Consider the following 61,822-nt stretch of genomic DNA (forward strand, 5'->3'; position numbering starts at 1 on the left):
TGTGTGTGTGTGTGTGTGGACAGTATCCAATCCAAAGTGAGTTTCTGGGATATGCTGCATCTCTGTGATGTCGCTAGTTACTGAAAGTTAATAAACTAATTAAATGTAGTGATATATAGTGTATCTGGTTTCTTTCCACGGTCCAAAGATATGCAGGTTGGGCTAATTGGCATTCTCAAAAAAATTGCTTATAGTATGTGTGTGTGCCCTGTGATGGATTGGAACCCTGTCCAGGGTGTACCCCGCCTCCTGGGATAGGCTAGGGAGTAAGTGATATAATAGTACAATAGTATTAGCATAGCATATAATTTTGGTACTAGCGCCATTTCGAAGTTTTTTAAAGCGATATTGGCATGTGCTGATTAAAATGCATTATATGAATATAGATTATAGACAAGATCTAAAGCTATTAACAAGTTAAAAAAAATATGCAGATCCAATAATGTAACTTAGCAACATAGGGTTATAGGTTCTTGTCCAGGAGATCAAAAGTGGCAATTTGGCAATTCAGGGATTTCTGCTATTTCAGTTTCTTAGGATCGCTCTCAAATATTTGCATAACCTTGAGACAAAATGCAACGAAACATTTGCATAACCTTCAGACAAAATAAAAAGAAAAAACTAAATGCTGACAAGACATTTAGCATGTTAAGTTTTGTTCCGTATTAGATAAAAAATTATCTCTAGTGTATTTTATGATTTTGGAACATTAATAGTGAAACTCAACCTTCTGAACCCTCTTAGCTGTAGTATTTATGATATTTATAGCAAACTCCAAGCTCACAAAGACAGAAATCGAGTCTGGCCAAGAGTCGAACCCAAACCCTGGAGGTGCAAGGTGACAGTGCAAACCACTACACCACCGTGCCACCTACTATCCCTTTACATTTGGGCATTTGGCAGACGCTCATATCCAGAGCGACTTACATTTTTATCTCATTACACATCTGAGCAGTTGAGGGTTAAGGGCCTTGCTCAAGGGCCCAACAGTGGCAACTTGGTGGTTGTGGGGTTTGAACCCGGGATCTTCCGAACTGTAATCCAATGACTTAACCACTGAGCTACCCCTACCTCTTTAGTTAACAAATATGAGTGCCCAGAGTGACATAAGAGCTTTGCAAAGAGTAGATAAAGCAAGTGTCGTCACTTAAATAATAAAATAACATTACGGCCATAACAAATCACACAATTTTTACTTTTGACATGCATTTAAATTTATAGACGAATTTAAAATTGCCTTTTAACACATTTTTCATATAAAGGCAATAACTTTTTAATTTTAAGTAAGTAAGTTAAGTGAGTTAAGCCTTTATTAATCACATACATTACTGCACAGTGAAATTTTTTATTCTTCGCAAATTCAAACTTTTTTTTGTTTCATTTTAAATAGGCTAGGGTCAGAGCGCAGGGTCAGCCATTACAGTATATAGCACTGCTGGAGCAAACCAAGTCAAGGGCTAAACAGCTTGAACCGCCGACCTTCCAATCAGTAGCTCAGAGCTTTAACGCACTAAGCTACCACCACCCCATTTTTAATAATACAGTTTTTCTCAGTCGCTTTGGTGCGTTTCTCAGATCAGAATTAAAATTCTCATAACTATTAGTTCAACCTTCACAACATTTAGTCATTTGTGCACATCATAGTAGCAATTTATCCTTTCTCTGAACAAACTGCAAATGATTTTGGACATGTATCAGTTGCTTTCATACATTTCTCTGCTGTTTTTTGACATTTTCATTTGCTTATGTCATGTCAGTCAAAATTAATTATACTTATAGATGCTGAATAGTCGTTCTCAATAAAACTAATAGTCTTACTTTCATTGCTTGAGTCATTACACACAAAATTGTTGAACTAGTTATCAAATGTCAAATATTAGTCGTTTGTCAAGCAAATTCTATACCTTTCTTTATCATTTTTTCCTGGAAATGTCTCCTAAATTGAACAATTGATCTCAGGTAAATTTCAGCTGTCAGTCATGAGGAGGTGTGTGAAATTTTAGTTTACAATACTGTATGTACTGTTACATGTACTGTATATTGTTCACATTTGTGCACAGCTCTACCAAAAGGGTGATTTTATGTTTACATGTATTCTACAGTAAACAAGTGACTGTAGCATATTTTTCTTTTGCACTATGCTGTAGAATTACAAACACTTCTATGCAGTAAAAATGTAAAACGTACGTATTCAGTGTCTCAGTTACTCCCAAAACTCCCATAACATCTACAGTAACTTTACTGCACATTTCAAATGGCTGTACAAGTAGGGCATAGTGCTGTTTTGAGCATTTTCAGGTGTCACCAAATATTTTTGCAATGGAAAACACTGAAATTATAAACTGTCATAGTGAAAACATGACAAAGCCATTTGACTATCTCGTTCATAAAGATGGTGTCAAGACTTTTCATTTTGATGGCACTGACAGTTTCATTGACATGAATACTTGCTTTTGAGGAATGGATTATCAATTTTGAGCATGTGACGTGCTTTTGCAGGCTATCCACTAGGTTTTGCAGTTTGCACTAATTGTTTTGAGAAATGCACTAACTGCTGTGCAAATGTTAATAGTGTTCTGAGAAACGCACCAAAGCGACTGAGAAAAACTGTATTATACCAAGGGGTTTTCTACTTTTATCCAAGTACATGGTTTTTGTACTTCATCCACCACTGTCCAAGACTGGATTCAGACAGCCGTTTTTCCTTTTCATATGCCATCATTTTCACTAACCTCTAGATGTCACTACAGATAAGCATTTCATTTTTTCCGAGGTCCTCACAAGTCAGATTCGGCCATTTTTTTCCTGGTGTAACCAGCCTGACCTGACTCATAAAGGACTTCCTAATGAATTAAGGAGAAATACAGTGTGTTTAGGCTGCGAACATGGATTTTTCCAGACCAGGCCTGAGAACTGTTGCTACCTGATCCAGTGGTGCAGTGATTTAAAGCTGTTAGTGCGACTTCATATCTAACTTTGACATTTGTGCTATAACTCTGTTTCATAAAACTGTTCATCAAATGACAGCAGTAAGTGTGTGTGCACACTAAAACCGTGCAGTCTGTGTTTATATGGATCTGTGATGCCGAACGTTGCCACATATGGTACTGATAGTGCATTCCTCGCTGGTTAATGAACTCTCATTCCGTCCTGTTTGACAAGAAGTCCAAACATTTTCCTCTCTTTTTTTTCCACCTCGTCTTCCTTCCATCACTCTCATTAGCTGTCTCATGTTTGTTTTTGACTCAAATGGTAGCACTTAAACAGACATATTTAAAAAGACAGGCAGAGTGTATATTTATATTTGAGGGATTGTACATAAGGAGATATCTTAGTTATGGTTAAGTCTGAAATAAATTAAAGGAAGAAGAATTATTGCTTGATGCTTCCGCTTCACCTCCATACGTCTACTGGCCGGCCCCTGAACTGCGAGAGAGGGAAGTTCTCTGTTTATTATCAGCAAAGAGAGCGTATTAGAGCCTTTTGGCTGGGTGCCTTATGTCACGTAAATCCCGTACATCAAAAGAACAAAAGTCATTAATATGTAAGTCCTACGAAGACGCAGAGAGAGACAGACAATAGGAAGCACATTAGCATTTTCTGATGAGACAAAAGGGTTCCAGTGAGACATTTACATGAATATTCATTATGACATAGGTAATAGGGAAGCAGAATGAGGAGGATGTTTTATGGACATTTATCATTAAATCAGTAGTCATTAGTTAAAGTCATTAATAAATTACCATTATGTATCATCATCTATCCCTCTTTTCATCTCTTAGTCGAATTTGAGGCCTCTTCTATACAAGGCTAGTTTGAGGTATTTTTAGGATTAAGGATTTACAGTTTAACATCTTTTGTTGCCAGGGTTTAAGGCAGGAACTGTTAATGATTAGACTCTTAATGCCAGTGTTTGATGTAACGCGTTACAAGGTAACTTTCTTTTTTGATGTAACGAGTAATCTAACGCATTAGGTCCACCATTTAAGCACAAAAATGTAATCCGGTATTCAGACAATTTATGTAATTCGTAAGCCAGACAGCAGTCATTCCAATCCGTTAGTGTTAGTGTGTGTGTGTGTGTGTGTGTGTGTGTGTGTGTGTTTGTGTGTGTGTGTGTGTGTGTGAAAGTCGTCCTACAGGCCCCGCCCCCGATAACCCCCCCACCCACTCGTTATTCCTGCTGTTATACCCCTATCTCACCTCTACGGTTTGACTATGTGAGGACCGACGCGCGGAAAAATGGACATTTAATCACAGCACCAAAACTACTTACGGCTACCACACGAAACCGCGTAGGTGAAATAGGGGTATTAGTAGTTAACAGATTATGGGCCAAACTTCGCCGAGTGATGGCGGTAGAATAATTATAAAGGTCTTGTTTAAAACAACATGCATGAGGAATCACAAAGGAGTTTTCATTTTCTGCAATGGCAAATTAACGCTGTAATGTAACTGATTACTTTTTAATGACAGTAAATTTGTAATGTAATTAGTTACTTTAAAAAGTAACGTCCAAACACTGCTTAATGCTTAAGTGGCCTCAACACAATATAGGTCGATGATGAATAAAAACATCATATTTGTCATTTGTAAATGCAAAGCTCTCAAAAAGAGCATATTATTATTTTTTTGGTTATTTATTTATTTTTTGCTGAGTCATGAGTAAAATGAAATTAAATTCGGTTCATCATATTGCCTATGAAAAAAAGGATATGTCACTCTATATTGCACCATCCTGAGCTCTATATAGTATATATTTATTAAAAAAAACAGTAAAACAAAAAATGGCTAAAATTCTCAGGATTTTAAGAGCCATGTCTCTGTATTTTATCTTCTCAGATTAAAATGATAGAAACTTCCTATTCATATACCTGTTTGTTGTGTTCGCTGAACGCATTTCCTCTATCGTACTCAGTTGTGTTACAGAGAGGTCAGACTGTTCCAGATTCTCATGTTAAGTGATGAATGTGGCGCATGAGGGACAGAGTTAGTTTACGCAGAGACGGAAACGCACTGTCACGTACGCGGGCACTTCACCTTGTTCACAAAGCTTCACAGAGTCACATCAACTCATCAGACTGTTTTGAACATTTGCTGCCTGGGACATAAATACTGCTACAAGCCATTAACTGAAGATGTGCTCATTTATTATACATTTAGAAAAAAAAAAGCCCAGTCATCGCCTACTGTACAACATCAGGGCTTGGGTATTTCCCACTTCTACTGGGAAAAAAAAGCAAACGTTTTCCAGCACCCCTTTCGTAGCTCTTAGACAACACTTTTGATTTGTGATTTAAAAGTTTTTTTAAATGAATCATTAAACTTAGTCAGAGTATTGTTACGCATTTTCCCAGGAACGGTAAGAGAAGGTGAGTGGATTTGTGTTATGTTTTAGCACTAAGTGTTTCCCGGACTATCATTTTTTTTAACAATGTGCAACAATTTTTTTAGTATTTCTTTTATATTAATGTTCAGAAATAACTTAGGTCTACGATTTATACGTGGTGAACATTATATAGAAAAAAGTTTGTGGACAACTGACCATCAAGTGCTGACTGGAGTACATCTACTGCACTGCTAGGTAGAATTTGTTGCACCACAATCGCACCGCCACTGAGCATGTACTGTTTGGCAAAAGGAATGCAAACAACTAGACTTTCCACTGGATTTTGAAGTGTGCCTGTGTGGATTTGTGCTCACAAGCAACAAGAGCATTAGTGAGATCCGGGACTGATGTTGGACAATAAGGTCTGAAGGGCAGTCGGAGTTCCAGTTCGTCCCAAAGATGTTTAGTGTGGTAGAAGTCAGGGTTCTGTGCAGGACACTGGAGTTCTTCCACTACAACTTTGGCACATGGAACAGGGAAATTGTAATACTACGGTATGCAAAGGCATTCTGGGCAATTCTGTGTTCTGTTCAGAGACGAACCATGTATGGTCGTAATGGCCAGGTGTCCACAAACTTATGGCCATACATTATAGCTATTATTCACTGACATGCACACTAAAGTTACTACTTAATATACATTACCAGTCAAAGGTTTGGATGGGCTATCTAATTCCATGGTCTTTCCTGATTTTTATTTCTTTCTATTGTAAGACAATGCCGAAGGCGTCCAAAATATGAAATAATCTCCATTAAACAGTTGACATTTAATTCGATTTAATTTATATAGCATTTTTTTTTAACAATGGTCATTGTCCCAAAGCAGCTTCACAAAATAAAAAGAAAATTAAAAAGACATTGAGGTGTGTCTGCTACTTTCTAATCGGAGGTGCTGTTGGTTATTTTGAGGCTGGTAACTGGGAAGGGCTTCATGAGAGCCAGTTTCATCATGCTTAATGGGTTTTGCAAATGCATGTTGTTGACTGTTGTTGTTGTAGGTGTTATTTTATAATTTTAAAATCAGTATTGTTCTAGAATGTATAAAATAAATGCATGCTCACCATCATCAAACCCAACTTTCGAAACCTTTTTCAAAATCATTTTGTCGCAGTCAATTGTCTCCTGCTGCATGGTTTGTCTTCAGTGCTAGTTTCCCTATTCTTTAAATTTCTTTATCCATCTGTGCACATTGGTTTGTCAACACGTGTCATCAACTTCCACAAAGGGAATTTTTAAAGAGGATTCAACAGCTGGGTTCAACAAGGATGCAAATACCTGGCCTAAATAGTATGAACCTTGTAATAAATAAAACATTAAACAATTTAGGTTAATAATAATGATAATGTATTTTTTTATGCAATGTGTTACAATGCAAGTCCAGTCTTAACTTTTGAGAGGTACTCATTTAAAATGGCTTGGATCAAAAAAAAAAAAAAAAAAGCTCAATCAAGATCAAGTAACAGATCTGATCTAATGCCAGTAATAATAGAATGCTTTAAGACATAATTCATAAATTTAACGAGTAAAAATGTCATAGTGAATCAAAGTGACATAACGGACTTAGATTATGCTGCTAAATCTATCCAGGCACGATATCTTTGTTTTGTCAGATAAGCCCCTTAACAGCTTATGTGAGTTTCATTTTTTTCTGAGCTGATGATGACGCATATTAAACATATTATCTGATGGGAATCTGGAGTCTTCTCAAAGTTAGTTGGTTTGAACCCTGAACCCTGAAAGCCAGTTTAGGCCTGCAATGGTATCACCACAAGCCCCTTTGATGGCTCACACATGGTCTGCTTCCTGTTTCACTGTCTGTGTCTTGGAAAGAGGAGTTCAATCTGGAGAAGGGATGTGAATGTCTGCACACTCACAAACCCATACGCAGTATCCGGGCTGACCCAGCGACCCTTTCCCTCCTCCGACAAGCACTCTCACTTCCTTCAATCACACACACACACACATATATATACACACACAAACACTTGTATACACAGAGCTCTACCATATTTCATCTTTAGTGGGAGTCCCTAGGCAATCAGTGACCTTTGACCTTTGACCTTTAAGCTGTCCCTTTGGACCGATTCCCTTTGTGTGTCTCCCGTAATCAGTTTCCATTAGTTCATTCATGGTCAGTTTCCGTGTGTGTTTGGGCACTGAGACACTAACACAGGGACAAAATGACATACTTATCTTTCATAGTGTACTCACATTTTGTCCTCATCATTTTACTGTGTTAATATTTTATGCTCTTAATTTCACATGCAAACATAGCTATGATTTATACTGTAATTTTTCTTTTAATGATGCAACTCAAGTGTTTAAGTGTTCTCTAAACATGATTTAGGATTTTTGTTTTTCTTACCAAATTTTTTTCGCTGACAGTCCAGCTTTATCTTTTCAGGTTTTAAAAATGTGTTAAACCTTTATCAAAAATTTTAATATTTTATCTGCAGATCAATAATTTGACCTTTAATAAAATTTTCAACTTTTTTTGCCATGCGGTGTGCAAAGGTCTGCCAATATCTAATGTTTAATAATGTAAGCGAACTTATACGTTTATTATGAGTATGTATTATTACTAAATATGATCAAAGAAAGGTGGCAGAGTGGCGTAGTGGATATCACAGTGGTCTCGCGTTTCCAGGGTTGAAGGCTTGATTACCATTCCTGTATGCGTGGAGATTGCATGTCCTCCCTGTGATTCCTCCAGGTACTCCAGTTTCCTCCCACAGTGCAGATGTGCAGATTAGGCTAATTGGTGTTTTCGATTTGCCCCTAGTGTGTGTGTATGTGTGTTTGAGTATGTGTGTGTGTATGTGTGTGTGAGTGCGCCCTGTGATTGGTTGGCAAGGGTGTGCCCTGCTTAGTACCCAGAGTACCCTGGGATAGGCTTCAGACTTCTTGTGTCAAAGATAGCTCCAGGTAATCCAAGGAGAGTTGACTCCCATGCTCATTACCACATTCACAAAGTGTTTCATATAAAAATAAAAATCATACATCATACAAATATATATATATATATATATATATATATATATATATATATATATATATATATATATATAATATATATATATATATATATATATATATATTTTAATTCTGTGTTATTCTATGATACATGTTCTTTTTATACCTATTCTTTTTACACCTATATTTATTTTATTTTAATCTACTTTCATTATGCAGGGGAAATGTGTTTCTTTACTGTGCATATGAGAATAAAAACTTGAAACTCAAAACATCTTTGTCTCCACTTCTGTGCAGCCTTCTGTAGCCTACTAATGGGACAAAAGCTCCCCTGTGGAAACTCTTCCTACTTAATTTGTCAGTAAGTGGGTGAGTGCGTAAAAGAGTGTGTAAGTACATGACCATGTGAATGAGTTATTGGGTGAGTGAGTAGGTAAGATAATGACTGAGTGAGTGTGTGAATGAGATGGTAACAGAACATGAATAAATGGATGGATTTAGAGAGTGGGTCGTGAAATGAGTGGGTATGTAGGTGATTGAATGTGTGGGTGAATGAGTGAGTAGGTAATTAAATGTGTTGATAATTAGATATGTGGGTGAATGGGTGAGTTTGTGTCTGGGTAAATGAATGAGTGAGAGGATTAATTAGTGTGTGAATAGGTGACGATTGCATGGGTAAGGGAAACAATGGGTGATTGGGCCAGTGGGTGGGTAAATGGAAGAGTGAGCAGATGGCTAAAGGAGTGAATAGGGCAGTCGGTGGCTAAATGTATATATGGCTGAATGGGTGGTTTTCACACCAGCTCCATGAGATGCTTCACATGAAAAAAATAGAAAAAAAAAATCAAGATCCTCAAGAAATTGTGTGTAAAATGAAACAGGAACTAAAATTCCCATGGCTCTGTTATTTGGCAGAGGTCATGGTGAGGGCATGGGAGCGCTGATTTCTCACAGTGGCAACATCTAATCAAGGCTGATATGTAAAAATCAGACTAAGAGTTATTTACAGCATTTTCAAATAGTTAGACAAACTGTGTTTAATTTCTGTATGAATCTTAATTTGATGTGTTTTAATTGTTAGGGACATACGCATTCAATGCATTGTTTTTAGGATCGTTTAGGGACACTATTATTATTGTTGTTGTTATTATTATTATTATTATTAATGAATTATATGTTTCAGTATAGATTTATAATCATACTATTTAAACCTTCACACACTTCTGCTATTGTATTCTGCTTGAAGATGCAAGCAGCAGCCATTGTGTACATTTGAAATGTAAACAGGAAAATAATGTTTTTTTTTTTTTTTTTACATTTATTCTTTATTTGACCAACATTTAACAAGACACACATGCTCCTTTCTTTTATAGTGTAGCCTTCATCTCTCCTGTCGCCATAACACAACTAAGGACCAGAGGAGGGGAGAGGGATGGAGGAGGGATGGAGGAGGAGGAGGAGGAAGACAAGGAGAAGGAGGAGGAGGAGGAGGAGGAAGTGTCTTCTGTGGAAAGCCCTAAGGGCCAAAAACTCCCATGTCTCCATCCAGAATCAAACTTATTTTATTAAATGTAAAATACATTTACATTTGCAGTTGCTTCCCATAACATACATTATAACATATTTAAATCATGGAGCACACATTATCATACATATAAAATACATGAAATTATCTAAAATAAATAAAGCGAATTTAGGTGAACAAGAAAAAAATTAATAACTGCATATTTAAAATTATTTATAGTACCAGTCAAAGATTTGGACACAAGTTTATTTTCTAGATTCTAGATCAATACCAGAGATTTCAAAACCATAAAATATCACATATGAAATTAGGTAATTAAGCAACAACAACAACAACCACGGTCGGTTGTTATTTTAAGACACGAAGGTCAGCTGTTCTGGAACAGTTCTTGCAAGAACAATATTATCAAGTGCATTTGCAAAACCCATCAAGCACCATGATGAAACTCTCATGAAGACCTTCACAGGAAACATGTCATAGCCTCAAAAATCACCAATTAACAAACAGCACTACAGATTAGAGCCGTTATGAAGCTTTACAAAGCATAAGTAGCAGAAACATTTCAGTATCAACTGATTTTTTTACAATGCTGAAAGAAAATAATAATCCGGAAAGAACATGGGATTAGAAGGTGTGTCCAGATTTTTGACCAGTAGTGTATATACAGTTACAGACATCTAATACTAAAATGGAAAACCAGCAAAGTGGCTGAGTAAGGCACTGGCCACCACACATGACCTAAACAGCTTTGGATTCTCTAAATTCTTTAGATTCTGTACAATAGGTATGCCACTTAGTGTCTGTGTGGATAAATGGTGTTGTTTTCACACTTTAACTTACTTTAATCTGGATAGAAGTGATTTATTGTAAAATGAAGATGGTCACTTAGAATAACTTTGTATTAATTTGCAGTAACCTTTCATTCGCAAAAAACAAATGTACTCAACCATACCATCAAAATGCAGAACATAAAAGAATTTTAAATTAATATTTACTGTCTATGGTGACCAATAAAATTTAAATTTGAAGAGATTGTGCATGTGTGTGTGTGCATGGGTGGTCTTGCAATGGCTTGATGTCCCAGTCCCAGTCTAGGTGTATTCCTGCATCATGCCCAGTGTTTATTCAGTTAAGTTCTGGATAAAGTAACTGATTCTCTTAGCAGTAATTAATCAATAAGTATTGGTATTGTTAGCTGTGGTTAAGTGCACAGTAAAAATAATTATAATTAATAAAACATAAAAAAGGCACATAAATACCATATGTATACGAACAATATTTGAAATGCCTCGATTAAATGCCTCCTGGGTGGCTTAGTGGTTAGCACTGACACGTTGCACCTCCATGGTCTGGGTTCGATTCCCTCCTCAGGTCTGTGTGCATGGAGTTTGCTTGTTCTTCTTCAATGACATGCAAATTAAGCTGATTGGCATTCCCAAATTGCCCGTAGTGTATGTGTGTACCCTGCGATGGATTGGCACCCTGTCCGAGGTGTACCCCCACCTTGTGCCTTAAGTCTCCTGGGATAGGCTCCACGCCCCCCGTGACACTGTATACAGGATAATGCGGTATAGATGATGAGTGAGTGAGTGAATAGCTCGTTTGCACACTTTAGCCTTAAAAATGATGAATTTCCCATATATACTACTGTAGAATACAGTTATAAAACAGGCGACTTATAACAATTGCGACCCGAATGGCCTTCCACAGTGCATTACATTACAGAACGGTGCACACCATCTGCGGCGTTTTGATTTGAGAACCGCCACTGGGACAAGGTTGAGGTAAGTGTTAAGGTGTTGTGTGTGCACATGCATGAATTGGATTTCATTAAAATAGACCGAATGTGTACAGAAAGCATTCCTGCAGAGTGAGCCCGAGGGTCCTGGTGTGCGGATCAGCTATGCTTGCTTTAACATTGGTCTTTTCATTCATAAAGTGCACGAGGATGACAGGCGGTGTGATCGTGGTATAAAGGCCAGGGTGTGCGCGCGCGTGCGTGCGCGCGTGTATATATATTAACGGTTGATCATGTTTAAATCTTTTTTGCACGTGTGTGTTATGTACTGTACTGTAGGTGTGAATTGTGTGTTGCTCTCCACCTGTCATTATTTAGCTGCACAATTCCATAGAGGTCTGTTTTTGACAGCACACCTGAGTACCTGTTTATTAAACACTGCTGCATTAGAGTCAAATATAATTATGTATTATTATTATTATTATTATTATTATTATTATTTAAATGGTGATCTGGTTTTGTTTGTTTGCTTTTGTCGTCTTTAAGCAGGGGGGCAGTTGTCAGTGGAAGGGGGTAGTTTGTTGGTGTTGCTCCCAGTACACTTGCTCAGTGTGGAAACCCAATAGGAGGGAGGTTTGTGCACTATGGTCAGCTGAAGCACGGCAGCTAAAAATAATCCCCCCGCACTACTGTCCTGCCCGTGATTACGCTGCTGTCTCCAACAAACTTCCAGCTCTGGGAATGAAACCGTCCTAATACCACCATCTTCCAGTAAGTAGTCATAGTTATTTAGAGTACTTTCACCCTTATTTCTTCCGTTCCTTTCTGGTTCAAGCTTGATCCATGTCCGGTCATTCTGTGCGCTTGTTTAACTTACATACCACACGCTTAGAGAGGAGACTGTAGTCTGTAGTGGTAAAGTCTGCATGCTGGCGTTTGTGAGTTTGTGTATTGCTCTGTCTTTGAGACAACTGATTTTCAGCTTTATTTCAATTTGACTTGACTGATTTGCCTCAGGAGGTTTGGCTGAGCTGCAACAGGCTTCAGGCCGTTAAAGGGAATCAATCACTTGTATGACCTAATGAGGGTTTTGTTTTGTTTTTAAAAAATTAGTCGATTACCAGGAATAGTCTAGGTTTGAGATGAACCACTAAAGTGAAGGGTATGCGATGTTACTCTAACTAATTCTGATCGCCAGAATGAGGCAAAAGCCTATTACAATGCCGATACAAAACTAACAAAAAACAACTCTACTGTATTTTTAGTATGATTGTAACTACTGCTAGTGCTATTACAGTTACTACTAGTACCACTATAATTACTATTATTAAAGTAAATATTATAACTTCTAATATTACTACAGCTATGGCTAATATTTCTTCTAATACTACTCCTACCAGAAGAAACAATAATAACAACAACAACAAAAACAACAACAAAGATTAGAAGGACTAGTAAAATTCTACTAGTCCTTCTAATACCACCATCAAAACTGCTATTATTACTACTATCACTACTACTATCATTACTATTACTATTTCTACTATTACTACTACTACTACTGTCACTATCACTACTACCACTACCACTGCTAGTACTACTACTAAAACTACTGGTTATACTAGTCATTTTACAGCTACCTCTATTACTACTATTACTCCTACTATTTCTACTAATAAAATATTTCTAAGCAGAATAAACCCCATATTGTTTGATATCCAATGTGTATATACTGTATAACACCCACACACCCACACACATATGTATATATCGCACATGTTATTTTACAGGAGCACATCCCTTTTATGTTAGGCTGCTAAATAAACCTCTTCCCTTGTAAGTCATGGAATTTCTTTCCAATTTAATTTTCCCAGTGGGATCTTGCATGGCACTGTTTACCGTTTAATTTTAGGTAATGGTGTAACTCGCTATGATTTTAACATCAAATTTCCAAACATCATATATATGTATACTAGGTTACAGTATATATATGACAGTCGCCTCAGGGTCTGTTTGCATGGACTTTGCGTGTTCTCCCTGAGCTTCCTCCCAGTTGGGTGCTCCAGTTTCCGCCCACAGTCCAAAGACATGCAGATTAGGCTAATTGGTGATCCCAGATTGCCTCTATTGTTCCCACTATGGTCGTAAAATTGGAACAAATACAATGGTAATCACCATTGGCCACCACAGTCCCTGGATCGACTACAGGGTTTCCTAGATGAATGAATGCTACAAATCGAAAGTTTGGACACACTATCTAATTCCATGGTCTTTTCTGATTTTTATTTCTTTCTACATTGTAAAGCAATGCTGAAGGCGTCCAAAATATGCAATAATCTCCTCTGAACAGTTGATATTGAGGTGTGTCCGCCACTTCATGCTCTGTAAAGCCTTCATAACAGCTCTAATCTGTGGTGCTGTTTGTTAATTGGTGATTTCTGAGGCAAAAAACAAAACAAAACAGTTATTCAACCCTAACGATGCAGCATGTATCTTATCACTTCTTAAACAACCATGCATCACTGGTTATGGCTGTTTCAGAAGGGTCAAATTATTGTCCTGCATCAAACAAAGAAGAAAGGAGAAATCATAATAGTAAATGGTACATAATAATGAAATCATAAAGAAGAACTTTTGAAAGAAAGCGATTGGGACTAAATAGCTGTGTAGCCTTAATAAAACCAGTTATTAGTTAACTATCTTAACTGGGGGAGCAAAGCTTTAATTTTCTAGGGAGCATAAGGAATATACTGTAGAGCATTGGAAAAAGGTCCTGTGGTCTGATAAGTTTTGATTTACGCTGGACTCTTTCACAATTTGAGTCAGATGAATCCTGGCATTGTCAATGTAAGAATACGCTTGTCCCATCTGGGAAGATTAAAACTCCATAGATGTGACACCCTGTTCATTCAGTACATTCAGGTCATCAGTTGACTTAATTTTATTGGCACATAATATGGCTGAGCCTAGAACTGACCAACTGAAGCAACCCCAGATCATATTACTGTTGTACAGTGGACACTTTGATGGGTGCATCACTTCATCCTTTTCTTACCTCTTCTCCCCCTTCTTACCCTGACGCTCCCATCACTACGGAATAGGATCAATTTAAACTCATCAGACCTGCATTTCTGCAAAGTCCAATCTTTATGATCATTGGTAAATGTAAGTTATTTTTCTGATCAATCTCACCAATAAGGGATTTTCTTATAACCACACAACTGTTTAGTTCCAATCCTGTGAGTTCTCGACATATTGTCTGTGTGTGGAAATACTTTCACTATTAAACATAGTTGTGACCTCTACTGTCCGTCTTTTAACCATGAATCCTTATTAAGCGTTTAAGTGATTTCCATTCATCATTTTTTCTGACCACATCCATAAAGTAGAAGGTTCAGCACAATCTTTACAGGTTTTAGTACATGCCTTGTACAGTTCTTAACCCATTTCCAGTCATTTCAAATCTTAATTGTTTTTGGTGCTTAATGTAGGCCAGTAATGTAACCCTGCAGAATTTTTTTTTGACTAGGCAGTGTGTTTGTGTATATATATATAAATATATATATATATATATATATATATATATATATATATATATATTACCAGTCAGAGTCTGGAAATTGATTTATATTCTAGAGCAATGCTATAGATTTCGAAACTATGAAATAATGTTTATGAAATTAGGTAATTAAGTAACAACAACAACAACAACAGTCAGTTGTTATCTTAAGACAAAAAGGTCAGCTGTTCTGTAACAAGTCTCCTAAGAGTATCGACTACTGAAAAGTGATTTGTTTTTCATTAACAAATTCACATTTTCAATTTAGGTCAGTATTACTCTATTATCTTATTTCATATGATATAAAGGAATAAAACACTTTGGGTTACATTTTCATGAGAAAATTATTTACTACAGGATTAGTGGCATATTTCTGTTATACTGTATATTCTTTAGTCACTATAGCTGGTTCATTAACTGATATAACACTGGGTCATCATCTGTTACTTAATACGATAATATTGCATTTAGTCTGTAATAACAGGGTAGGTGAACACTGTGATGAAAAAATATCAGATCCTACCTATTGATAAATCCACTTCTATGTCTTTCCGATGCTTTCTTCCACAGTCATTTTCAAATTAAGATTTTCTTTTATTGTGAAATTCCAGTGACATGTCAAAGTCTGGCTAATGGATGATACCTCTCTGTTCTCTTCTTTAGCAATCTTTGGTCCAATCAGGCAGCATGGCCTTGTCATTCTGCGGGAACGACCTCAACGACTCCTACAGTGTCACCAAAGGGGTCCTGAATAACGGCTGCTTCGTGGATGCCCTCAACCTTGTTCCACATGTCTTCTTACTCTTCATTACCTTCCCTATCCTCTTCATTGGTATGACAGAATTATACATTATTGATTTATGCCGAATAACATCCATTCGCGCAATATCCATGATCCCTTTAGTTTAGAAAACCCGGGACTGGTACAACAGTTTCCCACACACAGAGTGGTGTTGTTCTGTAGTGTTGTAATGTTATATTAACTCTCTGATTAATTTTCTTTTGGAAAAATTACAATAAGGTGCATCTTAGCTCCCTAACTCCCTTACAGTACTGTAATAGGGATCAGACTGCACCACATCTGGTTTCACAGAACAGATTTCAGACCTTTACCCTTTGGGCTGCTTTCCAGTTTAATATTTTGGTAAATTGTTCTCTGGTATTTTTTGTTATGTAGAAGCATCATCAGCATGTCCCCTAATAGTAAGCACACAGTGCTCTCACTTCAGGGATAGGAGTTCAAATCCTTCTCAAGCTATTGATTTAGTAGCATTATTGTATATGTTGACATATTGTATAAAACATTTTGAATGTTAGGGTCATTTGTAACATTACCAAAAAAATATTCTATATATTGAATATATTATCATTATTGCTTCTTGCTGCAGTAGCTCCTGGGATGAATTTACTGTCAAATGCAAAGAAAGGAAAATATATATGTATTTATGTTTTTCAAATTCAAATATATATTCTACAATATACTTTTATTATCTTTTATTATCTTTTATGCATTTTATTCAGGTAGGTTTAGGCTTAGGCAGGACTACTATATATTTATTAGAGGGGACATGATCTATATACAAAATATATTCAAAATCTATCTCCTTACATCTGTCCACTTTTTCCCTAAACCACAGAAACCCAAATCTTTTTGTGTCTAAGATGGAGCTTAAATCTATCTAAGAAGAACTTCTAGCATTTTACATGCACTAGACATATACATATTTCTTTAGCATTATAGTATGCAGTATAGGTAAGCTGTGATATATTTATATAGGAAACAAATTTTTCCTTAGCACACTGTTTTTATTGGAGCACAACAGTGTTTACGCTTCTGATAGAATCTCATGCATTGATGAGTAACTGGAAATCCAACCTCTCCAAGAATCTCTCACATGGCCCTAAAAGGTTAGAAGACATACTATTAAAATTAGAGATGCGTTGTTCACACTGCTTCTCCATCCTGGACTGCTATGTTCTGTTGATCAGTGTTGGTTTTATACCAAAGGAAAGGGAGTGAACATATAGCGCAGTCGTACCCGATGTTATCGGTATAGATCGTGGCTGTGCTGTTGGACGCACTACACAATAGGGATGGGAATCACCAGGGACCACCCAATATGATATAATCACGTAACCTAGGAAACCTACTTTATTTAAAAATGAAAAAAAAAAACACAGAGGAAGCACCACTCTGCTATTGGTATTTGCTGATCAGAAAGGAAATAGGGGTACATTGTACATTTCTGGAGTCTTTTAATTTGAATGGCATTATTTAATGGCAAATCTTTATTTACAGGAAAAGAAAAACTTATATAAATATTTTAATATTAAATGTATTGATATAAATTACATATTGATATGTTTTTGTAAATATTATATATATATATATATATATATATATATATATATATATATATATATATAATATATAATTCTTTTTATTAATATTTAATTTATGTAAAATTTATTAATATTTAATATTTTTATTATTTAATTTAATTATATATATATATATATATATATATATATATATATATATATATATATATATCCATCCTAAGGTCCTCGGTGGCCTTTGTACTTATCCCTGTTTGTACAGCCATGGTAGGATCTCCAGTCAATACTCACATGCTTATTCACACAATACAGGCTATTTGGAAACGCCAATCAACCTAATACGCATGTTTTTGGACTGTGAGAAGAAACCGGAGTACCCGAAGGAAACCCACCAAGCACGACTAGAATATGCAAACTCTGCACACAGACCTGACGCAGGAATCAAACCCAGGACCTAGAGGTGCAAGGCGACTGCGCTAATTACTAGGCCACCATGCCGCCATATATAAAAATACAAGATCAAAAAGCTAAGCAAATATCAAGCTTAATGCCCAAGATTTCTCCTAATCCATCATAAGCAAAATAAAGCAGGGATAGGTTTGTGAGCAACCTCGTTTTATCACCATGACAGAATCCTAAGCGTTTACATATTCAACAAGGATTCTCGATCCTAAAATGTTCTCGCGAAACTCGAAACTGTGTCCGGCAAACAAGATCCAAGAAGAGAGCCCAAAATAGAAGTAACGTCTGTGTGTGAGAGCAAACGTGTCTGTGTGTAATGCGTGTTGAATTAAGGCCAGACACTAGAGGAGTATAACCTACTTTTATCCATGAGGATAAGTGTGTTTTCATCAGCTGTGTCATTTCTGGATGCATATACAGTATAACAGTACACCATATGGTGAAATTTTTGTGGACACTTGATCGTCACATCCATCCAAGTGTCCTGCAAAAAGCTCATAACCTTAACCCCATTGACGACTCCTAGAACACACCAAAAAAACTCCCCCAATTTTTAAGCACTAAATTGTCTAGAACGCCTTTACAAGCTGTAGCATTACACCTTTCCTTTATTGGATGCAATGGACCCAATCATTTGCCGCATTTGGAGAAAACCCCTTGGGATAAACTGGAACATCGACTTCACCCTAGACCTCCTTACCCAACTTTCTTGACAGTTCAAGCTCAAGCTGAATGACATCACACAGACATACCCCAAGATCTAGTGGAAAGCCTTTACAGAAGAATGGAAGATGTTACAACAGCAAAAGGGAAATAAATCTGGAGTGGGGATAGCATGTTCAACAACAACCATATAACATTATGGTCAGGTGTCCACATATGAAAAGAGCTGATGTTGAAGAACTCCAGTCAATCTGACCCACCCAACAGACTACAGTAGCTTTGCCCAAAGCCAATGTCCTCCGAAACACAGTGAAGCCAACCACAAAGCCTTTTTGACCCGCTGCTCATACCACATCACACGGCAGCTACACACTCACAGGAGAACTTCAATTGACCTTCTGCCCATACTGTATATGAGCTCACAGACAGGATAGTGTCAAAAATAGGACCTCACATATATGAGGTTTCTGACATGAGACTTCCTGATCTTATGGCTTCAATGTGTTAGTTAGAAAATATGAGGATGTTTTTCCTAGGTTTGCCCGAGATCTATCTAGACTGCATCTGATCTTTGCCCTGTGAGATTTTTCTCAGACATCTACAATGACCTTGTGGCACCCACAGTAGCTTCCAGCCTTTCAAATATCTGCTAAAATTAATTTGGAGGAGTGCAGCCGACAGCTTCACTCCCCTGATTCGATGTGATAAAAGGTCAGAGCGATTTCACGGTGTTCCTTCCTTCTTCCTTTTACGCAAGAGCACTCTTCTTTGATCTAAAAAAATTGGATGAATTTAAGCGACTCTGAATAAAGGTGTCTGCCAAATGCTGTATATGTATTGCGTAATAATGTGCTTTCAAAACAAAGTATATATGTATACTCACTGGCCCTTATATTAGGAACACCTATGCATCTGCTCATTCATGCAAATTAAGTCAGCTGATCATGCAACTCTACAACAATAAATTCAACTATATGGGGTGTTCGTGTCAAACCGGGACTTCTCGTTAAGGAAAGATTAAAACTTAGTAACATTTTTAGTGATGAGACGATCAGCTGCAGTAAAACATTAGATGATGACGATGAATGACGATCCCTCCCATGGTGGGTTGGAGTCCGCTGCACTCATGCATGTGAATGTTCTGTGAGTGCAATGTGGAAGAGACGCATCTGCACACACAGTTATTCATGTTATTGCCACATCCCCTGTACAATCTCAAACCCCATTTCCATATTTCTAGGCCATTAAAGGAGTTCCTGGGAGACCAGTGTTTCAGACGTAAAGATGGCTCTGACATACTAAGAAGATGGCTCTGACATACTAAGAAAACATTCTATCTTGATAGTATTCAAGCACTTGTAAAACACTGTGATAAATGCCTTTGTGTTCCAGCGGGATTATATACAGAAATAAGGAAAGATTTTACTCTTATAACTGTCATAACTCTTCTGCGCAATCAGAAGTCCCAGTTTGATTTGAACACCCTTGTATGAATATAAATTATAATTGTTTCCGTGTTTCGGTTGGAACAAAACACTTACGGATATATAGTTATTGTTTGAAATCAGTCCACTTTAGAATATAAATGCATCTTACCATTTTCCTATATCAGGGAAGTCAGTTGTATTTTATTCCTTATTCAGTGCTTGGTAGAAATAAGTCAATGGCAATAAGTTCATACCAGAGTTAGTTAGAGAAAAAATGGTTTTTAGGCATTAGCATTAGTATTCTACTAACCTCTAATTTACCCTTCAGTGTGTACAGATCGCTTGGATCACATCCCACCGCCCACTTCTGTTTTGATCGTTTCTTTTGGCGTGTGTCAGCATCCACACTGGCATTAACGAGAGCAGCTGCAAGCAGTGGCACCTCTATATTAGTTTGCTATTGCTGACTCCTGGGAACACACACTAAGGCAAAGCAAAGCACGTGTTTTTGTGTGAGCTTTTTAAGTTACAGTTATGACCTCAGATGCAGTTAATGGCCGTGGGGATTCTTTTGACCAGAAGTTTTGTATCCAACAGTCTTCCACTGAGACGATACTGATAAGCTTACTTTATTGTCAGAATAATTTTTAGTTTAATGCATTCCTTGCCTTTTGCGTGTATTAACGAAATTCATTCTTCTCCTGCTAAAACTCCTCAGTTACTTTCTCACACTTAACACTTACATGATTCGGCTGCCTAATTTAAATTCTCATAATCAGTGTTGCCAACTTAGTGTCTTTCTCATTAAAATTAATGACTTGCGACAAATCTGGCGGCTTTTGGGGGGGAGTTTAGCTGGAGAGTCACCAGGACTGTCCATGAGGTTGCGGCCTTACTTGCTGAAGGTAGGACTGCTCCTCTTACCTTTATTTCCGGTCAGTAGGTTGGAGAGTTTATCCAACAGCCATGAATGAGCTGTACATGCACCTGCAAATCCATGTTTGCTTAGGGAGCTCCTCCTTTGTTTCCATTTATTGTATTTAATTAACCTGTTTTACTGTTTAACATAACAAAATAAAATATACATTTACAATTACAATTACCGTATAATAAATAAAAATAAATATTAGGGGTCCAGTGTGCGGTTCGATACCCTTCTCTAGTTTGCGTGCATTAAATTTGCATGCTCTCCCCATACTTTGTGAGTTTTATCTGGGTACACCAGTTTCCTCCCATAGTCCAAAGACATGCAGATTAAGCTAATTGGTGTTCCCAAATTGCCCACAGTGTGTGAATGCACGTGTCAGTGTGTGGATTGGCACCCCTACAGGGTATCCCCCCCCCCCCCCCCCCCCTTGTGCCGTAATTCTCCTGGCCTAGGCTCCAGACCTCCCATGACCTGTATAGAGAATAAAGCCTTAAAGACAAGTGTAAGTGATAAACGTTGGCGCAGTGGCCTTGCACCTCCAGGGTTGAGGGTTTAAGTGCCGTCTTGGGTCTGTGTTTGTGGAATTTGTGCATGTTCTCGCTACATACACAATCAAAATACGACTCCTGATGACCTAAAAATTCAAAAGAAAAGATTTAGTATGAAATAAGAGAAATAAAATAATTTTACAAATTAGAAATCTAAAGAAATATGGAAATAAACTTTAGCTGGATGTAGCTAGGTGATCTCCTTCCAGAATTCCAGTTTCCTCCTGCAGTCCAAAGTCTTCCATATTTAGCAGCGTCTAGTAACTTTTCCAGCAGGTACTTTCCATTGCAAAGGGTTGGTAACACTGACCCAAACAATTGTACCATTTTCTCATGTAGTTAGTAACAAAACAGCAGAAACATGTACAGGGCAGTGGTAGTGGTTAACGGTTAAGGCTCTCCAACACTCCAGAACTGCTAATACGTCACTTAACCCTGTCTCCTCCAGAGACCTGTATCATGACTTACTCTGCTTCATTAACTTAAAATCGATGTTTTGAGGCAATAAACTTCCTTAAATGCTTTGATTTGAGTAGTCTACTCGTCTACAGCGACTTTGCTCTAGCGACTTTGCTATGTTAGATTCTATAGAAATGAAGTAATACATGCAGCATCATTGTGCCTACTGTGTAACATGCAGTATGTGCACATGAATAGAAGCCAACACACCTGCAATCAGTTTTCTTACTGCACAGCTGTGTATATTATTACGCCCTTTCATACTGTTGCCCTTGAACCCGAAACGGGGGAAATATTAATTTTCTTATTGTAGGCAGGCTATTAAATTGTTTGTCATATTTTTGTACTGTTTGTTTTAGCACCTCCTAATAATCAGATTTGTCTGATTCTATTCCACTGAGCTTCTAATTGAAATATCTCTCTCTATTCCCTGTGTGGCGTGTTAGCTCGCCTTCATGGTTGACTTATTCAAAATATGACTGTTTAGCATTGCAGAATTTAGTGATATTTAATTAATATGTAAACACTATCCAGACAATTATATTATGTAATTATTTATTTATTGTATTAAGTATTATTATATTTATTAAAGAACCTAGTCACAGATTGTCTCACGTCCTGCTTGTGTGACTCATTACAGCAGTTACTGGAAAGAGGAAAGGTTTTGTGTGTGAATTTAAATATTATTATAAACCTCAAGGAGTACTTACTGTATGAAAGCCAGGGTAGCATCTGTCAAAAGTTGAGTGAGTGTCTTGTGTATGTGTGTATGTGCAGGTTGGGGCAGTCAGAGCTCGAAAGTGCAAATCCACCACAACACATGGCTGCACTTCCCTGGCCACAATATACGCTGGATTCTGACCTTCACGTTACTTTTCGTGCACGTGTGCGAGATCGCCGAGGGAATCGTCTCCAACACGTACTCCCATCACACCTATAGATATATGTACACATTTACTAAAATGCATGCGGTCAAGACTAAACCAGGGACTTGCGTTCAGTCGAGAGCTGTGCTCGGTTGGATTAATTCCACAATGTAAATAGAAATGGATTCATCAAGTTTGTATGCTTACATTGTGAATCTATATTTCCTAATAGGGAGATGAAATCTAATCATTTGCACCTTTTTCTACCTGCATTAATGGGATTTATAGCAGCTACTACATCAGTGGTGTATTACCACAATATTGAAACAGCCAACTTCCCCAAATTACTTCTAGGTAAGAAACCACAATGATAAAGCTCCTAACAAATGAGATCCAAGGAAAGTATTACATTTTCTATAAATTTTAATTACACGCATTCTTATTTACAACTATTTTTATTGTGCTTGAAATTGTTTTTAACACCCAACAATCAATATTCAGCACTGTTCATCTATTGGGTGCTGGCGTTCAACACCAAAATCATCAAGCTGTGGCAGTTTGCTGAGGTAGGAGTTGGCATACAGCATCTCCGCTTCTGCATCACGGCCCTGCTTGTGGTGCTGTACGGCCTGCTTATGGCTGTCGAGATCAACGTCATACGGGTCAGGGTAGGTACAGTACATACTGGGTTGTTTTTAAGTAAAAACATATTGTGGATATGTATAATGGTCTATAATGCCTACTATTGGTAAAACATACACATTGTAGATTTCCAACATTAATAATTTAGGGGTTTTATCCTTAACATTTTTATTTGTAAATAATTTAGCTAATTAATGGATGTTTCCTTACAGTTTATTGGTGGATATTAGCATGAACTTCCAAGTAGGTTAATCTTAATTTCAGGTTGTAGCAGCACAAATTGTGGAAAAGTGCAAGGTAGTTCAAAGTTTATGCAAGACCCCACGTAAAGTACTGAACTAGCGTCTTAAGCCACACCTCATTTTATATTTTGTTTCTGAAGAGCCAGACATTCTTGTAATTTTTTTGTATTTGACTATATTCAGTCCAGTCCCTGTACATGAGCAGTTTCAGAGGAGTGTGTTTTGTTTGTTAAGCCACACAGTGACCTATGAATCATTCAATTATAAAAAGCATCTAACCTAAGGCATGATAAATACAGTAGGCGCAGGGAGAAACAGGTGCAGATGATGAAAGATGATCAGGCTGGTAAATAGTATACTGGTCATGCTGAATACTGAGTTGTCGGAACCGACAAGAGGGGAAATGAGGCTGCTACTGATGCTGTTACATAAGTAGCCAATATATTAATAAATTGTATTTTTACGCACTTCATAGCCTGCTGCAGTAAAACATTTGATCCTGTATCTTAAATTTAAGTTAATATGAGGAAATAAGGTGTGGCTTAAATTTTTTTTTAACTGTATCTCATACTGTAGATGTCACTAAACCAATGTAGCCAGTTCCCTAAAAAGAGGTTGACAGTACTGGTTTGTGCACTGAAACAGAATTAAATAATATAAGAAAAAGACATGCTTATTTGAACATTTGTGAATGTTCTATTAAAAAACACCTAAAATGAATCTTGCAATTGAAATACTTCCCTAAATATTTACAGTGCCGTATTTGCCATCTTGCTCTACAGAAATATGTCTTCTATGCTAACCCTCAGCGGGTGAAGCCACCAGAGGACCTGCAGGATCTGGGTGTGCGCTTCCTCCAGCCTTTCGTGAACCTGCTCTCCAAGGCCACATACTGGTGGATGAACCCGCTGATAATGGGTGCTCACAAGAGGCCCATCGAGCTGAAAAAGATTGGCAAGCTGCCCATCGCCATGAGGGCTGCGACCAATTACATGCGTCTGAGGGATGCTTATGAAGAGCGGAGAGTGAGTGGAGATGGTTTAAACATGTAACAATAAAGTATTGTATAAGCCCTCAATATGGACATTTCATGTATCTCTTTATTTGGCATTTGCTAGCAAGACCTAATCAGATAGAGGTAATCTATGATAAAGCATCTTAGAATTCATAATAATAATAAAATAAAAAATATGCTTTGTTCGGTATGCTTTGTTTATTTCAGAATTGAATTAAGTTGCGAGATCTTGGGATAACTTTTCCTAATTGAACCCTAGGCTAGGCTAACTTAGTCTACTTTATGGGCTACAACAGTCTAAATAAAAAATAATAATAAATTGCAGAAATAAAACATGTTTGATTTTGTTTGTGTATGTGTGTTTTTGACCACAGGAGAATGCAGAGGACCTGGAAAAGACACCATCCATATGGAGGTCCATGTACCGCGCGTTCGGTCGGCCCATCCTTCTCAGCAGCACCTTCCGCTACATAGCTGACCTCCTGGGCTTTGCTGGACCACTTTGCATTTCTGGAATTGTAGAGAACCTGAACCAGGAGAATAGGACTGAAGACTTCAATATGACCAAGGTGTGCTGGTCTGGTATCTTTGGGGTGTATTTAGAGAGGTGTGTGAAGTCAAGTGTATTGAGAAATGGCCTAAGCTATTAAGTCAGTTTTTTTGCTGAGCCTTTCAGATTAGACCAAGCACAGTATTAGCAACACTTTTACACCTACTAACTCATGTGTTTATCTAATCATTCACTAATTAGATTGGATGAAAGGCATTACATGTGTGGGATGTTTAACTATATATATAGTTATATCCACCAACTGTTGGATTCCAGCTTGGGTAAAAGTAGGTTGGTATGGTCTGCATTACTGGAGAGAGGGGAGAGCAGCTAATTGCCAAAATCAACATTTAAAAACCAATCATGATAGCTCTACCTCCAGCAAAAAACACATCTGATAATGTTATGTCTTCTTAAACAACACTTTGTTTCTTTAATAATTATTTCTGAGTCATTCCGAATTGCCTCTGTATCATCCGTGTTGTTTTGTTCATGGCTAGCACAAGGCTGAATCCCAAATCCTTAACCTTTATCAAGGCAACACACTACTTGTGTGTTGAACAAGTGATTGTACATCCAGGCACGCTAGCTTGCCATATATCCTCACCTTTTGGCTACATAATACTGGTAAAGCTACTTTTATCCCTGTTAATTACACTAACTGCCAGTTGTTAACATTCAGTCGCCAGCTTTTCCAGTCAAGGTTAGTAAGTTCCGCCAGTCGTAGAAGGATAACTGGTTAAATAAAGAAACAAATCATAATTTAATCTAATCTAATCTAATCTAATCTAATACAATACAATACAATACAATACAATACAATACAATACAATACAATACAATACAATACAATATAATATAATATAATGGTAATCTACATGATACTCCAGTTTCCTCCCACAGTCCAAAGACATCCACAATAGGTCGACTAGCATTTCAAGTTATTAAGTGCCTTAAGGCCTCTAAGATAACCTCCAGGCCCCCACGACCCTACACAGGATACACCGTATAGATAATCAATAGATAGTATACTATAGTGTAATCATCCAGTCATCCTTCAAGGATCCCAGAATTTGCTTTTAGCATTTAAAGTAGGTTTTTTTTCAGTACGACCACTGCCTTTAAACATAAAGCCTCGGCTTTATGCCTGAAAATCATGGATAGAAATGAGGACAAATAGCTTTAAAGCAACATAAAAGCAAGAGATAATTTAAAATTGAGATAAAAATAAAAAAGGACCAATGCACTCATCTGTGAAAGTGAGGATGGCATACACTGAAATAAACATCCAGTAAGACTGTAATATATTGTGAACAATCAAATACTCTGTGAATACCTGACCTCGATCCTACTAAACACCTTTGGGATGAACTGACAAAAGAAAAACCTTTTACCCAGACATGCTGTACATTTCACACAAATTCAAGACCAAGGCACTTAATGTGTATAAATTTAGAATTATTAAGTGATAAATGCTCCGCATTTGATATGGCTTTATGTAGGAATGTGTAAGTGTGTAAGAGCATACTGAATGAATGGACTCAAAAGAATTATATTAATAATAACCCTGAAGTTAATCCTTTGCATGGATCTGTAAATAATATCTATGAATCCTTCTATGAGGTTTACCATACACAGATCCATACAAAGACTTAACTGCAGGGTCAAGAACATACTGTAAGCTAATCTTAAAACTAGATAAGAAATCTGTGAGTAGAAATATTTCTTGGTTAAATGTACCACAAAAAAAAAAAATTGTTTTAACGATTTAAACAGAGAAACAGTGAGGTGTACAGTATGTACATTGATTGGTATGCAAGATATAGCCGAAGAAATGGAAAGCTAAAACAGAAATCAGCCACAAAGGTTCTCTGACAGGACACTCCAGGTCACTAGATTTATTATTAGTCTAGGATGAAACCAAATCTTTAACGGTTGTCATCATAATTTACATGCAAAAATTAATTGTATGCACAACATCTGCAAAAGCCTTTAAAAATATGACACGTATCCAAACCCAGATGAACTCAGAGACACTCCACATTCCAGTTTGTCCCCTGTGCCGGTTAGGTTGGATATGATCTTAATGGAATAACATAATCTTTCTTTATCTCTCAGTCAGGTCCACCCTCGTTTTAAGCAATTAACAAATCAAATGAGCTCACTGGCTGATTCAATTATCAGGAGTCCTGCCATTCCGTGTGTAGCGTCATCTGTCGTGATTCACCTCTGACATCATAGCCGCGGCCCTAGGAAAAGTCACAGACGCAATGCCAAGCTGAAGAAACATCTACTTTGACATTTTCTCACCATTCCAGTTATCATCATATCAAACAACGCCTTTATTAGGTTTATTAGATAATAAAGAGTACGTGTGGAACAAAGACAAGAGATGACATCACTGCGTTTGACAGTAATGACACAGTTACTTAATGAATATTATAGTTTACGTGCCTGTAGCTGTTCAAAGGTGAAGACAAGGTCAAACTTGTTTAAGGTAGCGGGAGTCGAATAGAGAACAGACGCGCATATCTGTGTGACCTGGAACATTCTACATTCGCATCCCACCCACTCGCACACACACTGATTTCTGCCAGTGACAAAACAGCACAAAGACACGATTTTTTATGGGTCCCGTTAACTAAATATCTTTCCATATTTGAAGATGTGGTGCGTGTCTGTGACTGTGTTTGTGGATTACAGATTTTTCCATCAAACACTCCCGTTAGTGCTTTGCTTAAAATATTTGTCGCTCTGCTTTGAACTGTGCTTTGTACTCTATCTTTGTAAAGTCCTCTGTAGTTGATTCTGTTCAAATGATGACTTAGTGATCATTCTACATTGAGGATTTTAATTTGTGTGTGTTCGATGTTTGTGCATTATTGGTTCTTGTTTTAATGTCTTTTGTGTCTTTGTGCCTGTAAGGTAGAGGATCTACCATTTGGCGTCTACTTCATGTCCTCCACGGAGCTCTTCAAAAAGGCGTATGTCCTGGCTGTGCTTCTCTTCTTGGCTCTGGTGCTCCAGCGCACCTTTTTACAAGCCTCCTACTACGTCACTATAGAAACAGGCATCAACCTACGCGGAGCACTGTTGGTAGGTTAATATTGTGTTCGGTTACACTGACATTAAGGAGAAGGACTTTAGGAAACCACCTTGATTAAGAGATACAAAATCACGCATACTGATGAGGCCTGTAGAAAACATGGACACACAGGATTTTTATAGCTTCAACTAAAATGTAAATATGTTTCATCTAAGATTTTTTTAAGGCTCTGTAGACCTCTTATGAAAATCCTTAAGCACTTTGTTATTAGTGTGCAACTGACGGTAAATCCATTTTCGCAGGCAATGATCTACAACAAGATTTTGCGTCTCTCCACCTCCAACATGTCTATGGGCGAGATGACCCTGGGACAGATCAACAACCTGGTGGCAATTGAGACCAACCAGCTGATGTGGTTCCTGTTTCTGTGCCCGAACTTGTGGGCAATGCCGGTTCAAGTAAGTGAAGTGCTTTTATCTGTCAAGTGTCCTCATGGAAACAAAAGAGACTTAATTGTCTTTTGAACCATTTCAAGTTTAAAATGTTAATTTAAATTGGTTCTATTGCACATGGACACCAATCAGCCATCACCATGACACCAGAAAACATTAATACAATTGAAATGTTTATTAATTATATACCAGTAAACCTGTGGTGACAGCATCATGGGCACCTGTGATTCACCCTTGCCCATGGGGAGCAAAGTCCAACGCGGCCGCTCCAGTCCCACAGAGAAGCTAATGCAGCACAAATTGGCAAAGAAAAAAAATGGCGGCCATGATAAAAAGCCACCAAAACACCCAGTGTACCACAGCCAGCCTCGTAGTAGTCCCAGCCCAGGACCGCCGATCCGGCCCCTAAAATCTGCAGATCTCAAACCGATCGAGCGCCCATGGAAAGCCCTGTACAAACAAGTCTGGTCCATGGAGACTCTACCCCACAACCAACAGCACTCAAAGGTTATGTGCCAACATCCTGGTACCAGACACCACAGCACCCCCGAAAGTTCTTGTATAGTTCTTGTATATAATTGACTTGTATAGTCAATTCCCCAAGGGGCCAGAGTGGCACTAGGGGAACCTACACAATACTGGGCATGTTGGGTTGTTTTTTTGTTTGGTTGTTTTTGCATTACAATGTTATGACTGATCTGTGTACTTAACTCCTTAAATGAAATTAATTTGAAAGTAGTAAATGAAATATAAACTGGATTTATCTTTGGTCCTGTAATGTCATATATAATTAACATGATATTGGGTATACTAACATTTGGTTAACAAACTGCAACAACTGTACATTTACATTTAATTCACATTTTGTTACAAAGAGGTACTGTATAGTTAGAGTAGGTCCACTCGCAGCAAGAGAAACATTTAGATAGTTTATGGGCACTGGCAATACAACGTGCGATTATTCATTGTTTCCATGAGGAGCTTTCTTGTGTAAACCAGTTAAAGGTGAACATCTTTTCTGTGCGGCTGGGAATGAATCACATTCAGATCTCACACAGTCTCGCTTATTAAAGCAAAATGCTGGGGATTCTAGACAATGTACATTATGGTGATTCCATAATTTGGATTATAAATATATATTTTTTGCATTCATGTAACCATTCAGTAAACATCAATTTCAGGCAACATTTTCATTGTGACAAGATTTCTTGGCTGTGTCATGCTCCTCAATGAGTTACAAGTTGAAAACCTGTTTTAACCCCTTCCCATTAGATGATGGAGGCATTATGCTTCCAGGCTGTCACTCCATCAGTGCATAATTTAATGGTCCTAATTAGGTCAAATGTCTGAAAGGTTGGTAGTCGAGGTGCTTGTTCAGTAGTACTTTAAATTCATCTTTTTCAAATGAATAACATTACTGGACAAACCCTCAGTGACGTAAACCATCGGTTTTCTGAAGAGCAGTTTTGAAGCTCAACCGTGGGAACCCCGGTTCGTCACCATATTGGCAAGATCTGACTTCTTATAAACCCTGGTTAATCCATAAATGGGCAAATGGATTGAAAAAAAAAAAACGGAGGTGGTTGTAAATTGGAACCTTGGTTACCATAAGGTTGCTAGCTTAGCTTTAGCTCAGCTAAAATGCTTAAGGTAGCCAATGTTCATTTATATTAAAATGTTTTTTTTTTTTACATTTAATTTAACGTCGTCCATACCCTGTACACCTTCCGGTGTAAATTCTTACATTTTTTGTGGTAAGTTAAACTAAAATGATTCCAGTTATCAGTTTAGCTGAAGTAATTTTTTTGTGTTCTTTTCTTTATGTTGTCTTGATGTTGTCTCTTTTGTATAAAAACTTAGTTCTCTGTTAACTTAAAATGTCAATCTGTCTTGTCCCAGCTAGCCAACTAATTAGGTCTCTAGGTTAGCTAGTTAGTTTTTGGTTAATTTAGTTAGTTAGCTAGTTAGTTACTAGCATGTTAGTTAGCATGTTGTACTGTATGTAGCACCTTGGTCCTGGATGAACATTGTTTAGTTTCACTGTGTACTAAACTGTATATGGTTAAAGTGACAATAAAAGCCTACTTGACTTGACTTAATGTGTAGCAGACAGCTAGCGGTTAAATAAAAAAATGTATCCCTGTAGAGTTGTTATGAATAGGAAATGTGGCTATGGAGACCAAAACAGTTTTTTGTACCAGGATGCGCATCTGTTTATTTCTGTTCTTAGCTGGAAATATTAACATTGGAGTCTATGGGGATTGGGTTACTATTGGGAAGCTGGTCAATCGAGGAAATGCAATGTTTGCAAAGTCTCGTTTACCTTCAGTTTATGGTTTAGACAGCACCGTTTCTTGCTCAAACTTAGTCACATTCTCACGTCAGTATAGTTGAAAAAAGAGAAAAGAATGAAACAGAGTTTGCTTTTTAGATGCAGTTTCCTGTAAAGCATTTGATGTTTGGAGCTGATGTGTCCAGGTAACATGGGTGTGTAAGTGTCATTAGCTGACTTCATTTTATTGCTAAGCCAAGAAACAAGCTTGATAGGTGCATTACTTCATACACTTCTCCTTTTTACCCTGACACTCCCATAGCTCTGGAATAGGGTCAGTCTGGATTAATCAGACCACATGAACTTTTTCAATTGTTCCAAATTCCAAGCTTTATGCTCCCTAGCAACTTTTTGATTAGTCTCACTAACAAATGGTTTTCCTAGGCCCACACATCAGTTTAGTCCGAATCCTTTGATTTCTCATGACATTGTATGCACTCTTAGTTTCACTATTAAACATAGCTCTGGTTATTACCGTTTATATCTTTTTTTTACCACCAAGTGTTTAAGTGGATTGAGGGTTCATATCTTTTCAGGTTATTATAAGTGCTAAAGGGTTCTTAACCCAGTTTCAGTATCAATATCTACCGCCTTGGTTGTTGTCTTTGCTTGATGCAGCCCAATAATTTGACCTTCTGAAGTGGTGACAGTGTAGTATACTTCATGTGTGTACGTGCTTCACGTTGACAACTTATGTCACGCTCTCATCCTCATTTAGATCATAATGGGCGTCATCCTGCTGTATTACTTGTTGGGGTCCAGCGCGCTTATCGGTGCACTGGTCATCGTGCTGCTGGCCCCCATCCAGTACCTCATCGCCACCAAGCTGGCCGACACACAGAAAAACACCCTGGTAACACTTCTTATTTGTTCTGTACACCTCTGATTTATACATACTGATGATATCATATGAATGACTTTGATCATATGAACACTCTTTTTTAGGACTACTCAACAGACCGTTTGAAAAAAACCACAGAGATCCTAAAGGGCATAAAGCTGCTGAAGTTGTATGCCTGGGAAAACATTTTCTGTGACAGTGTACTCGACACCAGGAACAAGGAACTCACTAGCCTCAGGACGTTTGCGTTTTATACATCCATGTCTAGTAAGCATGATTGAAATCTCATTCTTATCACAATATGGTAAAGGTTCTGTAAAAATCAGTCTATGGTTTTTTTTTCCTTACTTTTCAGTCTTTATGAATGCAGCCATCCCTATTGCTGCTGTGTTAGTGGTAAGACAGGAGACTTGATGTCTTTATAGTGTAGCTCTTTACCCATATGGATGTCATATACCTTAAATACCTTATTAAATGGAGTATTAATTTTTAAGTGGTAAATGTGATTTCTTTCAGACCTTTGTTACTCATGCATATATCAGCGAACCTGAGAACAAGCTGAGTCCAGCTCAGGCATTCGCATCTCTGGCTCTCTTCCACATCCTGGTCACGCCGCTCTTCCTGCTCTCCACTGTAGTACGATTCGCAGTTAAGGCTCTGGTCAGGTACGAAATCTGTTGCACAACACAGTCTGAGAAAATCAGAAACAAAATTTAAGTCCCTATACTGTCTACGCAAGTGTAATTTGTAGAGATTGGGAAAACAATTGATTTAGTTATGGATTACAATCCTTTGTGTCGCACTTCGTGTATCTCCAAATTGGCTTCAAAATTGATTTTTTACATTTATAATACAGATGCACCGGTTGATAAGCCAGCGAGTGGAATTTGTTGGGTTTCAGCTTGATCAGTCTCGGATATAACTGATTCCTGCCGAGTGCATGAGCTTCTGAGTGGTGCAACAGAAGAACGTGGCAATACGTTTCTAAGGCAATATGTTATCACCCTTTAAAACATCCGATCAGCCTTTTTTTCCAATCTCTGCAAGCAAATTAGTCTCAAAACCCACTCATTATAGAGACACATCTACATTTAGGCATTTGGCAGACGCTCTTATCCAGAGTGACTTACAAAAAGTGCTTTGAAGCTTTCGTCACTGGATATATACTTACACTGGGTTACTAGGTTACTAACTAAGTGCCATCAGTCAAACACAGTTGAGACGAGTTTTTTTTTTTTTATGGGGGAGGGGATTAGTCCAAGTATTAAAGAAACAGATACGTCATGAGTCGTCGTTTAAAGATTGTCGAAGACTCAGCTGTACAGACATTGAGAGGAAGTTCGTTTCACCACCTTGGTGCCAGAACAGAAATAAGTCTGAATGAATGTCTTTTTTGACACCAGTCTCAGAACACTGTGAGAACAAATTTAAGGCAGTAAAACATCACAGTTTCTTTATAATCCTGAAGGTGGTTCACCCTGCGGTGTGGTAGGAGTGACCTCTTTGTTAAGTTTGAGAGAAAAGACAAAATCTATAATAATTGATGACATAACAGAAAATATGTTGCTCAGTAAAAGTTCGTTTTTTTGTTAATTGAATTTTAAGTTAAATGTTAAAGTCTTGTTTTGTATTGTTGAAATGCTGCGCTTGTTTTTAGGTGAGAAAACTGTAGCTTTATCGAATGGCTAACATTTACTTTTTACTCATTATAAAAAATAAAAAATAGAAAAATAATAATAATAATAATATCAAATTGGGATAATTATAAAATCATGACACTTACAGAATTGCAATATAAATCAAATCAGCCCCTAGGTATCGTGATAATATTGTATCGGGTTGTCCCTGGTGATTTGCATTCCTAGTAATTTATGATTAAACTGCCTGCAGACCATGACTGATTTCACCCTAGAGCTTCACATCTATCCATTGAACCCAGAAGCTAGAGATAAGGACCTTGGTGTTACCCTTGATGTTGTGTTGTCATTTTAGATAATCTTTATTTAAAAGATCTGAGAATCTTTTTTCTCATTTTGTTGCAGATGATATTACTTAAATTATCCGAAAACTCTGGAATAGCGTTTAAGAGCACATTAGAAACATGCTCTTTGATCTCGTTGATAGTGCTTTTCCTTTTTTTCCTAAAGTGTTCAAAAGCTGGGCGAGTTCCTGCAGAGTGAAGAGATCGGCGATGACAGCTGGAGAAATGGAGACATGCCGATGGCTTACGAGTCCTATAAGAAATCCTCTGGGGGAGTAAGTACACATAAATACTCAGTTATGGATGAATGCAGAATAGGGAAAAATGTGATCTCAGTGACTTTGAGCAAGGCATGGCACTAATTTGGCTATTTCAGAAACTGCTGATCTTCTGGGATTTCTATGAACAGAAGTCTTTAGTGTTTACATAAAGCCGGCTAGCGAGTTGCATTTCTACAGGCGGAAATGCCTTCCTGATGATATTGGAGCATTGCCAGAGTGATTTTGAGTTTAAGGACAGTTAAAGTACTTAAATAACATCTCTATGCAACAACTGCGAGCGGCAAAGCATCTCATAATGCATAAGCTGAAGACCACATTCAGTTTCACATTCAGTGCTAAACTAGAAGCGGTGGTGTTGATACAGTATCTCCGGAGTCCAGAGTTGTAACGGGAGACTGTCAGGGTGGGAGAAATCCTTAGGTATCACAATTACTGACACGCATTACTGCATTTAGTATTTTGCCAACATAACGTAATGGTCAATGAGATGTAGTACAGATTAATGAATTTAAGACACTCGTCAGGGTCCTAGGTTCGCCTGGTGATCGCTCCTCTTCAGAAATCTCTAAAGAACTGCCACTTTACCATGCGCTCGGTTAATATATAATTTTTTTTTTTTTTTTTTGTCTATTTGAACTAGTCTGTAGTGAACTAGCATAAGGATACAATTCATACTGTAAGTTGAATAATGTTTCTGGTACTTCATGATGCCATGAGTATTAAAAAAGTTCCCAGAGCATTTTTTTTAATGTTTGTTGTGTTGCTTGCTAACCAGATATCATTATTATAACATATAACAAATTTCAGACACTTATGTTTATGGTCAGATAAAAGAAAAAAAAATTCTTCTGGAACACTTTACAAATAAATTGTACCCACATCTTGTAGATTTTAAGTCTTTATGAAAATATATAGCCGTGATCTCTAAAAAAAATGTATTGTATGTAAAATCTATTTTTATACTGTATATACAGTATAAGTATTACCCTTTCCACCCCTAGGCAGCAATAAATATTGCCTAAGGGTGAACCAAATTTTAGGACTGACTGTACACTAGAGAAATAAATAGAGCTCTATGGTATTTATTTAAATTGGCAACTAAATCATGCGTTTTGAGTTGTATGTTTACTGTAAAATATCCTGAGTTTTTCATATTGCTTCCATGCCCCCCCCCCCACTTTATATGTCCCTGCAGACGAAGGTGATAAATAGGAAGCAGCCGCTCCGTTATCAAATGGATAACTACGATCAGCCGATTCGCAGGCCGCTGCGCCCCACCGAGACCGAGGACGTCGCCGTGAAGGTCAGGGATCAGCAGCCTCCACAGAGCCCCATCAGCTCAGATTCTCAGGCCCTGCTCACACACTCACAGAGCACATCCTGCTACTGAATTACGAGAGCGCTCCGCTTCGCAGGGTCTGCTTGTTCTCATCTCAGCTGCTTTTAACCTCTGTCCCATGTACGTGTCACGTCTGACACGTACAGGGTTGGACGGGGATGTATGTTCTCACATTCGGACAAAATATTTTGTTATGTAATATCACCCAGTGAAATGAAGTGAAAGGGAAAATGAAAGGATAACAAAGAAAAAGAATGATTCAATATACTTATTCGTTCGATATGAGGTGTGTATATATATATATATATATATATATATATATATATATAAATAAATGGAAGTTGCTCTGAGATTAATTGGTTTTGGTTAGATTTTCTTCATAACCACAGCCAGAAATATGTCTAAAATTCTCGTGAGAAGAATTTAGTAGTCATTTGTTTTATAGTTTGTTTTATTTGGTTGTTCTTCTGGCTTAGGGTCCCTGTAGGGTCCGTTTCCTTGAAGCCTCCCTATGGGCCAAACTAGCCTCCTAACTAATGAACTCAATAACAACAAATCCACATAATGCACTGGACCTGACTCTCTGACCCATGTCACATCCGCTCACTCGCTCACTCCTCCTCCTTGTCTCCCATTCTCGAGCGCCGCTCCCAGCTGTTTTCGATTGTCCATTTTGCCCTTTTCCCACTGACTCTCAGGCCTGCTGATTTGACCCACGCACGGCTTATTTTTTGATGGATAGGAACATTATTGTAAGTGTAAATAAACATTTTGTTCCCAAAAGCCTCCCTCATAGTGAGGTAGTTTGCATGGAGGGAAATAAGCGCCCGGCGTCTGTTAAATTGCTCATCTTCCTCTTTGCAGTTAATATCAGCTTAACTGTTGCTGTTTCTCTTCGTCCAGGTGAACGACGGATGCTTCACATGGGGGAGCAACATGTCAACCCTGTCTGACATCAACATCCGCATTCCCTCAGGTAAAGGTCCCTGGTTTAGTGTTGGGTTAATCAGTTATCACCCCAAAATATTTTTTTTATTACAGAAATTGTTTAATGAAATAAAATCATCCTTATTAATATGTTAATACAATCAATGAAACAATACTAAAATGTAAAATTGCGATAATGGAAAACATGATTATTACATTTCCTGATTTGACACTGGATTGGCCCTACTGTATGCAGGTCAGCTAACCATGATCGTGGGCCAGGTGGGTTGTGGGAAATCCTCACTTCTATTAGCCATGCTGGGCGAGATGCAGAACCTCAGTGGGAAAGTCTACTGGAGCAAGTAAGGCAAATCAAACTGACTATGTTATTTCACAGAGTTTGAGAAATGTACAAGGTGCGTCCAAGTCAAACCAGGACTTTTGAAGGTGTTGAATAGCAGAACACAGTTATGAGAGTAAAAACGCCCTTTATTTCCCTATATAATCCCCTGATGCACTAATGCACTTAACCTAGTGTTTCACTAGAGCTTGGATACCATCAAGGGAGAAAGTTTTCTCATTATGCTGGAGGCATGATAAAAAGGATCAGAAAACCCCGGCCTCCCAGGAACTCCTTTAATGGGCCAAATATGTGGAAATGGCTTGGAGTGTGGTCAGGACTGTACAGAAATGTAGCAGTAACTCCCAGCCATGTTCTTGTAATGTGCAAGTTGTGTTGTGACTGATTGTATGTACAGTTCTCACAGACAGTGTGTCTTTTGTGCACATAGGTTAATTTTTCAAGGATCAGGTGTTCTACTTGCTTAATGTTCACTAGAAACGATGGAAGTAGGTTTCGAACCACCTTCTTCTTTAAACCGTTTGGACCGTTAAAATATTAAAGTCCTCAAAAAAATGTCAATTAATTTTACACATTCATTCACAAGTCCCGGTTTGACTTGAACGCCCCTTATATGTCTTAATATCCAATGCTAATCAAAGTTTTGATTATTTGTTGAAACAAACTTTTCACACACATTTTTTTTTACTGTATGCACCTCAGTTTGTGAGTGGGTAGTGAGTGCAAATACAGTATATGTACTGTATATATACAGGTGTGTGTGTGTGTGTGTGTTCCATCTTGATTGCTGTGCTATGTACAGTAAGATGGATTGAAAACTTCATCTTGCATGCATTTTATGTGTGCTTGTGTATTTCCACTGCTGTTTGTTTCCAAGTGTATCGGTTCACCTCAACTCAGTGTTATCATTCTGTCCCATTCAGTGCTTATTACTAACACTGTCGGTGTTCTGTTTTGTTTTTCCCGTTACTGGTAAGAATGCTCATGCCTCCATCTTTCAGTCCATACTGGAGATGGTCTCTGATTAGCATTTGCCAAGTTCAACAGTGTGACACAAAGTCTGTAAGTCTGCCATGTGCTCTTCTCGTGCTGCATTACATCACCTAACTTCCTGTTTTATACTCAGATTATGATCTCATGTAGTGAAAAACAAGATTGTAATTTGCCATGCACGTTCAGCCTGTTTTGATCCAGATTATAGTCAAGCAGTGCTTACTTTCTGTCTCTCATGCTGTACTATCCTTCAGCCTTTATTTTTAAAATGCGATTTTTTTATTCTGTGAAGACAATGACAAGCGCGCTCTACATACATCTAAAAATATCACTTTAGTCGTTACGGATCAGAGAGAAGATGAGAGTGTCATTGTCCTTGCAGAGTATTCTGTGTCCCACTGGGCTGGCCACTAACTCCCCTCACGTGTGTTCTGTCTCTCTCTGTGTCTTCCTTCAATGCTACACTCAATCAGGCTTCCTGATTGTGAGATGCTCCATGATGGCTGCCTAAGGTATTCAAACATAAAGATGTTGACGCACACGTGAGCACACACACACAGAATTTCCTGATTATCCTTCCCTTCCCAAGGTTATGCACAGGTCATCATGCACAACTGAATGAATCCTTAGCTGATTTGAAGTTTTTGTGTGTTAATATGGGGATTGGTGCTTGCTTTAAGAAAGAAAAACAAGATCAGCTAAAAGCCTTCTAAGATTTTTTTTTCCTAATCAGAGAGCATGAAGATGTGTGTGATTTGTAAATCTTTAAAATTTCTAACTTCTAAGCTTCTAATTTCCATGACTCACAAAATGATGTTTTGACCCCTGACAACAGCGAGTTTGATGCAGATTTTTCCCACGAAGGACGGAGGTATTTATTTGCAAAGTTGTATAACAGAAGTGCAGTGGTCCATCCATCAACACATTCGTGTATCTAACCATACATTCCTCGATGAAAATGTTCATCACAATATGATGTGTGATGGTGTGTACATTAAAATGTTGGGAGTCTTTGAAACAGAAATCAAAGTGTTAAACCTGAAGATTGTCTTTGGATTCATTTGGCAGATTGAATTTTTTTTTATAAAATAAGATACCAGTTCATTGGTATTTTTTGTACTGTAAACAATAATCAGTAATCATGTACCTACGGATTACCGTTTTTCTTATATCTTTCTTAGATCAAATCTAAGCAATATCATACGGTGTTATATTGGTTGACATTTTGAACCTACAGAAACTCTCCAAGAAGATTCCCTTGACAGATGGCCATTGACAGTTTTAGATAAATTGATAGATACTTCTTTAATCTCATTGTGAAATTCCATAATTAAGCAATATCACACGATAGGGAGTGCTGTTATACTGAATATCAGCACTACTCTGATCCGGTCATAGGCACAATCAGTTCATCAGTACAGCAGTTCTACAAAAACCATTTATTATCAACAGATTATGAGTTGTTTGTTTCATCAACCAGGAATGTGTCTCTGCTTACAACTGTCCTTTCAGGACTGTAGGAACTAGCTAACCCCAAATGGCGGAGCTGGCAACTGATAGCTAATGTAATTAACAGGGGTGAAAGTACTGTAGTTTTATATTCTTCTCAGTACTACTGTATGTAGCCAAAAGGCGAGGAGAATAAACCATGGAGGTGGCGGACTGTCCTTGGGATTCACAGTGTTAGAAGCTAGTTAGCTTTGCTTTTGTTTTTCGGATTAATTTGACAGATTTAGGATCTCTTATAAAATGAGGTCCCAGTGCTACAGTTATTGGTATTTTTGTGCTTTAGCAGCTGCTCTCCCCTCTTTCCAGTACTGCAGACCAACCTACTTTCACCCTTGTCGGCAACCAACAGTTAGTGCTTTTACAATTCTTAGAACACATGGGATACTAGTAGTTAAATGTCCCAGTGCTTTTATGCACTATATCGCCATTTGAGGAATACTTCATGTCCAATCAGGTTACTCGGTCGGAACAGTGCCTCTGGTGGTTATCCAGTGTTCTCTGAGTCAGAGTTAAATGTGTCATTAGTCTTACTCTTTATGGGTCTCACCAGATCAAGTCCCTTGTGCACCATTCTTAAGTGGCTCATGCAGTTCCTGCAAGTTTAATAAATAATAAAAAATGTCTATGTCTTGTGTACCGTGTTATATTTCTTGCAATAGTTTTTCAATACGTTTTTCCTTCCTGAATCATATAGCATGGATAAAAAAAAAGTTTAATCCAACTACATGATTGATAACTCTCCAATTATTTTATTAATGCTATTGATGTTTTGATGAGTTATTGTAGGCCTAAAGTTATAAGAATATTTTATATAAATGTAAATTATTAATTTTGCAAGCTATATGATATGAACAGATGAATGCTTTACTATAAAGTAAAGTGTTTAAGACACAGAAAGACTGCTTTTTTTTTTTTTTTAAACTCCCACTTACTCTTGACCTAGCACACTTGAATTAGTTATACTATGGCCAATAGTTTTACATAGTTTTTAGGAAACGTTACATTGAATATTACAGTGAATAATAAATATTAAATGAATAAAAAAAAGTCTGGTCTGCTTCTTCCGTCACTGTCAGTGACCTGACTCCCTGCATTTTTGAAATCATCATTAACATGTGGATTTTTTTTTTTCTCATTTTCTTAACGCTTGGTGTGTTGTGGTCATGATTGTGTTATAATAGATCCATTGTCCACTTTTATGTAATCTTTTTTTTTTTTCTTACAGTAAAAACAGGTACTCAGTAGCATACGCAGCTCAGAAGTCTTGGCTGCTTAATGCTACTGTAGAGGAAAACATCACATTTGGCAGTCCCTTTAACAAGCAGAGGTGAGAACAGCCTTCTTTAAAAAAAATCACAGGTTGTTACATGAGCAACATTGTTGATGCTTTCTATTTATTTTGATAACATATTTCATGAAAAATTTAAAATCCTGTTGACTGACCAAAACACAGTATTGGTGCTGATTTAATTTTTTTTTACATCATACATATAATACAGAAAATGTGTGTGTGCCAAAGAAGCTATTTCTGAAGGTTATGTAACATGAAAATGATCGATCTTTTTTTATCATTATACTGCCCTGCTTTAAACTATAACAATTTAAAATGCAAATGATTAGTATTTCTTTATAAGTATTGAGACTAAAATTGGTGTAAGCCTCTAGAAGCATATGATGTAACAATTTTTACTTAAATTAAAGCATTGGGTGAAAAATTAAGGATTTTTCCCCAAATTACTAACAATGGTGGTTTTGTTTAAATGCTCCAAATTAGACGCACACCTTATGTTATGTGCCCATAAAACATAGAAAACTATAGTTTATTCAGTTAAAATTGCTTATTTTAATCTCCCCAACAATTAGTGTTAAATTGTTAAAAAAGTTTAAAGTGTTAAAAAGCAAAATATCTGTAGTGACATCCGTAACCATGTCAAATTCATTTTGCAATATCTTAACAATTCTTCATTTTAGAATAATATACTGTTTCAGGTTTATGTCTTTTCATGTCAGATTAAAAGATTTTAATTTAAAAAAAGTTACGGACTCTACATAAAAGGGCATGAAACTGTATTTAAGAAAATTTAGCTGTGTTTCTTTTTATCTGGTAAAAATATAAATGTGTATGCATATTTACAAAAAACGAAGCATGGATCAGGAGAGGAGGAGGCATTATGAAAAATGATGTTATATGACTTTATCTGAAAAATCACTTTTGTCACTCAGATGAGACACTTTTTAGCATACCATGTTTTGGCCGTGTGCATTTGTTTGGTTAGAAGAAATATAATGTCATTCTTCTGTTTTGGTCTTACAGATACAAGGCTGTGATTGACGCTTGCTCGCTGCAGCCAGATATCGATATCCTTCCCTTCATGGATCAGACTGAAATTGGAGAAAGGGTAAGATTCAAAGTTGGCAGAGATACATTATTTTTTTTTAAGCCTGGTTCATTTCCATTTAATATATGAAACCGGGTGCTGTAGCTTTGCTAACCAGATCATGTAGTGGTGCTAAATATCAAGCCTGGCATGTTAAAAATAATGCATAGAAATAGCCCTCCTATTTACCTGTTATTTATTTATAATTGTTGGATTTGTTTGTGTGTGATCCTGCTCAGGGAATAAATCTCAGTGGAGGACAGAGGCAGAGGATCTGTGTGGCCAGAGCTCTGTATCAGAACACCAACATTGTTTTTCTGGTAGGAAATGAGACACACACACACAAGTACTAAGAAGTTCATCTTTAAGTTTAATTTCAGAACTATGCGTGCGGTGATCTGGGAAAACCCATAGGTTTAAAAAAGAAGAAGAAAAACTAGAAAATCCCAAACTAGATTTTTCTGTATATAACATAAATTAACTCATCGGTTGTACAGTACTGTGCAAAAGTCCTGAGCCACCCCTTATTTCTTCACATTTAGTTTCCAAGGAGCCAGACCTTCCTGTATTTTATTGTAGTTTTGGGGAATGGTTCTGATTAGTATACTAGTGCTGCTGAATGCTGAGTGGTTGGAACAGACGAGAGGGAAAATTAGGTTGCTGCTGAGGTTGGTACATAAATAACCAATTTTTAAATTGTACCTTCAGGCTCTTAGCAGCTTTTTGCAGTAACACATTTGTTCCTATTTATTTAATTAAATCTAAATAATTCAATTCATTTTTATATGAAGAAATGAGGGGTGGCTCAGTACTAATGCACAGTACTGTATATAATAAATATATTTCAACAATTAGGTATTTAGGTGCAGTTAGGTATTTAGTTAATTGGTAATATGGCATAATCAATCATACAAAAATCATTCGGGTAAGGAGTCAGTTTAAAAAATATTTAGTCGTCCAGTCTTTATGAGGTAAATGTCAAGCATTGTCAAGTGATTGCATTATATATATATATATATATATATATATATAAAACCTGAGAAACAGTTTCATTTGTCTACTTCTTGTCCCTCTATAGGATGACCCGTTTTCTGCCCTGGACATCCATCTAAGTGACCATCTCATGCAGGAGGGCATCCTCAAGTTCCTGCAAGATGATAAGCGCACCGTGGTCCTAGTTACACACAAGCTTCAGTACCTCATTCACGCAGACTGGGTCAGTGTCGATGGCGTGTGAGAAATATTTTTCCAGCTCAGTGACTTGCTTGACACTATTATCCTGCTCAGTAGCAAAGTTTAATGAAAAGGAAGAATTTCTACTGATGCATTTACAAGACTAATACGTCTTAAAATAAATTATGTTGAATTACGGTAGTACTGGAATTGTTTTTTTATTTGTTAAGCTATTTCCTGGCTTGTTCATGAGGTTTTGTTGTTTTTCTGCTTGACAGATCATAGCAATGAAGGATGGCTCTGTGTTGAGAGAGGGGACGCTGAAGGACATCCAGACACATGATTTGGCGCTGTATGAACACTGGAAGACTCTCATGAACAGGCAGGACCAAGAACTAGAGAAGGTCAGGTTGCTTCACATACTGACACCTCGCATCTTTGTTTTGCTGCTAAACACGTGGGGAAAATTGTTTTTGCACAAAACTGACGTCACTGTTGAACTTGACATATTCCAGGACACAGATATTGAGAGTCAGACTACTCTTGAGAGGAAAACACTGCGAAGAGCTTTCTATTCAAGAGATGCCAAGAACCAAATTGATGATGAAGATGAAGGTACATCCTTTTCCCATACGCTTTGTTTTTGTTTTCTTCACCTACTGTACAGCTTGTCAAATGGCTAAAACTACTTTTTACAGAAGAGCAAGAGGAGGAAGAGGAGGACGACAACATGTCCACTACAACAAGCCGGCGTTCAAAAATCCCCTGGAGGGTTTGCTGGTGTTATTTGTCCTCTGGAGGATTTCTCTTGGTTTTTATGATGATCACCTCCAAGCTGGCCAAGCACTCTGTCATGGTGGCCATTGATTACTGGCTGGCAGCATGGACCTCATCAAGCCCAAATAATAACAGCGATTTCATCAATAACTTGGATGCCAATGCCACCAACTACACTCAGGAGTACAGAACCAGGCAAAGTGCCGAGGTGAGGCGAACAAGTGACTGGATACAATAAGTAGAAAGTTATTAAAATGATGTGCATTTGTGTATTGTTTCCTTTTCTCCCACAGCATCAAGCCTATTTGCCAGTATTCATTATTCTGTGTGGAGCAGGAATAGTCCTCTGTCTCATCACATCCCTGACTGTTGAGTTTTTGGGCCTTGCTGCTGCCAGTAATCTGCATCATAACTTACTCAACAAGATCATCCATGCTCCAGTCAGGTACACATTTTTTTTTTTATTATGAGACAGTATAGGGTCACTTATGGGTAAAGTTACTGTACAATAAAAAAATAAAGAAATAGATTTTACTGCTACTATAATACAATACAGGGGTGTTCAAGTCAAACCTGGACTTTTCATTGTGCAGAATAACATAATATACAGTGGAACCTCGGATTGCGAGCAACGCAGTTTGCAAGCGTTTCGCAAGATGAGCAAAGATTTTTAATAAATTTTGACTTGAAAAACGAACTAGTCTTGTTTTACGAGTAGCGAGTATCATGTATCACGCATGTGGTTCTTGTTTTGACACCGATTGTCACGTGATCACAACTGAGCCAACATTTTTTCTCTCTCTTGTGCTGCGGAATTGTGGGTAATCGTCTCCCCTGCTGGGTCTTAGTGCGCGTCTCTTACTGGTATAATCAATATCCGTGCATGCGTGGACTGTTTACTATAACACTGTGACCACGTGTGTGCGCGTAAAGCAAAAGCAAGTCTCTTTAGAGAGGTTAAAGATCCATTTTCTCTCTCTGCTCAAGGCTTAATCTGCTCTTGGTGTCTGTGTGCGCATGCATCATTGGACACCGTGCCCCACACACACACATACACCTCCTATTTTTGCCTTCACAGAGACAAGGATACACACACACTCTTTCTCTCTGCTCTACAAAAAAACACTGCTCTGTCACGATTCTTTTCAAAAGTAAAGTGCAGGTTAGTTTATATGTATTCTTTACTTTACAGTAGTGATACAGTAGGAGAGGTCTGAGCCACCACGGCCGAGTTTGTCATTCATGGACATATGGTTTGCTTTAAAACATTTGCATTATTACCGTGGAGAAGCATCGTATCACTGTTAATTTTATGACTTTCATGAGAAATTTCATTACAAGTCCTGGTTGACTTGAATGCCATCATAATATGTTGCCATATAACAATAATCATCATATTTTCTCTTCTTATTTCTGTCAGATTCTTTGACATTACCCCACTTGGTCAAATTCTCAACCGTTTCTCTGCAGATACCAACATTATCGATCAGGTAAGAAAGAACTAGCAGGCCTTCTATATATTTTTGTTCTGCTGTGGCCTTTATATTATTTATTTCACTCGAGAAATAATTCTCTATTAAGGAATGACTGTTTTATGCAGAAGTGTAACTTTTTAGTGCTGCTATTAATTTCTACTTTTGTGTGTGTGTGTGTGTGTGTGTGTGTGTGTGGCCTTCTCCTTCAAACACCTGAATGTGTGCAGCACATTCCTCCTACCCTGGAGTCTCTCACTCGATCCACACTTCTCTGTCTCTCGGCCATTGGCATCATCGCTTTCGTTACACCGGCCTTCCTTGTTGCCCTGGTGCCCCTCGGCGTGGCCTTTTACTTCATCCAGAAGTATTTCCGGGTTGCATCGAGGTGAGTACTGATGTAGAAAGTCAGAAGTCAGTGTTAAGGTCTTGCTCTGTTTTAACCTTCCCCTCTCTGTTGCTTTGTTCCTCTCATCTGACACAGAGATCTGCAGGACCTAGATGACTCCACTCAGCTTCCTTTGCTCTGCCATTTTTCAGAAACTGCAGAAGGCCTCACCACCATACGAGCATTCAGGTGAGTGTTCGCGATGCTAACAATTAACATCAACTTTCGTTCAGATTAAAATGTAGACCTTGTACTTCTCCGATTTTCACCAAGAGACCGAACTGCCTCCATGGGTGATACATATGGGACAGGTTATTAGCCAGGAATAAAAAAAGGCCAATTTTGAAAGATGTCATGAATCAACCATGTCTTATGGTCTCTGTGTATTTACACAGCTCTAATAAAATAGTAATCGGTTTGTCCTCTCTCCTGATCACAGCCATTTGTCAATCAAAGGTACAATAACATTAACCATGTGGCTCTTTAAGCTCATGTATTTAGGGGCGTAGTAGTGCTCTGTGAATGCAGACGAGCAACACTGTGAGATTCTTTACATGTTTTAGAGGATGCACGTGATAGCCCTCGCTCTGCCTGGTAACTGTCATGCAATAGTAAAGAGCTGGTTAGAGGTTATTGGTGGGTGAAAAAATTGGGAAGAAAATAAGTTCATTGCCACTACCCAAAGGAAACCATTCTCACATTCTCAGCCTGTTTGTAGCCCTCAGTGTTTACACTTTGCTCATGAAACTTAAATGGTGCCTCTCAGTTTTGCCAGATTTTATGACAGGAGTTAATGAGAAAAGTATCCACTAGTTCTGTTTCAAGCAGGTTATTGTTCCTTCCTTAGGCACGAAGCACGCTTCAGGCAGCGTATGCTGGACCTGACTGACACCAACAACATAGCATACCTCTTCCTCTCTGCTGCCAACCGGTGGCTAGAAGTCAGAACAGTAAGTCCAGATCAATAAGTAGATTACAAATCAATTACAAAACTAAGCAGGTGTTTAGTTAGTATCGATAATCTCATAGAGTTCTGTGATTTAATAAGAAATTGTCATCATATTGTTTTGTTCTTCCACTCAGGATTATTTGGGTGCAGTTATTGTCCTGACAGCTGCAGTAGCGGCCATCTGGATGTCTTCTTACGGAGTCCAGCCTGGACTGGTTGGACTCGGCCTAACATACGCTCTCACAGTGAGACACAGTCTTACTTATCGTATAAACTTGTAATATTTTATTTGTGAATTATTTCATGACTAAAGCACAAAGGTTTATTATAATAATAAGACTAATTTTAGAACTGCTCTATGTTGATGAACTGTTAATTAATATTGTTAAGCAACAGCAACATGCATCAATCAGTCATAACATAATGACCACCTGCCTGATATTGAGTAGGTCTCCTCTTTCCCACCAAAACAGTAATGACCTATGTGTTTTGAACGTTTCTTTTGGAACCAGCATTAACCTATTCATCAACTTGATCTACATTAGTGCTTTTGATCGGTTAGATTGCTATTGGATCGGACTACACGGGCCAGCCTTTGCTCCCCATGTGCATCAGTAAGCCTTGGCCACCCATGACCTTGTCGACAGTTCACCGGTTTTTCTTTCTTGGATCACTTTTGGTATGTCCTGACCACCGCAGACCAGGAACATTGAACAAGACCTGAAGTTTTACAATTGCTCTGATCCAGTCCTCTAGTCATCACAATTTGGCTCTTGTCAAAGTCACTCTAATCCTTATTCTAATCCCATTTTTTCTGCTTTCAACACATCTTCAAAAAAAAAAAAGGTTTACTTGCATGCTAATACAGTATATTCCACCCACCATTGCAACGCGATATTGCAACTTCTCATAGCTACTATGAGAAGGGCAGAATTGTAATGGCTAGACAACTGGGTCAGAGCAACTTTAAAACTGCAGCTCTTGTGGGATCTTCCCATACCAAAAGTGATCCAAGGAAGGAAAACCAGTAAACTGGTGCAAGGTCATGGATGGCCATGGCTCATTGATGCACATGAGGGGTAAAGACTGGCCCGTGTAGTCCGATCCAATAGAACAGGTAATGTGGATCAAATTGATAAAAAGGTTAATGCTGATTTCAATAGAAAGGTGTCAGTATACAGTACATAGGTACAATAGGCATTACTGTGTAGGCGGATGGTCAGAATGTTATCGCTGATCAGTGTACATATCAACACAACTTACAGCCACTCACAGGCTACAAATTATATTATACTATTTTTTACACATACTATTTTTCACAACCCACTCGAACTAGAAAATGTGGCTCAGTTGAAATAATTGATTCTGGACCTGAAACTGTCTGACAACAGAGCAGTACTTGTAGCACAGTGACCGGCATCCTTAGAAGGAATATATTGTGTCTTTACTGCATCTTTGACTTCAGTAGCATCCAAAAAAGGTTCTGCAATGGCCTCTGTCCACTAGCATGTGCTTAAGTACTGTATTCGAGTGGGCACATATGCTGGTCACATTGAATGACAAAACTAAATACACCAGTGTTAAAAAAAAAAAAGTTGAGACAAAGTTCCCTTCTGAGTTGAACATAAAAATGATATGAAAGTGGTATGGAATTGGAACTTTATATTAAAAGCACAGTAAAATTGGCTTCATCTAGTCTAAAATACTTGCAAACTGAACAAAAAAATAATTAGCCTGCTTTCTGTATATATTAGTGGTGTAATACTTAACTAGTTCACATAATCCATGGTGAGGATGAAGCACAGTTTTTATTTCTTATTCGTTTTTTTTTGTTGCAGGTGACTAATTATCTGAACTGGGTTGTGAGGAACCTGGCAGATCTGGAGGTCCAGATGGCAGCGGTGAAGAAGGTTAATAGTTTCCTGAGCACAGAGTCAGAGAACTATGAGGGTTCCATAGGTAAGAAAAAACAAAAAGCGTCTTATTATGACTAGTGTGAGCTTGTTATAATGCAAGCAGAGGAGGAAAAAGTAATAAACTTTTGTACTCATGTAAAAGTACTGTTACTTCAGTGAAATTTTCTGAAGTACAAGTAAAGTTACTATTATAAAAATCTACTTAAGTAAAAGTAAAAAGTAGCTGATTAAGTAAGTTAGTTAAGTTACTTTTTTTAACAGCGGGAGTGGGATGGGGGATTCTAATGTAGTTCAAAAAAGACAAGCGGATATAAATCTCAAACTAATTAATTGAAGGAACACCTTTGCATAATAAAGCTGTTGCCTTTCTTGTGCCTAAAAATTGAAGTAGTCGCTTAAATATGGCCGGGGGTTTGCTTCATAAGAATTTGATTTCATTTTCATCTTGGCGAGTTTAGCGCGTTTGTTCTCCCCGCCCATCAATCAATCAGTGCAGTGGTTTCCCAGGGTGCAATTTTTTCTTTCCCTGTTGCATTATTTTTTATTATTTTTCATTTCATTCATTTATTTTTTACTCAGTAGCGAATATGATTTTAAATGTAGCAAAATACAATACTTCACATAAAACATACTTAAGTAAAAGTAAAATTACAGATTTTAAAAAATACTTTAAAAAGTAGAAGTACACAAAAAACTAAATGACTAAATCAGTGTGTGAACTTAAACCCGTTCAATAATGTTAAGTCTGTTTAAAACAAATTGCTCAGTTAAAAAGAGTATAAGCATGTACTTATGAGCATGTCTAGTAGCGTATAAAAGACTGACTCTTAATCAAAGAAAGTATACCGTACGAGAATTGTTGCCTAATTCTAGATGCGGAACAAGGCATCCTGACCCCAAGCACAGAAAACCCCAGATTTCCTGTTTCCTGTTGTATTATCAGCATGTGGGAATGTGTGAAACATTTCCCAATCAGACGATTTCCAGTTGACATATGCCGTTTACTCTGCCTTCCCAGCAAATGTAAACATTTGACTCTGGGGAGGGACGGAGGGTTGAGTCAGGAGGGTAAGGAGGGAGACGCTACAGCAGGAGCATGTCTGGATCGTTGGTGATAGCTCGTTACACGGCCAAAGAAAGTCCTTGTCTATCCACGTCCCCCTCCTCCTCAATGACGCAATGGAAAAATGACCGACTTGATAGCAGCAAAAGAGAATAAACTCTGGAATTTGGACTCAGAGATAGGAAGTCTTGATGATTGTAACTTCTAAAACAGTTTGCTGGTCATCACTTGTCATCTGTTGTATTTTCATTTTTTTTTTTGTCTGCTGGAATGATTCAGCCGAAGTAGCTAGGGTTCACGTTATTCCAGAGAACATTGCAAACCTTACCTAGAACTATACTGGGTAAAGTAAGCAGTCTGAACAGTTTTTAAAGGTTTTATCTATGTTTAGATAGCGCTCTGTGCTAGCACTTTGAATTCATTCTTTTTTTTTCTTCTTTTTTTAAGCATGAGTTTCTGTGTATTTTATCATATCTTCTTGTAAACACTGTTCAAAGAAAAGCCTTAGCAGAAGTAGAGTGACATCATTTAAAAGTTTACATGAGCTAATTTAAGCCACGGTTTCTTACTCCCTATACATTCAACCATAAATCTGTAACATAATAACATAGTAAGTCTTTTGAAAAAAGATGAGACAAGCGATACAGTACCTCACAAGCTAGACGCTGTCCATGTGTCCTCTTTTTGGTCACAGATGTCTCCCAGGTTCCAGAGGACTGGCCTCAGCATGGCGAAATTAAGATCCAGGACTTGTGCGTGAGATATGACCCCATACTGAAACCTGTTCTTAAGCATGTCAATGCTTTCGTCAACCCTGGTCAGAAGGTATGTACTGTATGTTTAAATTATTGACAAGGTTTCATGGTTCAAAATGATTTGAGATGCTGTTCCATCTTATAGCTTTACTCCAAAATATTAGTATTCACATTACTAGCTTTCTATGTAATTTTACCTGATCATTTATTAAGCCCCTAAAGGGACGTGAAAAAAAAAATACAGTACTGTGCAAAAGTCTTAGGCACCATATTATATGCTGTGCCAATTTTGTTATATATGTTTATAAAGTCTGCATAATTATGTACAAAATAATTCTGTATTTCCATATACACTTAAAAATTAATAAAGGAGCGAGTGTGACAGCGTTACCAGAAGAACTCGTATTGTCCAGCAAGCTCAGTAAAACATAACAGCCCTTTTCTTATAAAACTGCACAAATCTGTGTCTAAAACTCCTGATTTTAAGCAATGAGTTTTCATTCCAAATATTGACTGTTTATTTTATTACTCTTTATTGGTCTTTATAGAAGTTTCTTTTATGCAAAAATGTTTTCAAAAGCATCTTTCGCTTATGCCATATTTTGTATGAGACTTTTGCACAGTACTATAAGTAAAACAGCTGTTAGGTTTTACTGAGCTTGCTGGAGAATATGAGTTCTTTTGGTAACTTTGTCACACTCGCTCCTTTCTGTTTTTATGCAAATCCCACGAGCATACATTAGGTTTTTTGTTTCCATCTTGTACTATATATTTGTTTCTTTGCAGCCATGCATATATTCTCCTGATATGGTATTTATTTACTGACCTGGATATGATCTCCATAAAAATCATCAGTTATTTCTCTTTCTACATTTAATCTACATTTGGCAGATGCCCCTCCAGAGCAAGTTACATTTTTATCTCATTATTTATCTGAGCAGTTAAAGGTTAAGGGCCTTGCTCAAGGGCCCAACAATGGCAACTTGGTGGTGCTAGGGTTTGAACCTAGAACCTCCCGAACCGTAGTCCAATGCCTTAACCACTGAGCATTTTTTCTTTTCCTACTGTAGGTTGTTTAATAAGTGGATCAGTACAAACAAAGACTGATTTTAGTAAAATTATTATAGGTACCCGGGATTTATTAGGTATAAAGACACATGTTGGTTACAGTGTTAAAATTGTAACACGAGGTTCCACAGTCACTTGGAATTAAAGTGACATATTAACAAAATGGACTCCACTTCATCACCCAGCTGGCACTTTTGTCACAACAGTGTTTATTTCTTCATGTCTCTGCCATCGCACAGGTTCACTTTTCTCATAAGTCACTTGACTTTGATCGGTTCCATGCCTCAGTTATACAGTATATCTTTGTGCCATGCATAAAACACTTACCCTGTTGACGTTTCTCGATGTGCAGGCAATAGGCAAGCATATTATTTACACAAAGCCCTTTCTGGTTTATAACAACAGTCTGGAAAATGAAAGACGGCGTCTTTATAAAGACAGCACACAGTAACAATGTTTTGTCTGTCCCTGTCTCACGCTGTCGCTCTTTCTTTCCCCTCAGGTGGGCATTTGTGGGAGGACAGGCAGTGGAAAGTCTTCTCTGTCTCTGGCCTTTTTCAATATGGTGGACGTTTTTGAAGGTGAAGCCTGCTCGTATTTCTTTCCTAGTGTCTTTCGGTAGGGCTTTCTTCCGGAGGGAAGCGAAGTGCACTGTCATTTCGAGTATGACATAATTCTTTTAATAAGTGGATGGGATTTGAGGGATGAGAGCACCTATATGAGAGGACCTGATAGATGATCTTTCGTCTCCTGGGGAAAGAAAAGATCTCCAGAAAAAGAGAGCATTTAGAATTGCTTTTATTTCTACTTACTCAGACTCACTCTGACTTACTTTTTACCAAGCTCCAGAAACATTGCGGGCTAGTCTTTTGCTTCCTTTGTTTATACTGCACTGCTTATGGTTTGTGTCACGTTGACAAGCAGCAATGATGCCACGCCGAGCCATTAGCTTTTAGAGCACTCGGGTACTGCAGATGAGTCTTGCTGAGTCATTTTATACATTACATTCAGTCCAGGTCATACTCTCTTATGATTTAGGCTCTTATTATGAGAAGCAGCCACACTTTACACTCATTAAGATGCAACAGAATCAAAGAGAACACAAACATAAAATGATAAAATAATCATAATACTTGAGTTTTACAGCAAAACATGATAAACGCAGGACATTTAGTCATTTTGATTAATTATTTTTCTCCAACACACATGGTTGTTTATAACAAGACTAATTTGTAAACTAGAACCTTATTTTAGAAACTTCCTCATTTTTAGAAAACCACGACAGGTACCGGCCCCATTTTCATACCAAAGGCGATATATCATGACAAGCCAATCTCATCTGTTCTTTCTGTCACATGATCATTATGCAGAACTATTGGCTATGCAGAATAGCGGCTGCCGTGAGTAAATTTAATGTTTTTAGTGAATTTTTGGCAAATGTTGAAGCCAAATGAGGAACCTTTACACTCCTTTGTTTGCATTAATAAGCAACATGTATGATTTGTATCGAATTTCCAATCACTACAAAATCACAATCAAAGTATGAGTTCATTGTATTTTCTATGACAACTCAACTAACATAGTACTGATATATTGGTAGAAGGATGCTGAGGTTTGAACTGCCAGGCAGGAGGTCTAGAGGAAGACCAAAGAGGAGATTTATGGATGCAGTGAGAGAGGATTTGAAGTTAACTGGTGTGAGAGAAGATCATGCCGAGGATAGGGTTAGATGAAGGCAGATGATTTGCTGTGGCGACCCCTGAAAGGGAACAGCCGAAAAACAAAGAAGAAAGAAGAAGAACTAACGTAGTACTGATACTTATACTTATTTTTCCATTGTGACAAAACTGTATATAGTTTTATATAGATAGGGATTTATAGCCTTTTGCAAAATCACACATAACACTTTTATCACCCTTGTAACTGAAAAAAAAAAAAAAAACGTACAAAAAGTTCTCTATCAGTCGAAAAAAAAAAAACATGTTTTTCTCCAAACTACAACAAAGAGTTATCTCATTTTGCTGTCAAACTGTTCGACTTGTAATTCGGCGTTCAAAGTTTATGCCTTTATTTGATAGGTACATTATTTAAGTTGGCTTTTCAGCAGGTCAGTGATGTTAAGATCTAGGATGTGGCCAAATCCCAAAATACATACCCAATCAATTTTTGAGCCTGACCAGCACTTAATGAAATGTTTTAAACTTGAGACTGAATAAGCACACACTCACAGTGTGTCCATATAAAGCTAAATTGAGAAGTGTGAATGATGTAACATTACATCTTTCCAACTTTCCACTGCAAAAGTTGGACCCTGCAGAAGCAGAATGATGCTTCAGTATTATCTCTCCAGATTCTGTCGGTTATGATTAAATACACTCTGACTCTCTGAGTTGCTCTTTTAACAAAATGAACTGTTTTCCTTCAGCCATTACTCATTTACTATATACAGATTGTTTTGAAGTTCGTAGGTTAAAGAGTTGTTATAATAGTTTTACAGTTTTAGGAAATAAATGAAGTAAATGAAATAAACGCAACTTTACATAATAAAAGAACCAGAGTTTAAAGGAATTTGTGTTGATTTTTATTTGTTTTTTTTAATCAGGAAAAATCGTTATTGATGGCATCGATATCTGTAAACTGCCTCTTCAGACGCTGAGATCCAGGATGTCCATCATTCTTCAGGATCCAGTACTGTTCAGTGGCTCTATCCGGTGTGAACACACACACACACACACACACACACAAAAAAAAAATTCACACTTCATTCTTAACAAAGAATCAAGTCAACTCAAATAGACAAGAGAATAATTAATAAACATGAGTTTCCTCATCATTTAAGAAAGAGACATGGATAGAGACCTTGTGCTTAGAAAATTCAATAGTAAAGCGTTGAAGATAAAAAATTATATATACGAGGTGTATTCAAGTCAAACTGGGACTTTTGGATGTGCAGAATCATAAAACACAGTTATGAGAGCAAAAACTCCCTTTATTTCTCTATATAACCCCCGCTACACTAATGCACTTTAACACAGCGTTTCACTAGTGCTTGGACACCATCGAAGTAGAAAGTTTTTTTAGTACATAAGCCATGATCATGTCTGAAACCCTGGCCTCCCAAAAACTTCTTTAATGAGCCAAACATGTGACAATGGCATGGTCAGGACTGTACAGGGATGTGGCAATAACTCCCAGCCGAGTTCCTGTAATGTGCAAGTGGTGTTGGTAAATGCGTCATACAGATGCATCTCTTCTGAAAGTTGTCGAAAAATTATCCGTTCATTTTTTAGTATCTGGCGTTCCACTATTGGAATGTTTATGGCAATAACTGCAGTGGGCTCCGAGGCACCTCGCTTAGGATCATTATTCCTAGACGTACAGCCTTCTTTAAAATGTTTACATCATTCAAATGTTTTCTGCATCTAAGAGTCTCGTTTACATTTTGTAAATGTCGGTTGGTTTTATGCCTTTATTCACAAGTAATTTCATCAAGTCCTAGTTTCGTTTGAACACCCATCATTTTACATTTAGGCATTTAAGACACCCTTATCCAGAGCAACTTATATTTTTATCTTATTATACATCTGAGCAGTTGAGGGTTAAGGGCCTTGCTCAAGGGTCCAACAGTGGCAACATGGTGGTCGTGGGGTTTGATCCTGGGATCTTCCAAACTGTAGTCTGGCTTTAACCATTAAGCTACCCTACCCTACCCTCCCCTACCTTACCCTACCCTATCGTCATACTGTATATTTTTTTTAAAAAAGAGACTCCAAGCTGCGGTTTAGTTTCTGGTTTATTCTTAAGATTTACTTAAGACCATGATGATTATTAGGACTCTTTATCTTTTTTGGAATCTTGTATAATACTGAAATCTGCACTTTATCATTCTCCGCTCAGGCTCGTTTTATTGACATTAAGCCAACTGAGCGTTTAAGGATACCCAAGCTGTCTCACTATCGTTGCTTTCCATCGCTGGTATTTAATAAAAAGTGACGGTGGCTAATATCACTGATAGCTTGTTAATCCCTGGAGGTTCGGTGTATATATTGCCTAGGCTGGGTTTGGACTGCAGTGATGAGCCCAGGATGCCATGGCAGGCCTTTCACAAAGCATTCAGTGGGAACGGCAGTTCAGTGATAAAGAGAGAAATGCATGGAGTGAAAGAGTTTTCCCTAGTGCTCCTCAGGAACAGGAGGTCAGTGGAGTGAGTCCAGGCTCATTGCCATTGCCTCTTATGGTCATGCAGTGTGTCTTTTTCAAGCAGTAGATGCATACTGCAATTTTTTTTGCCTGGTATGGATGTGTAGCTTGTTTGTTTGCTTATCCTTGTTTTGTCTTGTTTGGACGTGTGTGTCTTTAGTTTTAACCTGGACCCAGAATGCACCTGCACTGACGACCGGCTTTGGGAGGCGCTGGAAATTGCCCAGCTGAAGAATATGGTCAAAGCACTCCCAGGAGGACTTGGTATGGCAATAATGTTTGATGAATTTATAAGAGGGGTTCTAAAAAAAATTTTTTTTTAAACTGACCATGCATGATTGTTTAAAATGGAAAGTTACAGCATGCTAGACTTACAAGCGAATACTGATGTTCTAATAGCCTATAAATAGTTTTATTACAGGTCTATTAATAGCCCTTGTGGTAATATATACTATGCTTTGACATAAAAGAACATCTAAAAACTTTAAAACCTCTACAGATGCAGTGGTAACTGAAGGAGGAGAGAACTTCAGCGTAGGCCAGAGGCAACTGTTCTGCCTCGCCAGAGCCTTTGTGCGTAAGAGCAGCATCCTCATCATGGACGAGGCCACGGCGTCCATCGACATGGCAACGGTAAGAAAAGAAAAAAAATCTCTTCGCACTGTTTCTTCTCATCCACTCAACCAACCATACACATCCACCAAGACAGCAAAGTCTGTTTTCCTTATAACGTTTTATAGTTCCGATTAAAAGGAGCGTACAGTACATTTGTTTTTTTGGCTTTGGACTGCAGGCTTTGATAACCACTGAATGTTCTTCATCAAACGGTTTACATGGACTCATCACATTTTTTAGCTGGCAATCTAGGACACTCTGTGTATGCTTCTTTTCACAGGAGAACATTCTACAGAAGGTTGTGATGACAGCGTTTGCTGACCGCACCGTCGTCACCATAGCAGTGAGTTCCCTTTATATTAAACATGGTTAAAGCTGCTGTACTAGCCATGAATATCCTGGAATTATGATCAGAAATAGATGCTCACAAGATGGTTTGTACTTACTTCTTCTTTTTCCCTTGTCCTCGACACAATGATGTAAAGGTTTCTGATTGCATTCCTTTTTATATAAGATTACAGATTCTTCTCAAAAAGCATTGAAAATAAAAAGGAATAATACCAGTGGACATTAAATCCTCATCCCAAGCCTGACGTTTAAAAAGGAAAGTGTGTAAGTCTAACTAGGTGATAGAGATCACATAGAGATCATCTCTCCATGCCTTAATAGTAGGGGTTCCAGACCATATGTGCTTATTTTTTTTACCAAGGCATTAAAGACAAAACACAGTTTGGATAAATAAAAAACTAAATCAATTCGGCTTTTCAAGTGCAAAAAAAAAAGATAAGAAAAAAATACAGGGAAAGTCATATCTGTGAAATGAGCTAAAAACTCTTTTCATAGTATTTCCATTACTTTTCCTAGCTGCCATTTTTTCTATCCTCATCCACTTTCTTATTTTCTTTCTCTCTCTCTTCTTCTCTGTATTCTTCCCCTCTCTTCCCTCCTGTGTCTTTTTCTTCTTTCCTGTCTGTTTTTGTGCGGCACAGCATCTGGTCTCCTCCATAGTGGAGGCGGAGCAGGTGCTAGTCTTTTCCGCTGGGATTCTGGTGGAGTGCGACAGCGCTGCGAACCTGTTAGCGCAGGAGGACAGCCTGTTCAGCACCCTAGTGCGCACACACAAGTAACCCCACCACTGGCTATGCCCACAGCCCCCGTCCCGGCACCCTGGTTGGTAATCATATGACTTTTCTGTGTGCCATTTCAGACTAATTCCAAGCCCCTTTTGGATCGGTGTTACTTGCTTATTCACATAAGTTCATATGATCCAGGGGCCTAAGATCATGTGGAATAATTGGCGCTATACAGAACATTCTTCTCTGTAGATTGTTACTATTTCGGACATAGATGTGCTCATAAAAGCCTGAGTGCCTATATCTACTTATGTATATTTATTTGTGCATACTCGTGTTTGCCTGTGTGTGTGTGTGTGTGTGTTCCTCCACAGCACCGGGTTCACACTATCCTGACGGCTGATCTCGTGATCGTGATGAAGAGAGGGAACATACTCGAGTACGGGAAACCAGAGGAGCTGATGGAGCAGGAGGACGGCATATTCGCCTCCTTCGTCAAAGCGGACATGTAGACACACTATCCATCACTACATACCTCCACACATACATACACACACCCACACACTGCTGACGTACAAGGAAGGAAGAAACGAGTTATTTCTTATTTTATAAACAGGCAGATTTTCCAGTCTGCCTGTTCCTTTGACATTTTAAACAATTTACATTATATCCTTGCAGTATTTTTATTTTATTTTATTTTTGGTTCGTGGTTCTTCAAATTTTTCATATTACGTTAATGATACATGTGTGTTAATGTGCGAAATAGCATCTATACAGTATATAAAGGAAAAACTGGTACTTACACTGTACGCGGTTGTCAGCACATTTGGGAGCTGACGCGACCTGTCTGTCTAACGTGCATTGCTGAAATTCCTTCTGGAGACTTCTAGCACCACAGAGGCACTTATACTATGCAAAATGTTTTTTTTTTTTATATATATATATCAAGACATTATATATACTATATCATTTGCCCTGTTGTAATGAAGTAAGAATGTGAGGTAGAACTTGTGCTTACTGGGGATGGCCAGAGCACAGAAAATATTTTATTTACAACACAGGGCTGTAATCTATTTCTGTTCACCTCTCATATGTCTGTCTTTGCTTTTAGTCTCTCTGGCGTCTATGTTCCACACGAACAGAACATAATTTCTAGCTGAGACCTTTTGTCTGGCCTAGCTCCTTTCTGCCACATAGATAGGGAGCATAAACTGTTTTTCCCCCAAGACTGGATGCAGACCTGCCTACGTATATTTTTCTGTATGATGTACTATTTTCTGTGGTGATTATATTTAGGATAAATCCATACTTGGTTAACATAATACTGACCAGAGGTATGGTTTAAACAGGATCATCAAAAGTTTACACTTCTTTGCTGGGTCCCAACCTTCTTGAACTCTTCAACTCTTAAAAATCAGTTGGCATTTTTCAAGTCTTTCAACCTTTTTGAATTTTAAAGTTGTAAATATTCACATTTACACAATGGTTGTGCTGCACAGTGCTGACCTTAATTGATAATAGTGTGCTAAAGCACTTTATGATCATCATTTGACTTTTAAACATAGCATTATGGGTTTTTGATGCAGCCAAGGACTGAAGGTCCTACCACGATCATACAAATGGGAATAAATAAAATGGTCACCATTGGCCTCCACGGTCCCTAGTTGGAATACAGAGGTTCCTTGATGGATAGATGGATGGATTGATGGATGGATGGATGGATGGATGGATGGATAGATAGATACAGCCTAGGCAGACAAACGTTGCAGAGTGAAAGCGAAGGTTTCTGAGTCAGCCATGTTGATTTGAATGCGTAGTGGATTGAGAAGTGAGCACCGGCTGTCATTTGTACGAGACCTGTTGACAAGCATTCCAAGACATTTGTTATAGTAGTAGTTTTGGCTCAATCTAATGTGATTGTGAAAGTCTCTGGATTTGTACACATCAGAGCCCAGACTCTACTAAGGTCCTTAGACAGTAATTGTACACACTGATAAGCCTCTGTAAGCCTAGGCAGGCCTGCAGACGACGTGGAGCGCTCTCAGAGTGGAATGGCTGTGATTTTTTTTCCAATTTTTCTTAAACCAAATGCACTAGTACTCACTAAGCCAAGCTAGGGATTACTTTAAAATAACCCTTGCGTCTTTTCTGACTGCTACTCGTCCAATGTGGAGGAGATGCTCTTTGCCATCTTCCATGTGTATGAGCTGCTATACACTTAACACTTGACTATCGCTACTCTTCAGAGAGTAACACCATCCCTCGCATACAGACAGGAGGGCCAGTTACGTTCTCTCTTGGACTCTCAGACATGGATGGCTGGGCGAACGCTTGCATCCCTTAGGAGTTATATAAAAGAGGCCATCTGCATAACCCTGGGACAGTTGTATCTGGGGAGGGCTTCACTTAACACCTACTCACAATGCCATCCTAACATCTTTAGCCCAGCTGCGTCACACCAATTCACACCTCTATATTCCAATAACTGTCCTGTGACATTAACTCTATAAATCTTGGGCAGAGGATTTTTTTTCCATATCTTAAAGCATAATATTCAGTAACTACTATGACTTCTCGTACCTATTAGGAAACACTGGGAATTTGACTGATCGTCTAGGGTTTAACAGGTTTAATGACGTCATAAATGTGAATCATTACAGAGGTTTAAATATCAGATTTTTTCCCACCATGTCAGTAGAACTGATGAGCAATGAAACTTGTACAGATTTTTTACACAAGTCCAGCTGTTCTGCTTTATTCCCATTAGACATAAACTTCAGATTAAACTTTGCTAAGTTTGGCCAAGTAAACTTTTATATCTCTTCTCTAGATGCTTTTACAGCCAGCAGAGTTTTTATAGAGAGATGTTTCTTCTTTATCAAACCAATCACACCCCCTTTTCTTTGGCTGTAATATTTATCATACAGCGGTACTGTATGCCAATGTCTGCCAAGACTAATGGAATATACACGTTGTGATATGCACACTGCTTTCTCCACAGCAAGGACAAATGAGTATTTATACAGTATGTATTTTCATACGATGCACCATGTTGTGCACAATCCCAGTGGTATGCAATATTTCTTACAAGCATTTTGTGCTGAATTGTCTTAATGTACATATGTAATTACTGTAAGCAGCATAAATCGTTAACACTATATTGTGTGCCCACCTTTTTTTTGTTTTCTTCTATTTTTTTTTTTTACAAATGAATAAAAGCTGGAGTGAAGCCTTGTGTATTTGTCATTTCCTAACTTTACATAGTAAAAGCTGAAAGCTTAATGTATCAAAATCGAGCAAGATAACTGATAGAACCTACAGTAAAGACTGAAAGAATGAAAATATGCTATTGTGCATTTTCCATGTGCATGATTGTAGTGATATTTCTTGGTCTATTGATATGATTTATTTTTATTTTAACATAAAATCTTAGCAGATATACAATTTGTCAAAAAAAAGATTAATATCATACAACAATATATAATTTTTTACAAAGTTTTTTGGTTGACAGTAGTTGTTTGTTGACGGTCAAAAGTGTGGACACACCTAATGGTCCTTCAAGATTTTTATTTCTTTCTACCAAAATATGCAATAATCTCCTTTAACCAGTTGATATTGAGATGTTTCTGCTATTTAAAGCCTTCATAACAGCTCTAATCTGAGGTGCTTTTATTTGGTAATTTCTCAGGCTGGTGATTCTAAATGAACAGAGTGAGCAGAAGTAAGTTTTGGTCTTGCTTTCCTGGGAAGGTCTTAGTGAGGGCCAGTTTCATCATAGTGCTTGATGAGCTTTATCAATCTACATTTACATTTAGGCATTTGGCAGATGCCCTTGTACAGAGTGACTTACATTTTTATTTCATTATACATCTGAGCAATTGAGTGTCAAGGGCCTCGATCAAGGGCCCAACAAATGTACTTGATAATACTGTTTTTGCAAGAACAGCTGACCTTTATGTCTTAAAATAACAATTGACTACCAATACCTAATGCCAAATGTTATTTCATACTTAAAAAAAAAAAAAAAAATCCAGTATTGTGTTAAAATGAAGAAAATAAATCCAAGCTTATGTCCAAACTACCATGCCATACTGTAAGTAAATGAGAATTTCATAGAATCTGCAAAACTACAAAATGTGTTTACATAGTATGAATGCTAAGGACAAGGCAAAAGGAACTATTAAAATAAAACTACAATATTCTTAAATATTCTCAGTTTTGAATATATATTTTGGACATTTTAGAACTAAAAAACTGTTTATAATTAACCTATTTTCAGAATATTTTTTTATGTTTATATTATATAAGAAAGATAAACTGATACTGTATAGGGGAATTGCACTTAACGTTGATTTGTTAGATTCTCATAAATAATTTTTCATAACATAAAATATTCTTTCATAACATCATTTTTTAAAATTATTTACCAATATTTTTTTTACTTTGTTTAAGTATTGTTATAGTAAAATAAATAGCTTAGCTACCAAGATCAATAGACTACATTTATATTAGATAAACCCTAATTTGCATAAATAAATGCACATTCAAAAGATCAAGACAACAAATAAATAAATGCAGGAATGCCAACAATCCACTGTTAAGGATTAA

General features: G+C 37.7%; 1 protein-coding gene across 4 annotated transcripts; it reads left to right on the forward strand.

The window, feature by feature from the left end:
• Positions 1–10,966: 10,966 nt before the first annotated feature.
• On the forward strand, positions 10,967–60,443 carry abcc9 (ATP-binding cassette, sub-family C (CFTR/MRP), member 9). Of its 4 annotated transcripts, XM_053509096.1 has the most exons (40): positions 10,967–11,670; positions 12,171–12,395; positions 15,847–16,015; positions 22,788–22,929; positions 23,109–23,230; positions 23,378–23,544; positions 24,543–24,785; positions 25,150–25,344; positions 28,251–28,421; positions 28,674–28,829; positions 31,874–32,008; positions 32,101–32,263; positions 32,352–32,392; positions 32,513–32,661; positions 34,144–34,252; positions 35,454–35,561; positions 36,501–36,573; positions 36,781–36,886; positions 40,613–40,714; positions 41,702–41,786; positions 42,005–42,085; positions 42,844–42,981; positions 43,217–43,342; positions 43,454–43,553; positions 43,637–43,923; positions 44,009–44,160; positions 45,136–45,205; positions 45,418–45,575; positions 45,672–45,764; positions 46,423–46,525; positions 46,659–46,769; positions 48,363–48,483; positions 50,198–50,328; positions 51,829–51,907; positions 53,929–54,037; positions 55,687–55,790; positions 56,026–56,159; positions 56,422–56,484; positions 57,131–57,311; positions 57,589–57,728. In XM_053509096.1, the coding sequence occupies exons 3-39, from the start codon at positions 15,871–15,873 to the stop codon at positions 57,266–57,268; spliced, it is 4,710 nt and encodes a 1,569-aa protein (XP_053365071.1). In that variant the 5' UTR covers positions 10,967–11,670; positions 12,171–12,395; positions 15,847–15,870; the 3' UTR covers positions 57,269–57,311; positions 57,589–57,728. The 4 variants fall into 4 exon arrangements, with proteins under 4 accessions (XP_053365071.1, XP_053365072.1, XP_053365073.1 ...); XM_053509097.1 differs by lacking the exon at positions 57,131–57,311 and having other exon boundaries at positions 10,968–11,670; positions 57,589–60,443; XM_053509098.1 differs by lacking the exon at positions 57,131–57,311 and having other exon boundaries at positions 10,968–11,670; positions 12,174–12,395; positions 57,589–60,443.
• Positions 60,444–61,822: the final 1,379 nt, after the last annotated feature.

Source organism: Clarias gariepinus, chromosome 12 (assembly GCF_024256425.1).
Source record: "Clarias gariepinus isolate MV-2021 ecotype Netherlands chromosome 12, CGAR_prim_01v2, whole genome shotgun sequence".
NCBI lineage: Eukaryota > Metazoa > Chordata > Actinopteri > Siluriformes > Clariidae > Clarias > Clarias gariepinus.

Bases quoted from the DNA above. Each gene is read 5' to 3' on its own strand.
- abcc9 (XM_053509096.1), top strand. From the start codon at position 15,871: ATGGCCTTGTCATTCTGCGGGAACGACCTCAACGACTCCTACAGTGTC. The intron at 23,545-24,542 runs GTAGGTACAGTA...CTTGCTCTACAG, and splicing joins TCAACGTCATACGGGTCAGG to AAATATGTCTTCTATGCTAA. The intron at 51,908-53,928 runs GTGAAGCCTGCT...TTTTTTAATCAG, and splicing joins TATGGTGGACGTTTTTGAAG to GAAAAATCGTTATTGATGGC.